Below are 72,089 nucleotides of genomic sequence, written 5' to 3' on the forward strand. Positions count from 1 at the left end.
TGATCCAGAAAGTGTCTACATTCAACATGTCGAAACACTGCTAGGAGAACCACCGTAAATATGCAGCCCTAACAAGCAGAAAAAGAATTCATGTAATTTTATTTTAAAAGGTGATATTTCGATAAATTATGAAATGTACAAACAAGTATACAAAACTCAAAAACTGTAGAAACACTCCTGGCAATGGTTCGAATCTCAAAGCGATTTTTGTTCTGTCTTACATTGTTGCGGCTGACAAAATAGGGTTATTACAATAGTAGCCTGATCTGGGATGCTATATTTGGCTCGAGTGAATTTTGCTAGATCGGATCTCACGAGATGCGCAAGCGTCAAGTGTGATTCGTCCTTGCAAAGTCTACGAGAGCCAAATACAAAATCCCAGATCTAGCTACTTTTGTAATGACCCTTTTCTTATATACCTCCAATTTTGTGTTTGTTGTTTTGTTATCAAAGGAAATATTAAATGTTAGTCGATGTTGAAATAGAAACAAGTGAACTTTCTGTGTTCGTTATTGATATAACTACGTCAGGTCGTGCATATTAAATGAAAGTAGTCCGACAAGAGACAATACAAAAGGTACCATACGGATTTTTTTGCTGCCTGTCCATATTTACTTGTGACAGACAAGCTACGTTTTTGACAGAATTTATATAGGTATATAAAACAATAGATTTATTTCTGTGTACAATATTCACGCAACATAAATAATAACAACGAACAATTAATGCATGTTAAATAAAGTCATGTCATATACACTATAACACAAAGGATGACACGAAAAAGAGATAAAAATAATTAAAAATTTTGATCCTTGTGTAGTATAATATGGTATGACATGGGAAGACATATCGCAGGAAAAAGACCTAGGTTATCACAATTCATGGGTATATAATTATGAAATACCAACATTATCACAATAGATGGATAAATAATTATGTATTGTCTAATATATAATTCTATATAACTAATATTTATATTAACGGAAAATATTTGTTAATGTCATTTCGTCTCTTAATATTGACATATTATGATACCTTCGTAGACAACGATAAGTTTTAAACATACGTTTGCCAAGTTTTAAAAATTATTAAATTCTTTTATTATAAAACATTACCTTGCAATGCATGTCTTTCACGTTTCGTTCTAGCAGTTAAATCCAAGGATAACGAAAAAATCACCACCTTATGTCTTTGTAATTTATCCGCAAAACAAAAATGAAGTGATGGGAGCAAAGAAGACAAATTAGTTTCTTTTTTTCAAGTGTAATGAATCGAATGTTATCGATCTTTTTGATTGATTTTCGGTTAGTTGAAACGATAGTGCACAAAGTGTTATGTAGTACTTCTTCAATCGTGTCTTTCTTTAATTGCAATAACTCAGAATATCAATTAAATATGTAATACATGTAGGTACAAAACATTTTACGTTTCTTTGCGCTAAATTCATTTTAGGAATAAATAAAAGATAATTTCTAAAGAAATTTAGATATACAAAAATTTAAAGTAAACTATGCTGATTATTATAGACGATCTTCGTTATATTTTTCCATTGCGCGTTAGAGGCAAAAAATGAGTAAAAATTGTATTATTTACCTATTTTTGATAGCAATCATAGTTCCGGTAAAATTCGCTCTTCTTACGTTCCACCGCTTTCATTATCTTAAGGTGTTTTTTTACATTTCTCTATTCACCGGTGAATTGTCTTGCTGAATGAGGAAATTTATGATGAAATAGATGCTTCCCTTGCTAGTTCCGTTTGTCTGAAATTATTAAATATTTATTACACATTTTTCACTGAAATTTCATAGTGAAAATATAAAATACATTTTTCACTCCGTCTGGTAAGAAAGGGTTTAATGGGTAAATTTAGTCAATACATGAAATAAAATGTTTTTCTTTTTTTTCTTTTTAGTGGGGGGGGGGGGGGGGGGGGGGGGGGGGGGGGGCGGGAGGGGGATTTATATGTAATATATAATCAAAATATCTTTCACTCATGAAAAAATTACCGTACATTTTCACTCGTAGGTATGCCACTCATGAAAATATTGCATCTGACGTACACTTGTGAAAGATAATTCAATCTTGCGCTGAAGTAAACAAATATCCTCGATATCCTAACGTAGTAAACATATTTGCGTCTGGTGGCCCTTTCACGCTTCCGTAGAATCAACATTTATTATACGAAATTCATTTTGAAAATATTTCTGAAATGTCTAGGTCTGCAGCTCTCAAATACGGAAATATCTAATATCCGAGGCATATAATGACTCTTTAAGACAACATCAAAACAAATATCCGCTCGCAGTAGGCAGTTGTGTTATTTATCGTATTTGGCAAACTACGGTGTTCCGTTTGGACAATCGTGACGTTTTATTTGATACTAAACCGCGATGCACGATGGTACGATGACGAAAACGCGATGGCGCGATGGCACGGTGATGAAACAACGATGATACGGGGAAAACGCGATGCCACGATGATGAAATCACGATGGTGCGATGGTACGATGGTGAAATGTCGATGTAATATCGCGTTTTCATCATCGTACCATCGCGATTTCACCATCGCACCCTCGTGCCATCGCGTTTTCACCATCGTACCATCGCATTTTCACCATCGTGCCATCGCGTTTTCACTATCGTACCATCGCGTTTTCACCATCGTGCCATCGCGTTATCACCATCGTACCATCGCGGTTTCACCGTCGTACCATCGTGTTTTCACCATCGTACCATCGCCTTACGGTTTGAAATGCGTAGTTCCGTGCACTTGTATTTTTGTCAACAATAGATTAATGCATCTCAATGTATCTTGCGAGAAGAAATTTACCATTTAGATTCTGCTGTTTTGCAAAATGTCAGTTTACAAAATGTTCAGTGCTCAGTTCATTAAACCTGTGTAAAATCTTCAAGGCCACGTCCTTTGTATTTTATGTATGCATGAAAGTAAATAAAAATTTGGGTGTACCAGTCACATGATATTATTCAAACTCAGCTTATTCTTGTTAGAATGAATACTATGCATAGTGCAATGTGAAAATGAGATTGTATCAAGCCTGTATATTACTGACACATATTATGTACCACTGCGCATGACCACCGGAAGGCGATGGTACGATGGTGAAAATGCGATGGTACGATGGTGAAAACGCGATGGTACGATGGTGAAAACGCGATGACACGATGGTGAAATCGCGATGGTACGATGGTGAAAACGCGATGGTACGATGGTGAAAACGCGATGGAACGATGGTGAAAACGCGATGGTACGATGATGAAAACACGATGGTACGATGGTGAAAACGCGATGGTACGATGACGAAAACGCGATATCACATCGACATTTCACCATCGTATCATCGCGATTTCATCATCGTGCCATCGCGTTTTCACCATCGTACCATCGTTGTTTCATCATCGTGCCATCGCACCATCGCGTTTTCGTCATCGTACCATCGTACATCGCGGTTAAGGATTCACTAAAAAGTCACGATTGTCCAAACGGAACACCGTATGTTTGAGATTAAACAAAAGCGGAAAAGCGGTGTACCCTTTTAAGATAACTTGAACTTCTATATTTTTGGATAGTTTGACATAGAAATAAGACTTTGATATAAATCAGTTGTTTTATGTGGACATCACGTTCAACGTTGTAATGTTGAAAAAAAACTACATGTCGCAAATATAATGCACTAATTCAGTTTACCAAAATTCTTGATTTAACCATACACTGATATGTTACATGTCTGAAATGATATTCAAGAAGTCCAGGGACGTATTAATCACGCATATCTTATGAACACTAGAATTCAAAATGAAATGATTTCAGAAATGATTACAGTAATAGACTTAGTGTTATAGTTTAAAGAACCTTTTTTATATGTCACTTCATTTACACTTCATTATACATTATCATAAAGTATAGAGACATTGGTCGAATAAAATTGGTATATAATGGGTAAAAAAGAAGAAACTTTGATATTTTCATGTAATAAAAAGATCAGCACATTTGTGTCTTTCCACATCGAATTTATCAAACTTGTTGTCAATGATCGAGATTGATAAAATGCTAGGCAGAGCCCCACACTTTGTTATTATTTTATAAAAATTGTTTAATAAATTCAGTTTATAATATATATATGCATATTTGTATAATTCTTTGCTGTATTTTCAAATAAACAACTGCCATTTTCTGTGTAAGGCTAGTTTAGAATATAACTGGTGCACAATGAATGTATAAGAAAATCTACTCTTAAGCAAATTTAGTGCCAATCCGTGATTCTAGTTACCTCCCCTGATGTTCTCTCCACAGAGTCCGACTGAATAACAACGATGACTAACATAAATTGTACTATTGCAAAAAAAAAAATAAAATAAAAATAAATAGAGCAATAGTTAAGGAGACAACAAAGTCAATGTCCCAGACCCTTTATAATTTGTAAAAAAAAAAAAGATCCTATGAAACCAGGTTTGTTTATACCTTGTTGCAGAAGTATTTAAAGTACTTATAAATACGAACTCTGAAAGAAAAATTTAACATTTTACGCACTTTATTACAGAGGTAGCCCCAGCTGATTTTTTTTCTCGTAATATCTTGATCAAAGCGTAAGACAGCGCTAAAATCCCGTATACTCGTTTACATACCTTTGGCAGATTGCGGAAATGACGAATTTCATATTTTAACTTTTACAAGACAGCGAATTAGTTTATTTCACTACGAATATTAGGCAACATTTTTCATTGATCACTGCTCATTAATACTAAAACAGGTCTCAAATTAGAATATATAACTGCCAAAATGGACTACCATGTAAATTTGATAGTAGCATGGAGCCACAATAGACAGCACATGCAGGAGAGAAAACGGACATTTCGATAAATAATTGAATTCCAGGTAAGTTTCAAGCAGTGGTTCATAACAGACGTAATACTTCTTTATCAAAATATAATCAAACACGGTCTATATAATAGTATTATAATCTGAAGTGTCCCGTTCTGTTAAACTGTTGGTAATATTATATTATTTTGCAAATACCTTCACAGCATGTACTACGAACAAGCTCAGACGCAGAAGACAGCGTCTTATAGAAGTATTCAATGTACATGCACAGATTCTGATCATTACACAAACAGGGTTATGTGTGGTCGTCAAACGATTAAGCACATTCAAAATGTTATCTGATTTCTTTAAGAAGGTTAATAGCATAAAACGCACGTGAGATAATGTATTCTATAAAGACTCCTATTTGTTACTTAAGCTGTTCCCCTTTTGTTATCTTACGAGATTTAAGGAACTTTTACCAGATCTGCTTTGGTTTTTCACGATCATTTAAAAGTTTTAATCATATTCACATGGGGTAATTTTGTACATTCATGAGGTAATACTTTTGTGGGACAGATACATGTACGTTTCTAGCTTGATCTGCAACAGTTGATAAGGTCACTCCCATTGTAAGAGACCTACTTTGTTCGTTTTGATATTATTCAAGATTGGGCTGCTCCAATATTTACGAGTGTTTTCCAGTCAGGTGGCATACGGATCTACCAATGTTCACATGTTGATGCTGTTATCACATGGGATGACAGCATAGTAGAAGCAGAGGTCGATGCCATCGGTTCTGATTTGTTGATAATACATGGCTATTTTGCAGATAACTTCACAGCATGTACCTCGAAACAAACTCCGACACAGAAGACAGTGTCTTCTAGAAAACTCAATATACTGACGCACATTATCTCAGCGCATCACATGCTCTCAATCGTCTCTCTAAGCGAAACGACGTGGATCACTAACCGACTACTAAGAAAAATCCTTAAAAACGATTAGGCTGTGTTCACTGATAGTTATGTCACAAAGTAATCGTTCTTCGTCCCAGTCCTAGCTGACCTTGGTTTACAGACAAACTTCATAACGCTAAATAGCGGCATGGCTTTTAATACAATTTTCTGACCAATACCTATAGCGCGTTACATGATTCCTCAACGTATAATAGTCTAGCGGCCTATCTGAGGACCTATCTTCGCATTACACTTCTTTTACGTATGGCAAAGACTTGGACTTTGATGTATGGCAACCGGGGCTTGGCGCACAGTGTATCCAGACTGGACTCTGTTCCTATCAACATAAGAGATGACAACACATTGACAACTTCTAAATATTTATTATGAAATCCATATCTATATACATCACCTTGCGAACTGACTGAGAGAAGTTGTCATATAGAAACAGTAAAACATTATTTTTCCTATTAATATTAAAAGATCTGTCTATTGCATTGTTATATTCATGTTATTTAGGATAGTGGATCCGTAACAGCAGTCGGCAATTTCCGTTAGATCATTATGGTTTTATATGCTATCCCACAAGACAAAACTGTTTTTTTTTTTTTTATAACAGCCGAAAATTGCAGAAGTTGCATATAGAGAATACTTAATCGTACAGAAAATAGCGATTATTAATATTGGACCAAAACCTGACTTCATATAGCTGATTTTAGATTTGTAATCGTTGGCATCTTTTAAAACACTTATGGATGTTTGTATATACATGAAAACAATGACATATAAATGAGATATAATAATATATGAATATTGCATTCCTGAGAGGGCTATAATGAAAAATGTTCACCTCGAGAATTATGAATATCGCCGAGGTTGACAGTCATTTTTCTGGGGATGACATTTTCATATCATCTTCTTAAAAATGCAATACATATTTTATTTTACCGAAAGCAAATAAAGGGTCTACGGAAAAAATCAACATAACTGGTTAAATGACTAAGTCTTTTTTAATTGAATAAAAATAAATAAAACCCATAACAAGCAGAAATGCTCAGTATTATTCACTTTCATTTAATTACCCATTTTTGAAAATAAACGTGAAAGTAAAAAATACCAAATTTTGTTTTTCCTTTTTCAATTTTTTTTATCTTTTTTAATTATCAATGAAACAACAACAGTAACAAAGACAACAGCAACAGACTGTAGGCTGACTTCACGTCAATGGCATTAATGGCATTATATGAATGTACAGGGCATTTTTAATAGAAAATAAAAACTTAACTAACAATTCAAGCAGGAGTATACGTTAACAAAAGTAAAGAACAAAAAAACAAACAAAAAAACAAAAAAAAAAAAAACACCGCACACACCGTTCGATTAAAAAGACTGATGTGCAAGTCATAAGTTCATAACACTTGATTTGCCGAGCCTGTAAACGTACGATATTCACTTAATATTACGTATCATGCGGAAAGCGTACCTTAGCGCGTGACTTTGTCCATCAATTCAAATCAAGGACAAAGATAAATTTTGAAGAATGTAATGATATAAAACGCATTAGTTTTTGTGTAAAAAGTACGTGTACATGTCATTGTCCTCCACACATATTAAAAAGGTTACAAGCAGCTAAAACCGCTGATTTGTATTGTAGAAAATCAAGTATGATAACTTATGTAAAAGTTTAACAATTCAAGGTATTAGACCCCTAATAGTAATGTTTACAAAATGGCATTTGCTTGGTATATTCTTAAAGTTGACCGTGTTTCGCACTGTGTTGCAATTTTTAACATTTACCGTGCAGATTTCTTTTCCTTTTTTTTTATATAAATTTTGTATAATTTTAAATTTTGTATAATTTATGGTATTTGCTAAAGCTCAGGTAGAGACAAATTTCAAAGTGATGGCCACTATCCTGGATGTTTGCAGATAATTCATTTTTATTAAATATCATAAAAGAAACATCAAACTATTGGTAAACTACGGTGCCCCTAAAGTGACATGTTACGCACTTTTTTTCCACTTAGGTAATGTGAGACTTTTTTTATTTCGTTTAAACGAAATCATTTCGTTTAAACAAAATAACTATTTCGTTTAAACGAAATCATTTCGTTTTAACGAAATAACTATTTCGTTTAAACGAAATAACTAATTCGTTTAAACGAAATAACTAACAAATGTTATTTCTTTCTAAACGAAATCATTTCGTTTAAACGAATTAGTTATTTCGTTAAAACGAAATGTTATTTCGTTATCATTTCGTTTAAACGAAATAACTAATTCGTTTAAACGAAATGATTTCGTTTAAACGAAATAACATTTCGTAAAAACGAAATCATTTCTTTTAAACTAAATCATTTCGTTTAAACGAAATAAAAAAGTCTCACATTACCTAAGTGGAAAAAAAGTGCGTAACATGTCACTTTAGGGGCACCGTAGTAAACAATTATGAAACACAAAATAAAACTGTCATCATCATTTTTTAGGGTGCCTCAAAACGGATTTAATGGGACAGAATTCTAACTCCTAACTTTGGAAAATTGAGGTCGAATCCTACGGGTCTGTTTTGAATTTTGCTCACTTCATTAAAAAAATAACCCTGGGGCAGAAGTAAACCTACTACATTTTTTTTCACAACATGTAATCTTAAGAGTGAAGGCAAAATAAAGAACTTTTACCGCATGTAACTCAGTATTTTTAAAGATGTCTAACTTTACCCCTTCTGTTTCAAAAGTAAATTCACTTTGAACAGCAAGAAATTGCTTATCAAATGATTATTTTCCACTTTTGTGCAATAAATCAATTACAAGTCTTGAGAGAAGTAAAAACTTACTAGAAAAAAGGAAAATAAGGAAAAGAAATTTGGTCCCAGGGCTTGAACCCTACGCCCCCTCTCACCCCCCTCCCCACCTGACAATTGCAATCAAAGTAGGTTTATGGTAGGAAATGAATACTCTTCAAAAAAAGAGGTACTCTATTATGGGTTTAATACCTTAATATAGCATATCTATAAATATGCTACGACAAGGAAATATTCTTAAGTTTGAATATAACACTTTATAGAATTATATTCTCTGAAAACTCTAAAAAGGTTCGTTCTTTTTGTATTACTTTTAGAAATCTATACATTCTTGAAAAGGTATTGTAGATCTCTAAACAGATACAACAATCACATGGCTGCAAAAAGATATAGGTAACGAAAGAGGAAACATTTCTTACCCATCATCAGTATTTGCTCACAGTTTGAAGAGACGATTTTACATACTTTTACATCTGTCTTCAAATCAGTTTTATGTCCTTATATTTATGTGCACTGACATAGTGGATACGTTAATGGATATAGAATTCACTTTAGTTATCAAACTCTTATTTTAGATATTAGATATATCTAATATAATCTGTCTTGTCTGTTTAGTTTGGTTGCCGGTTGCGTCCATTTTAAAGCCGCGAGAAATTTTACCGTCAGTTCATAAAATGTCGCGGGCAACTTTTAAATCCGCGAGATTTTATGTCGAAATTGTTATAATATCGCGGCCAAGAGAAATTCTCGAGTTTTTCTGTCACACTTCTGTCGTAAAATGTCGGGATGAAACAGCGACATTTTCTGTCTATATAGTAGAGTAAGCCACGCAAACATATTCTTAAATTAGGTAGCCGATTGCGGCCATTTTAATCCGCGATACATTTTTGACGCGTAACTTATAAAAAGTCGAGTTTAAACATTTAAACATCGAGTTTTTATGTCAAGAAACGTCTCGCAAAAAGTCACGGCTTCTTTATAAAAGAAGTCGCAGGTTTCTTACCCGCGACTTTTTATGAAAATGCGAATGCACAGCGTGACTCACCCGGAACTAAAACGGGTTTTAAAAGATATATAGGAAGTTAACAGAGCAGTGAGCAGTAGTAGCAGTATCAAAGGTAGAAAATGCGAAACTTGCAGTAGAAGTAACAGTTGCAAAAACGTGAAATTCGCAGTAGCAGCAGCAGTAGAAGTAGGAAAAACTTGAAATCGGCAGTAACAGCAGTCGCAGTAACAGATGTGACAGTAGTATCAATAGAAGAAGCAATAGTAAAGTAGCAGCAGTAGCAGTATTAGCAGTAACAGTAGCAGCAGTATCACCTTCTTCGGCGGCAGCAGCGGTAGCAGTAATGGTAATAGCAGTAGTAGCAATAGCACACATTTTATTACTACTGCTACTGCGGCTATTGCTACTGTCGATTTCACGTATTTGTTACTGCTATTACTTCTACTGCTACTGCTGCTTCTGATACTGCCGGTACTACTACTGCTACACTGCTGCTACTGCTACTGCTACTGCTGCAATTGCTACTGTCGATTTCACGTATTTGCTACTGCTGCTACTTCTACTGCTACTGCTGCTTCTGATACTGCTGGTGCTGCCATTGCTACACTACTGCTACTGCTACTGCTGCATCTGATACTGCTAGTACTACTACTGCTACACTGCTACTACTGCTACTGCTACTAAAGCTACTGCAGATAATGCTACTGCAGTTTTTGCTACTGCAGCTGCTGAAGCTACTGCTACTGCACCTACTGCTGATACTGGTACTGCAGCTACTGCTACCGCTACTGCTACTGCAGCTACTGCTACCGCTACTGCTACTGCAGCTACTGCTACCGCTACTGCTACTGCAGCTACTGGTACTGCAGCTGCTGCAGTTACTGCAGCTACTGCTACTGTAGCTACTGCCTATATTACGTTTTTGCTACCGCTGTTAATGCTACAGCCAACTTCAGATCTTTTCTAATTAAAAAAGGACAGGTGTATTCAAATCACTCCGTCTGCAGAAAATGTCGCGGCTATAAAACTAGCTTTTATTTGCCGCGACATTTTATGAGACCGTTGTTGAGGAGCAAAAGTCGCGGCTAAATATTGTAGAATTTCTACAACAATTGCAAAAAATTTCGCGGATTGTTTTATGTTTCTCAACTTTGTATAGATTAACAAGGGATAAAATGTAGAGTCAAACCATGAACGTTACCGGCCGCTGGAGTCAAAATGTTCTTCACTGTTTCCAACAACTATTATAAAATATCGCGGTGAATATGTTCATCGCGACATTTTGTACGATCTCAACAGAAAATCTCGCGGATTTGTAAATTGCCCGCGACATTTTATGCACAAACGATAACATTTCTCGCGGGTTTATAATGGCAGCAACCGGCCACCATAGTTTAGAGATTTTTAAAAAGATTTATATACAAAATGACACAACGATTTTAGCGGGAAAATTCATAACACGTTATACCTCACCCTAATTTGAATACATATAACAACAATCATGCACATCTAACTCAGTAGTTTTCGATAAAAAGCTACAAAATAATAGCATGACATTACAGCAAATGGAATTGTAAATCATCTTTTAACAACAATACAGAAGTCACAGTTATATAAAGCGAAAGAATATGAAATATTCGCTTTTGTCTGGACTAAATCATTGGTAGTAAATCTATTAATTAGTTTAAAAAATCTATTAATTAGTTAAAGGGAAATAAATCACACAAAATATTATGAAAAGATTATTGGGTGAATTCCCTTGCCCAGCTTAAAAACTTCAAATCATCCATATCAACTCAAATTACAACTAGGATTTGTAATATGGATAAACAGACGAAACTTCTTGTTTCTGATGATGTCCAGTTAGTTATTAGTTATTTTATACTATATACATAAATTTACAGTTTGTTAAAATACTCACTATTTATTTGATAAGTATACAATGCATATGGTATTCTTGTTTGTTTTTCCTGCCTTCAGTCATACATATTTCATCATAGTTTCTATTCTGTATTTCTACTCTACAACTTATTAAATACAAAAAAGTCAATTCTTAAGGAATCAGTCCCGTTTGAAAAAATGCTTTTTTTGCAAATGTCATCTGTGGAGAAAAACAAAATGGTACAAAAATACGTCCATGTCAGTTAATACACTAAAGGACATTTATTTAATCATAGTATGATAAAGCTTTTACATATGATGTGTACAAAAAGATTCTGATCTAGTACAAATATGTTTCTACAAGCTTTACATATGGACACGAAAATAATTATTACTGATTCTTGGTTTTGTAAGAGACCCTCTATGGAATTATGTAGGGTCAGTATGCTAAATTGGAGACGAGGCATTAGCTGAGTCCACGCATTTGTCATACTGGCCCCCTATTTTTCCGTGGATGGCACTCACAAACTGCCTTAGTGACAATTTATTTTTAGCCTTATGAATATCTGATATCCTTACCAGCAGAATCAGTAAAAAAAAAAAAACACCCTCCAGTTGTAAACCAGAACGTGAACGTGGAGCGTCCGCCGGTGATGGAAACGTTTCATTATTTAAAAGAACACTCTCATTTTCCTTTTAGTTGATATACCAAGTAGAACAGCATAAGAGGGTAAAACAATGAAAGTCCATTCTTATTACATTTAAACAACGAGTAATGGCCATCATTAACCGTAACTCTATCACGAGCAATACCTTCTTAATTTTCTTCTTAAATAATCATATTAATGAACGAAATCACACGAAAGAGAATGTCACAATAGTATTTCTAGCAAACATGATCAAGAAGAATATTGCAATGGATAACAGCTACTATAGTAAACACTTTTTACATAGATATACAATTTGTACGAGTATGTACAAGTGGTGTTCAGAAAATACCGGGAAAAGTGCTCTTATATCTTTATTTCTGGTCCTATATTGTTAAAATGTGAAAATATGTTTAATGAGAACATGTTGAATGTGAATGTTTAGATAACAAAATTTCGGAACATGCGCATTATTAATAGTCTCTAAGGCTGTGACAGTGTGGTATTACATATAAATAATCAATACAGTCAACAGTCATCATGTGTCAACCAGTGGTTCAAAATTTCTTGCCATTAAATGCATTTTCTACACTTTCATACGAACAAATAAGTACTGGTCATATGATATACCTGTTGTATTGATAAAATGGGACACTAATGAATTGAAATGTACCAGTCTGTATCAAGGAGCTCTTTAATGTTCAAAGTGGACTGAACGTTACTGTCCTCTGATGTCTGAACTAGGAGTAATCCGCAATATTCTCTTGAGCTCTTAAACACCTCCCGTTAAATGTTGTTTTCTTCAGGACATTGTTCATGTCCTTAAACCGTATGAAGCATAAAATTTTGTCCTTTTCCTCGAGTTTTGATTCAAAATACAAAATGCTTTATCACGTCTCCGAAAAAGAGAGAAACAAATTTGGGTTGAATGACGCCGCATTATATTGCCATAGAGACTAGTATTTACTTATTACTTGTCCTGAAAAAAATAAGGTTTAGACATATCAATAAATTAAATGTTTCATTGATCTTTGATGATACGTGAAGAAATGACAGCACTTTTCCGGGTATTTATTGATAGGGAAAATAAGAAGGAACATGTTTTTTTTTTCTATTTTGTTTCTGTTCTTTTAACTTTAGATCAAATTAGTGAGCCTTATTGGTACCTCCTATTAATATTCTTTTTGACATCAAGTTTTTCGAAACTTCCTTAAGCTTCTTATTGCCTTTTATGATGATGTCTTTGAGTTTGTATGAATTACGTTTTGCTGTTTCATAGGTGCATGCGAAATATTTTATAGTATATTTATAACTATCTTTCGCAAAGTTCGAATTAAATAGTTAGTGTTTTTGGTCTAAGTTCCTCAGTTTTCTATTTTCACAAAAAGTCAAGTTTAGGATATTTAATGAAAGGTTTCCATCATCGCCCCTCCCCGCGAGCTGGGACGCCCTCCACCGGGGGAGATCTAAACTAGATTCAAGCCAAAATAGTTATCTCTTGTATATTTAAGGTAAGTAATATTGGATACTTTCACAGATATTTCGTCTCCAGCTTTTAATTCAGCGAGTGTGGACACGTAACTGCTATATGAATTGAAATACCGATTGCTTGAAATTGTGTGGGGCTGAACGCTTGAAACTACTTCAGACTCCCCTGCGTCCAGGATGTTAAATTTAAAGATGCCGTGTTTAACTGGAATGCTTACATTATCAACTTTTGGTTTACCACTGGAAGGGTCACATGGTTCGAAAAGGTCTACATAAGAATAAATGAAGTAGGTTCCAGAAACTGGAATGACGAGACGTCCATTTCTGTATCTAACTCCATACCGTTCGAAACCACTAGTATCGTGGAGTTCTCTCCCGTGTCGCCAAACTCGTACAGGTATCATTTCGGCATTGCTATCACCTAAAAAGAGGAAAAAATCCATTCCCTTTTAGATACAGATAAAAATCCATGCTCAATACCAGTTTTAAGAGATCTTCGTGGACTGAATGTATAATTCTGTGTAAAATTAGTACATTTTAATTATCTGGACATGGTATATTTATACTAAGGATATGATTATGGTGGCATATTTGTGCCATTTCGTTGTTTCGTTCTGTCGCAGCGACATAACGACAAACGTCGTTATGACATCCCGGCGAATGTCGTCTCTTCCGCCTTTAGGAATGACATAGTATTAATTAAACTTGAAATAAAAGGGTAGTAATATTTAATAGTAATAATATATTTGTTAGTCCCTAATAAAGTGTTACTAGAAGAAATATCCCACTCTTACCCCCAACCCCTTACCGCAACCCCAACCCCAACCTACAATCAATCAGTTCGTCTATCAGTGTCATTTTTAAATAGCAAGATTGTTTTAATGACATACAGATCGATAGAGGGCAATATGCCTGTCTGTCCGTCCGTCTAATTTTTGCTGCCGTACATGGGAAAATACTATATATATGCTTGCCTCAGTGAAATCGATTCTTGTGACCACGACCCTCGCACAACCCCCAAACCCAAGTGTGACATTGACCTTTCAGATAGAGATCTTATAACTGCTCGCGATAATCCATCTCACTGAGGCATGCATTAAGTATTTTCCAAACGTACGGCAAAGTTATAATCTGGACAAAAAAGTCAGACAGTCGGACGGACGGACGAACGCACGCATGCATATTGCCCTATATCTGTATGTCATGAAAAAGCTTGCTACTCAAAGGTTACATATCGGTTTGCTGATGGTCTTACTGATGGACTGAAGGTTGGTGGGGGTGGGGGGTGTTGCAAGTGTAGAAATTTTCTTGAGTAATAATTTGTTGGGGACTGACAAATATATCATAACTTTACTTAACTATTACCACCTTTTATTTCCAATTTAATTAATACAATCATGTCAACGTGAAAGGCGAAAAGACGACGTTTGGCGGGGCGATGTTCTGCGGAGTGACGTTCGGTGGGACAACAACATTCGGCGGGGCAACGTTTGTCGGAGAGGGGGACATAACGACGTTCGGTTGGGCGGCAATCGGCCTTTGTCGTTGTGTCGCTGCGAAATGGTACAAATAAGCCACCATAGATGATACCATTATAAATAACTTACGTGTCACTCTTATCAGAAAAGTTGAAAATTATCAAATGTGTGTTTCATAACAACTGGGTAGATTAGGTCATGTTTATACTTTGACTGTTATCAGATTTTGTTCGCATGTAACAAAAAAAAAAAACAAAAAAATAATGCGCAGCATTTTGAAAAAGATTGAGATGTACGAGTATATTCTACGTGTTTGTTAGATATAGGAATGAAACGTTTGATAGCAGATCTTGCGGGATATATATAATATATAATGTATTTGCCAGCTGCTGCCATGGATACTTTGAAAACAGAGGGGTCAATAGAATTGATTTCATTTAATATATTATTTTCATGCAAGCTGTATATAAATTATACGGAAGCATCTTGATCTCTGTGTTTTTTTTTGTTTTTTTTTTTAACTTGCAAAGAAAATTTCTCTTCCCTTTAGTCCAAATTCAGCCCGTGTGATCTAGGTCGTACCGTAAAATGCAACATATTTTTCCTTGCTTATTATGCTTTCCTCCCTGCACCCCCCCCCCCCCCCCCCTCCCGAAAAAGATGCACAAAATGTACAAAAGATAAAAGCACATGATGAAAATAATATATGACTTGAATTTATATAGAACGGACACAATAAGAATGCACATAATGTAATAAGTTGTCTACGCTATGTAAACCTGTTTCTAATAATATGAAAAAGAATCATAATATTACTACAAAAACACAACATATAACGATATATATGCAATCCGATATATATGCAATCAAATAACATATATATGTTTGCTCAACATGTAAAGATTCCGGTACATAATATAATAATAAACAAGAGCTGTCTCCGTAGGATGACACATGCCCCCGATGGCACTTTGAATGAATAGTTATGGCCGATGTTAGAGTTTAGGACCTGTGACCTACGGAGCTGGGCCTTGCGCGCGACACATCGTCTTACTGTGTCACACATTCATGCATAGTTATTTTAAAATCCATGCATGAATGACAAAGATATGGACCGGACATGCCCATCAATGTACTATCATGAAAAATGATCTTTAACGTCTAAGTGTGACCTTGACCTTTGAGCTACGGACCTGGGTCTTGCGTGTGACACGTCGTCTTACTGTGGTACACATTCATGCCAAGTTATTTGAAAATCCATCCATCGATGACAAAGATATGGACCGGACACGCCCATCAATGCACTATCCTTTAACATCTAAGTGTGACCTTGACCTTTGAGCTACGGACCAGGGTCTTGCGCACTGCACGTCGTCTTACTGTGGTACACATTCATGCCAAGTTATTTGAAAATCCATCCATCGATGACAAAGATATGGACCGGACACGCCCATCAATGCACTATCCTTTAACGTCTAAGTGTGACCTTGACCTTTGAGCTACGGACCTGGGTCTTGCGCACTGCACGTCGTCTTACTGTGGTACACATTCATGCCAAGTTATTTGAAAATCCATCCATCGATGACAAAGATATGGACCGGACACGAAAATTGCGGACAGACCGGCAGACTGACAGACCGACAGACAGACAGACGGTTCAAAAACTATATTCCTCCCTTCGGGGGCATAAAAAAAAGATATATTTTTATGACTACAAAAGACATTGCCGGCGTTCCATACATGACAGTTTAACAAATTGTCTTGTTAAATTAAGTTCTATAATTAGGAAGCTACATGCATATCAGCTAGAATGAAATCAGCAATAGAACAGGAAGTGTTTCAATATTGTCTTACAAGATAACAAATTACGATGTATTTTTTTAATATTTTGCTATTTAATATGTATGTTTGTTCGTTTTATGATTTTTGAAAGAATGAATAAAATATGATTATGTCAGACTCATGGTTTGTTATTGCTTTTAAATTGATCGTTACCTGCGCATTTGAGAATAAAAGCTTTTATGAATTATTTATGAAGTAATTTACTACCTGCAATTGAAACTTGACTACACAGCCAGGCGACCTAGACGAAACCTTGGCCCAAGATAACATCAAGTCTGTTGTGTTTATTACGACGTAGAACGACTACCCGATATTTATCTTTGCACAAGGTTACATTGCAGTAATTAGGTTGAGTTTTACATAAAATAGGACAATTTTCACGCTAATATCGGCATGTTGAAAACGAAAGTAGGGTGTTTATTCTGCGGACCGCTTTCTGAAATGCATTTCACTGCATACTATTCAATACCCCTTTTTCTTTTCGTTTTCTTGGAGCAAATGTATGGATATCTTGTTGAAAATATATCTACGACGGAATGAAAATCTAGAAACTGTAACAAAATTGTTCTGAAGTAGCTGAGATTGATATGAAACAAAGAACAATTTCTTTTATCGGTATATAGCCACAATGGGCCATGTATGTTTAATTACCTGGTGATAAGTTACGTAATGTAAATATCAAATGTTCTCAATGAATATTTTACAGCTGTTTTATCTTTTATATATAATGTGTAATATATTGTAATACACATAACATTAATTCAATAAAGCAACGGATGTGAATTTATGGTATCAGACTTTTAAAACATTTTCTGATTCATTCATTATGCATGTATTTGACTATTTAACTACTTAAACAGACCATCACCATCCCAATTGTCCAGTTGTAATTGGGCATTGCATATTTTTATAACATGAAAATAAGATAAACTTTTCAGAAAAGTTTAATTCTAATACCACCCGATTAAACAAAAAAGGCTTAAAACCGTGTGTTATTATTCACAATTATTACGCCATAGCACGTTAGACGACATAGTAGCGCGCTGGAAAAAAATCAAATGTTTCTTGAACAACATCTTTTCTAAAGATAAAAGCAAAATTTCACAGTTATACTGCACTTATGAAAGTTCAGCATGTTCAGATAAAAATACATTTTATTGTTACAGTATTTGATTATACGATTTTCAAAACATCAGGGCATACTAAAAATCGGTCAATAAAAAGATGGGGTTGTGTACTTTATTTTTGCTAGACTTACTTGAAATATATGGGTCTCAATCATGTTGACGAGAGTCTAGGGTAAAAGCTACATTTTTGCGTACAGAAAAAGTTCAGCAAAGTAGATTTTAATTAGACTTCTATTGTAAACATACATATAATCTTTCAGTTAGTCATATACATACCAGATTTCAAGACGATATCAGAAAGTTCGCAAAGTGTCGCGTTCTACCTTAATTATTTTTATATCAGTTAAGTTGGTCTGCAGTTCGCAGTTCGCAGTTCGCGTTTCGAATTGCGAACTGCAAACTGGTCTGCAGTTCGCAGTTCGCAGTTCGCGATTCGAATTGCGAACTGCAAACTGGTCTGCAGTTCGCGATTCGAATTGCGAACTGTAAACTGGTCTGCACTTTACGATTCAAATGTCAACGTGCAGTCTGATCTACACTGTCCTGCGCATTGCAGACAAGAATGCATTTCACGGTTGGTCTGCAGTTCGCGTTTCGAATTGCGAACTGCAAACTGGTCTGCAGTTCGCGATTAGTGTTGTGAACTGCAAACTATTCTGCAGTTTACGATTCGAATTTCATCGTGCAGTCTGATCAACACTGTCCTGCGCATTGTAGACAAGAATGCATTTCACAGTTGATCTGCAGTACGCGTTTCGAATAGCAAACTGCAAACTGGTCTGCAGTTCGCGATTCGTGTTGCATTTCACAGTTGGTCTATAGTTCGCAGTTTGTGTTTCCATTTGTGAACTGCAAACTGGTCTGTAGTTCGCAGTTCGCGTTTCGAATTGCGAACTGCAAACTGGTCTGCAGTTCGCAGTTCGCGATCTGAATTGCGAACTGCAAACTGGTCTGCAGTTCGGGATTCGTATTTCGAACTGTAAACTGGGACACAATTTACGATTCAAATTTCAAAGTGCAGTCTGATCAGCACTGTCCAGCGCATTGCGGACAAAAATGCTTTTCATAATAAGTCTGTAGTTCGCATTTCGCGTTTCAAACTGCGAACTGCAAACTGGTCCACAGTTCGCGTTTCAAATTGCAAACTGCAATCTTGTCTGCTGATTACAATAAACATTTCAAAGTGCAGTCTGATCAGCACTTTCTTGCGCATTGCAGACAAGAATGCATTTCACAGTTGGTCTAAGTTCGCTGTTTGTGTTTCCAGTTGCGAACTGCAAACTGGTCTGCAGTTCGCAGTTCGCGATTCGAATTAACTGCAAACTGGTCTGCAGTTCGCGATTCGAATTCGAACTGCAAACTGGTCTGCAGTTCGGGATTCGTATTGCAAACTGAAAACTGGGCTACAATTTACGATTCAAATTTCAAAGTGCAGTCTGATCAGCACTGTCCAGCGCATTGCGGACAAGAATGCTTTTCGTAATTAGTCTGCAGTTCGCATTTCGCGTTTCCAATTGCGAACTGCAAACTGGTCCGCAGTTCGCGTTCCAAATTGCAAACTGCAATCTTGTCTGCTGATTACAATAAAAATTTCAAAGTGCAGTCTGATCAGCACTTTCTTGCGCATTGCAGACAAGAATGCATTTCACAGTTGGTCTATAGTTCGCAGTTTGTGTTTCAAATTGGCAGCTGCAAACTGGTCTGCAGTTCGCGTTTCGAATTGCGAACTGCAATCTGGTCTGCAGTTCGCAGTTCGCAGTTCGTGATTCGAATTGCGAACTGCAAACTGGTCTGCGGTTCAAGATTCAAAATAAAAATATATTTGAACGTTACTCTTATACTTTTAAGTAACAGGTCAGTATTTGCTAAATATAAAATTTTGAGCCGTGCCATGAGAAAATCAACATAGTGGGTTTGCGACCAGCATGGATCCAGACCAGCTTGCGCATCCGCTCAGTCTGGTCAGGATCCATGCTGTTCGCTAATGGTTTCTCTAATTGCAATAGGCTTTAAAAGTGAACAGCATGGATCCTGACCAGACTGCGCGGATGCGCAGGCTGGTCTGGATCCATGCTGGTCGCACACCCACTATGTTGGTTTTCTCATGGCACGGCTCATTAATGTTAATGGTCTGCACTTCCTCCCTCTTCATTAGAACTGCAAAGTGCCGGCAAGTCTGCGGCTCCTAGTTTTCGATTCGAACTACGAACTGAAAACTGTCTGCAGTTCTCAGTTCGCAGTTCGCAATTCGTAGTTCATAATTCGAATTGCGAACTGCAAACTGGTCTGCAGTTCTCAGTTCGCAGTTCGCAATTCGTAGTTCATAATTCGAATTGCGAACTGCGAACTGGTCATGTCGTCGTTCCAATTAAATTACTTATCAATGGCACAAATAGATAAAATCTCTAAAAGTATTAGACACCTGCACATATCAAATCAAAGCCCCACTTACATTAAACCAAACAAGATTTATAAAGTAATGTTTCTAAGCCAAGATCAAAGCCCAGGCTCTAGTACTGACCGTTTGCAGATTTCTTATGTCATATTTCATTATAATACCAAGACAATAAAACGGGTCTGTCGATGAGCCATTCCAGTGCTACCTTTGGACATATCCGAAGGCGGCGGCAAGAATGGTGTTAAATGTTGGTATTTTATTAGCAGATGTATGTAATATGCTGGTTTTGCCAGGGACGAGATTATACGGACTTTCTTCTTTATATGACACTATCTATGAATATTTTGTACAATAAGTCCAGTATATTTCGCTTTAAACACTGTCAAAATACGACTGCGTACTTTGCTTGTGTGTGGACTACTTTCGTTAATATTCGTTACTATTTATCAAATTGTTCTGTTTTAGAAAGTTAGAAATAGGTAAAGTTCATGGCAAAATTAGCCCGTCTCAGGTGCAGTTCATCGCAACATTAGCCTCTCTCTCTGACTGGACAATCAATACAGGCTTCGACGCAGATATGTCAAGCTTGCATTGACCTGTAGGTTACAATCTGAATATTTTATATGTCAGAAATAATCCAAAGTCAGGTGAGCTATAGTCAGACGTGAGATGAGCATTCTTGAGTGGGCTGACAGTGACTTGAATATGCCGGCTAGTTACTTCAATATCCGGGCAAATTCCGTCAAATGAAACAGTTCTTTGATTAATGTTACAATTAATCTTTCGTTGATTTTATTTACAAAGGGCAATATAATTTTTGTTTAAAATTGAAATGATATACACACATGTACTGTAACAGAAATCACACAATGTAAATCTAAATTATTTTACAGGAACAACACACTACTGCAAAAGCTGCACAAGATTTTTTTATTTCATTTTTTATATGTCAGTTCATGTGTTTTATGACCTTTAAAAGCATTCCATAAGAAAAAATGTTATAACATCATGACAGTAAACGGGTTGGGCTTTAAGCCATTCAAGATTTACATTAGGCCATACTTGGCTGTAGACGATCCTTATAATGGGTGTAAATGTCTTTACATTGAAACATGTCACAATATATATCAACTGATAAAATAAAGATAAAATAATACAAAGTTTTCACAAAAAAAAAATAAAAAAATTCACGCGCTCTGTAAAGAAATACAAACTACAATATTAAAGATATTTCAAAATATTCCTTGCCACACCGACTGGTGAATTAATTGAAGTAATCATAAGAATTCTAAATGATTTTAATTCAGTTTTCTATGAATTTTACTGTATTGCTCGTAAGAGTACATTAACTGCTCTAAGCGTAGAAGGAATTTGGCAGTAAAAGGTACTAAGAGAACACCAGTGAATTTCTTTCTCTCATTCTAGCTCTCCTTTATACTCATAAAACAAACCAAGAAGATTGGTCATACAGGACGGATTACACCAAACTGGAAGTGACTACTCAGTGTTACATGTGAAGTAGTCCAAAATGTAGTTCCATGCTATGGATTAAGTCTGGTATAATGAGTGACATGAGGAGGTGACAGTTAAATTTTTGGCTTATGTTTATTGTTTATTGTATTGAGAATAGATCTAGACCATTTTTATTGTAAATTTCCTGGAATAAGTTTTATTCTTTGCGAAAAATGTCTACCTACGCGTAATTGCTAAACGGCTGTTTTCATGGGGGCATTTTTAGAGGGTGATGTTTCTCAGAACAGATTATTTTTCTTATATACAACATAACATGTCAATATTTTTCTATTTTTGATAAGAAGACATGTTATACTAAATGACCATATATGGTTTTCATATCATTGAAATGCTCTAAAGTGCTGAAAATGAGGTCTGAATGTTTTGTTATTAATATGAAATAAATAAGGAATTGAATTGGTAGAATGTAACCTACATGACAAGAATTCACAAAGACTGTACGGGCAAGGATGAAGTGCCTCGGACATCTCCGTTAATATTCGTAATAACACGTTCATTGCCGAGGATATCCAATTCAATTAAACAGCAGACGATACCGCCAGGGAAAAGTATTATTTTCCCCGCTATGCGCGGCGCACGTCACTATTAAGTTTAAAGAACATGAAATGTTACATCCCGTGACAAACATGCTATAACTTCTACATGTTTTCATTGTTTATATTTAAGCTTATCTATATTCGTCACCGATAATTGATATGGGCGGCTCCTCCATAAAAATGTTACTTAATTCATTGGAAAAAATCCTGCAAGATAGAAAAGCTCCATTTCAAGATTTTTCATTTCTTCTTTACTTTTCCAGTTTGCAGATCGCATTTGAAAACGTGAACTGAGAACTGCAAACTGCAGACCAACTGTGAAATGCATTCTTGCCTACATTTTGCTGGACAGTGCTGATCAGACTGCACTTTGAAATTTGAATCGTAAACTGCAGCACAGTGTACAGTTCTCAATACGAATCTCAAACTGCAGACCAGTTTTCAGTTCGAATTTGAATCGCGAACTGCAGACCAGTTTGCAGTTCGCAATTCGAATCGCGAACTGCGAACTGCGAACTGCGAACTGCAGGCCAGTTTGCAGTTCGCAATTCGAAAGGCGGACCAGTTTGCAGTTCACAATTCGAAATGCAAACTGCGAACTGTAGACCAACTGTGAAATGCATTCTTGTCTGCAGTTCTAATGGAGAGGGAGGCGAACTGCGAACTGCGGACCAGTTTGCAGTTCACAATTCGAAACGCTAACTGCGAACTGTAGACCAACTGTGAAATGCATTCTTGTCTGCAGTTCTAATGGAGAGGGAGGAAGTGCAGACTTTTCACATTTATGTTTAGCAAACACTTGCCTATTACTTTAAAGTATAAGAGTAACCTTCAAATTAATTTTCGTTTTGAATCTTGAACTGCAGACCAGTTTGCAGTTCGCAATTCGAATCGTGAACTGCAGACCAGTTTGCAGTTCGCAATTCGAATTATGAACTACGAATTGCGAACTGCGAACTGAGAACTGCAGACCAGTTTGCAGTTCGTAGTTCGAATCGAAAACTAGGAGCCGCAGACTTGCCGGCACTTTGCAGTTCTACTGAAGAGGGAGGAAGTGCAGACCATTAACATTAATGAGCCGTGCCATGAGAAAATCAACATAGTGGGTTTGCGACCAGCATGGATCCAGACCAGCTCGCGCATCCGCGCAGTCTGGTCAGGATCCATGCTGTCCACTTTTAAAGCCTGCAATTAGAGAAACCATTAGCGAACAGCATGGATCCTGACCAGACTGAGCGGATGCGCAAGCTGGTCTGGATCCATGCTGGTCGCAAACCCACTATGTTGATTTTCTCATGGCACGGCTCAAAATTTTATATTTAGCGAATACTGACCTATTACTTAAAAGTATAAGAGTAACGTTCAAATATATTTTTATTTTGAATTTTGAACCGCAGACCAGTTTGCAGTTCGCAATTCGAATCACGAACTGCGAACTGCGAACTGCAGACCAGTTTGCAGTTCGCAATTCGAAACGCGAACTGCAGACCAGTTTGCAGTTCGCAATTGGAAACACAACCTGCGAACTATAGACCAACTGTGAAATGCATTCTTGTCTGCAATGCACAAGAAAGTGCTGATCAGACTGCACTTTGAAATTTTTATTGTAATCAGCAGACAAGATTGCAGTTTGCAATTCGGAACGCGAACTGCGGACCAGTTTGCAGTTCGCAGTGGGAAACGCGAAATGCAAACTGCAGACTAATTATGAAATGCATTCTTGTCCGCAATGCGCTAGACAGTGCTGATCAGACTGCGCTTTGAAATTTGAATTGTAAACTGCAGCCCAGTTTACAGTTCGCAATATGAATCTCAAACTGCAGACCAGTTTGCAGTTCGAATTCGAATCGCGAATTGCAGACCAGTTTGCACTTCGCAATTCGAAACGCGAACTGCAGACCAACTGTGAAATGCATTCTTGTCTGCAATGCGCAGGACAGTGTTGATCAGACTGCACGTTGACATTTGAATCGTAAATCGCAGACCAGTTTACAGTTTGCAATTCGAATCGCGAACTGCAGACCAGTTTGCAGTTCGCAATTCGAAACGCGAACTGCTTACTTCAGACCAAATTTGAAATGCATTCTTGTCTACAATTTGCCGGGCATTGCTGATCAGTGCAGACCAGTTTACAGTTCGCAATTCGAATCGCGAACTGCAGACCAGTTTGCAGTTCGCAATTCGAATCGCGAACTGCGAACTGCGAACTGCAGACCAGTTTGCAGTTCGCAATTCGAAACGCGAACTGCGAACTGCGAACTGCAGACCAACTTAACTAAAATATTATTTTTATTTGTTTCGTCAGAAGTTATTCATCACAAGAAATACAGCAGTAGCGTAAATAATAAATAGAACTTTTACAAACGACCAACAATTTCTTTGCGACATGCTTGGCCAAGTGTATTAATTAACAAAACTTACTTATTCTAGGTTTGGGCTGGTCTTTCCCAGTAAGTTTTGCGGCAGGTTTCATTTCCCAGTGGTATTTGTCATAAATTTCCATCAAGCGGACTCTGTTTTCATTAAGATATTTCTGTTGCCTCAAAGTATCTTCTCGCTTAACTTTGGCGTATTCTTTGGCTATTGCCTATAACAATATACGTTATGTACTATTATTACCACCATATGTCATTAAGTATGAAAACAGATAAGAATATCGAATTTGATTTGTTTTTATTTTCCAAAGGTTTGCAATCAGCTAGGATGATATTAAATCATTTCTAACCAGTAATTGCTAACAACATCCTCTGTCTCTACTCGTGAAGCAAAAAAAATTGCTGAAACATCTAACGTATGCATGCTATGCAAAAAATATTTACAAAAGTTTATCAACAAAGAGCGAGACAACAATGTAAACTTTCTACTTTATCCATCATCATAAAAAAATAGTTTAAAAATCAATATTTTATCATTTTCTCTATATCTAACGAGGAGGCGTAATTGCGCGGACAAGAGTGTCAGTCTGCTACATTTGTACTTCCGTCAGAATCATTTGTTCAATGTATTAAGGAGAGAGGTAATATGCACAATTTAACACTTTGTCAGTCAATACAAATGGGCAATATTCTGTTGCTCTATACATTTTAAGTGAGTGGGGAGTTTTTAATAGGAAGTTGTCACTTTGCACACTTTGCATGTGTGTAAATCATTTGGAGACTTTCAATACCAATACCACGTTGGACACCTGACAAGCTGTATTATCTTCAATCTCAACCTTCTTTAATCTCGCTTCGCCATTGCACGATCATATATTGATATCGCAGTTAGCCCGTAGAACGCTGGCATTTCGTCAATCATGCGGCACAAAAAAAACAACCAAAAAACACGATTACAGACTGGTAACCTACGAAGAAAACGATTCAAATTTTCAGTTATTTCGTGCTTCGACATCTTACCTTAATAAATCCCATAAGAGAAATACAAAACAGTTCTACGTTCCAAAGAAGAATGAGAAGGGATGAGATGGACCCTTTGTCTGGCACCTAAAATCTGTCGAGAACAGGTTAATTAAGGTCAAGTCAATGTGCTTTGTCGGTAATTTAATTTTTTTTTCTTGCTGTCGGCCTTAGCTCGTTCATTGCATTAACATAAGTAATAAGTATACGTAAAAAATACTCGACCACGGAGATTCTAACCTTGGGCCTTAACTAACAGCAAGCTGCAAAATGATAATATCTCTGTAACATTTCAACATAAAATGTTATACTTCTAGAATTCGGGGCTGCTCTCTGCATGCCCCTCCGATAATCTAATGAAATCACCAACCTCACCACGGTGGGTATTGTGGACAAAAGGGACTATGCAATAATATCTGTTCACTCCCTTAATCTTTCCAAATACTGGCGCTTTGGTTATGGACAGTCACACAAAAACAAACATATCTTTGGCTGTTGTACATATTTGAAACATCGTGCTGTCAGTACTGTTTACGGTTTAATTTCCCGCGCTTTGTTTAAATGCACAACTGTAAGAAAATGCGCTGCAGGGAAAGTATTTCATTTTTGCTTTATTTATTCTTTGATATGTAAAAATAAAGTATGCAAGAAATAATCTATCGCTGGCTGTAGGTGCAAATGGGAATATCCGGCTCTAGGTTAACTTTTTAGCGATATCAACAAAATTTACTCACCTTTTCTAAGTAATTATGCAGCATGTCCGTTGTCTCCCCACATGACATTGAGCCATGTTCTGTTGGTAAGCATATTTCATCATTATGAACTGTTGTTGGTAGATCCGGCAAGGTCAAAACTAATGCCAAAACAACGCCTAAAACAACTACAACACACAGTAAAACCGCAAAAATGAAAATCTTAAACGCGAAACGCATAATTTCTCAAGGCCGATAATGATATTGGTTGTCGTCTGTATGCATTTACATAAAGAGAATTGATTATAACTGAACACATAACGAGACACATATTACAAATTAGGTCAGAGATGTTTTGATACTACTACGTTTAAATGGGCCAACCGTGTTGTTGCACTTATAAAATAGACTGGCCCGGTTTATAGGTTGGTCAGGGCTACGGATATGTATTGCATTTTGCCATCGAAATATTTCTATAAAATGCTTCTTCCCCTTCCGTTTGGATCCGTCCATGTTTACAAACACGTTTGTTTATTTTATGGACTGTATAGGTATCGCACAGTAATATAATTAAGGCGCTTTGAAATGTAAACAAACAAAACAATAGCATAAATTTAAGTCAATACACAACGTTTACGCTGACAACAGTAATTCCTCGTTGGCCGAGCGGTAATGGTACCCGTCTTATACTTTTTCGTCGGGAGTTCGATTCCCAGACCCGTAAAATAGTATTTTGAAAAGTGTATTTAATTTCTTTTTTTTCCAATACGATTCAACGAAAACAACACAAGTTTGTTAATCTAGTACTAACTTACTCACTAACTTATATATTTCACTGTTAACACGTAATCATATTTAAATACTCTTCATCTTTAATATTATCTAATGTTTTTGAGGCTTTCAAGAATAAATTAGAAACCAGACAAAAACACAAACTTACACAAAGTGTATAAATTAAATGCAAAAATAAAAAGTGACGGATGCAAGGTTCGAACCATCAATACTGTCACTACAAAATGATAACATCTCTATCCACGCAACCTACCGCGCCATCAAGTCAACTGTTGATCTTACTTCCAATATATTCCGTTTTAAAAGAGATTGCTAAGTACTGATTGTTTATTTACATGTTGCTAAAAATAAAAACGCCATAATACTGTGCGGTTTTTGTATACTGGATTAAGGACGTATTTACCTGTTTACCTATGTAAGGGAACATCTCAAAATATTAAAGTGATATAACGAGGTGCAAGAGTAGCATTAATGCCAGGACATTATTGATTTATTTCATACCAGTCTGGTGGCTAATATCTTATTCTTGATATATATCATCGCTAAATTTTTAAACGTTGTAGAGTGCAGTTGTACACGTATATGAATTTTCCGAGCATTTGAGTAATCAGACTTTTGTGACTATGTTTTCAACAAAGATAAATGTAAAAATAAAATCGAACATAAATGTAAAATAATGAATAAACGTAGAATAAAAACTATAAACTATAGCATTTTAGGCGTACTAAAAGACTACAATATACGAAAGAGCATTAAGGCCAACTACGCGTTATTTAATAAAGTAATATTATGTTACTCTGAATTTCGAGTTATGTACCTTACTACCCCTAAATTTTGAACAGTTGGATATTACTTACTCAAAATTACGTCTTACTGCTTCGACATTTCGAATTAAATAAACCAAAATTTGGATTTTCTAATATTAAAACTCAAAATTTTGACTTTGTATCTCAATATTTCGTCTAAACAGTTCTATGATAAAACTAGATTGCGACGACAGGCATCGCAAGTTCCATCTCCAGATTTCGCACTGTCCACACAAAATGCCACTTATCATATGGTGACCGCCCGATACTTTGGTCATAGTTATTATTTGAAAGCCATATGATTGGTCGACCGACAGTTTGTGTTTTCTATTTTAGAAGTCACATTTCAGGCCGACCGACCGACATTCGCAGGTTATATAGCTCCAACACATGCTAAATATTTCGTATCATGCGCCGACTGTATATCAGTTCCGTATTCGTACATAAGGAATCACTGAATCACTGCATAACACTGTATTTTCTGCTACCATTCTTTTTGTATTGTGTTAACGTTTGCTCTGTCGCAGCGACATATCGATAAACGTCGTTATGGTGCCGTGCCAAACGTCGCCCCGCAGAACATTGTCATGGCGCCCGTAGGACCACATTCGTAACAGATCGCATTTGTAACAGATTTCGTACGTATGCGATCGCATTCGTAACAGGTAAAATGTGTTACGAATGTGTTTGTCCAACATGGGGGTTGACATGAGAAGCACACATGTATCATGTTGAGTTTTATACTGCAAATGTTCAATCAGTTGGTTGTCATCGCAACATCATTAAATGACTGCCATAAGCACCATCACAAGTTAGCGTCGTCGTCGACGACGTCGAAAACGTCATAAAATTATTTGAGCCGCATCATGAGAAAATGGGCCTTCGGGAATCTTCGAGGCTTTGCAACCAGTGTTGGTCCAGATCAGCCTGTGCATCCGCGCAATCTGATCATAGCCCTCACCGTTCGCTGTTATTTCAAAGAAGGCTTATTCTACCTGAATATGAAGTTTTCTGACCCTTATTCAGATGCACAAATGCAAGGTCGGCCTTAATATACAGTTTCCGGAAATTCACAAAAATGTCCGAATGCCAATTTTCCCGTGACTTGGCTCAATTTTTATTATCATTTCTGCATCCACTGCTACTACCACTATAATATGATTACAACTTCAGCTACTTCTACTGTTACCTCGACTAGCTGAAATGTAGACCCACATGTTTAGGTCACTGATTTGAACCCTAGGCGACATACATTTGTAGCTATCTTCCCCCCCCCCCCCCCCCCCCACAAGCTCGCTTGTAAGGAAATTGGCCTTCGTTTATTATAACCCCGCCGTGAAACAGCGGAGTTTGTGCGTGTTAGCAGTTATATATAGGTTCTTGTCCTTGGTAAAACTTGCCCATTGTCAGATTTTCAAATTATTTGGTACAAAAGATCAGCAAGGATAGAAGGTTTGTTGTGATCATGTTGCGATCCATGTTGCTATATCCAAGATCATGGTCACAGCTTTGAACTTAGATTTGTTTTGTTATTTTGCTGTAATATTGTAATATATACGTTTGTGTCCGGATCATAACTCGCTTTAGTCAGATTTCCAAATACCTTGGTACAAATAACTACCATTTATTGACAATCTGTAGTGATCATATTACACCTATTACTGCAAACGACTAAAATTTTGGCACCCTGTAGAATGGTTTTGATGAATATTATGTTTGTTTGTTGGATTCAGAGCGCCTGTTTTCAACAGTATTTAGATAATACAGTTTAGGTCAGTTAATCTTACCATTGATCCTACAACGGACCAGTCCAAGATAATGATGATGATTATGATGATGATGATGATGATGATGATTATGATGATAAAAATGTCAAAAATATCAAAATCAGTACAACCGATAGGCGAAAGTCGCAACAGATACGTGTAGTTATCACCCGGTCTCGAACGTGTATCCCTCGACACTCTAGTCGATGGTTAGTTGCTCCCATTAATATTAATTGAAATTATACCCTGGCTTATATACGAGTTTACACACATACAATCGTTTACGGGTCTGGTAAAACGCACCGATACAAGTCTTAACTGGGTGGATGAGAGACACAATATCTCTGGAAGTTCCGGCTCTGACTGGGAATTCAACAGGCTTCGCCGGTTTCGTAATCTGCAAAACTATCCACTGCACCACCCTTACCGATGGAGTTACTTGTGCCGCTCCTATAGAGATACAAAATAAGAGTGTTTCCATACGAATACAGACACCAGGCCAGGCAAGAAAACTCTATTAGTAAATATAATCCAATAAAGTTCACGTCGGGGTTTTGAATAGGACATATTTCATCTGATGTATCCATTGTCGTCAGTATAAGTTTTTTTTTTTTATTTTTGATGTTCAAAGCAATGCGAATTGACAAAGATAAACAAAACGAAAACGAAAAACCTATCTTGCAGCGAACCCGCGCACGTCGACGACATCAGGATCAGAACAATAACATTGAGCAGTCTTCGAATAGTCAAGCTAGTCACTATTTAAAAGTATACATAAATGTATATATACCCGGTGTTCTACGAAAACAAGCTTTTACAGGACTTTCTATGTTGAGACTGCCTTGATCTTGTTTTTAGTGCATTTTATTTGTTGTTGAAGCAATACAACCTATAAAAGTTGAACAGGGATTGCATGTGGTGTGCATCTTCCCCTTTAATCATACATATTCATATATTCATGCATTCAGTAAAAATGAAATCTTACAAACCAAAACCGATATGGGAAATTTATAAGTGACATGTACATGTAGCACCATGCTACTATGAACAGACCAGTCATGATAACGGTATTCTTTCCAAGCTTATGTTTGTGTTGACATAGATAAAATCAGCATTTTTTTGCCAATTCAGGGGCCGTAACTCCAAGTAAAATGGTACAATACGGTTGTTTTTAGAAGGAACCTAGATCTTATAGCTATATAAGTTGTGTACAAGTTTAGTAAAAATGAAACAAAAAATGTGGTCTCTATCACGTTCAGAAGGCTAAAATCAGTAATTATTGCGATCTCTGGGGCAATAACCCCAAGACGAATAAGGTTATATGGCTTGTTTTTGAAAGGAACCGAGATATCATAGATATATACACGTTCTGTGCAAGTTTTGTCAAAATCAAATAATAAATGTTGTCTCTACGTATTCACAGAAAAATGTGAACGGACGGACGGTCGGACGACGTACAAAGGATGATCACAATAGCTCACTTTGTCACTTCGTACAAGTGAGCTAAAGCATGTTACAAATGTGTTTCAGATGTAAAAATGCACTTTTTTGTTCATTTTTCCGATTGAAAATGACATGTGACAAATGTGATCAGATGTCACATCAAAAATCGGCATCGATCACATTTGTCTCAAAAATTGTTACAAATGTGCTTGATTTCTGTTACATATGCGATCTCATTTGTAACACCTGTTACATATGCGATCGCATTTGTAACACCTGTTACAAATGCGATCTGTTACGAATGTGGTCCTACAGCGCCTAGTCAAATGTCGCCTCTCCGAACGTCTCGTCTCGCCAAATGTGTCAAGCTGAATGTTGCCCAATAAAACGTCGCCCAGCCTAATGTCACCCCGCCAAACGTCGTTCTAGTGCCCCGTCGACGTTCACCCCACCGAATGTTTCACTGCCAAACGTCGCCCCGCCTGACTTCAGGGCCTGTGCTTTGCATAGCACTAGCCATATCATTGAGGAAGTAAAACAGATTTCTCTACGAGTGTCGAAGTTACTGCTCTGATAATACTTGCCATAGTCTTTGCCAAACCCACTCACTCAAGTGTAGCATTGACCTTTCGGAGAGGCATCTGGTGCTCACACGGCAATTCATCTCGCTGCGGTAAGCGTAAGGTGCTTTTCCAGTGTTAGACAAATTCATAATATGGATAAAGATAAGACAGAGTAGGAAAGTTTGGGGAGGGGAATGTTGACGAGATTGAGAAATATTCTCTGGTAACACTTCATAAAGGACAAACAAATATTCTATCAAAACTAAAATCTTACAATGTTTTATCTCTAATTTGATACTGTCATGTCATTCCGGAAGGCAGAACCGACGTTTGACTGGACGACATTTGGCGGACCTATGTTCGGCGGGGGGTCATACCGACGTTTGTCGGGGTGACATTTGTAGGGGTGACATTCGGTGGGGCGGCATTTTGCGGGATACCATACCAACATTCCGCAAGGCGACGTTTAGCGGGGCGGCGTTCCGTGGTATGACATAACGACTTTCGGCAGGGTGACACCATTTCAAGTCATTTCTTCAATTGATAAATACATAAATCCCTAAAGGTCGATAATAATACCAACAACTGAAGTCATTTAAACATACAGTTGTTCTAATATATATATATATATATATATATATATATATATATATATATATATATATGTATATAAAAACGCAAACAATATATGTTCCACTTTGAAAGCACCGAACTTAAAACATGTATTGAGGCACTTTACAAACATTGAACATACGTGTGTCACTTAATCATATACTGATTGCAGACACGAACCATTAAAAGAAGTAAATTAATGCTATATTTTCAATTAGATATAGTAACAAATATTTCTGGTTTATTCTCTATAACAATGTATAATGATCCTTGGAAAATAACAACCGCTTACTACAGCCCTGTATCCTTAAATGCATTTGAGACACCCCCCCCCCCACCCCCTCGACCCCGTGGGACGGGGTTTCTCAACGGTCCACTGCATTATTGTGCAGGATATGTAGTAGACTCGGCATCTTATTCAGTGGCTATCTACCTTACAATGTAACCAATGTAGTGTTGAATTTTAGTCGTTGAATACGAAATTAAACAATAATATGGCTTTTCCTATTTTGCTCATTTTATCTAAAAATTAACTCCGCCCAGATAGGTAAAATAAAACGCACAATACAGTACTCTTTGACTCCAGGAATCCATTGACACTTGCTGGCGAAACTTACCGCTAACAAAGCATGAGCGTTACTTTACATTAAGATGACTTTTACTTGACCACGACAATTATTATTTAAAAACACAATTGCAAAATAACGTTAAAAGAATGACATAAATATAATTATTCCTCAAAACTAGTATTGAACTTTCACTACAGCATCCTGTGTATTTATAACTGCTAGTTGGTCTTATCTAAATAAGGCAAAGCAAATTATGCTGATTTCCCTATTTTGGAAACAAGTCTTACACGTCAAAATCAAACTATAGCCTGTCTGTTTTTTTTTTTACTATAGTAGGTAAACCAGTTTCGCCCTCGTTCTTCAACTCTACATGTGCCGCGCTTTAACAGTGTAATAAGCCGTCAAACCTACCATTCTCGTTGTGTTTGATACGTATTTAACCTATTCTGATACAAGTCTCGTGCGCATTCAGTTGTTCTTATTAAATTTGATTTCATTGGATCGAGCATGGGCAACTTCATTATTAATGCCATTTCATATTGTCGAACACTTGTTATGTTCAGTTGCTAAGTGATACGATCATTAATATTACAAACTTTAAAAACACGGTAAATAAGTGCTTAATTATAATAGATTTCGTGTGGATCGAGAGGAGCTTGAGCGCTGCATTAGTTGTGTTTTACCCATTTTTATGTTGTTCTGTTTGGACAATTGAGACCTTTTATTGTATCCTAAACCGCGATGAACGTTGGTACAATGACGAGAACGCGATGGCGCGATGGCACGATGATGAAACAACGATGGTGCGATCGTGCCATCGCTTTATCATCATCGCGTTATCACCATCATACCATTGTGTTTTCACCATCGTATCTCGGGTTATCACTATTGTATCAACGTGTTTTCACCATCATGTCATCGCGTTATCACCATCGTATCATCGCGGTTTCAACATCGTACCATCGTGCTATCGGCACCGTATCATTCCATCCATTTGATGTAGTAATACTGCGGTATAATGCTTCGTTTGGCATACTGTCAGCATGGTTTTGCGACGACCTATTTAAAATCAGTATTACGCATATTGTGAGGAGTGAAAGCCTGACAGCTGTCAAATGATCCACATCGCCTTTTCCTTTCAGACCTCTTGTCATAGTGTTAATCAAACATGACCAGATATTTCGGTAGTTGTTGATTGATATCTTAGCAAAAGTGAGGAGAGGAGAACATTTTTTATCCTACCTTCATGCAAAATAAAGGCAAAAATCAAGGGGTCAGATAAATTTTGCTTTATTTGGTCAGTGACTAAATAAAGCTTGGCGGACTACTTTTTGGATTTTTTTTAAAACGACGCCATCTTGTTTTTGAGCATAACTGCTAAAAGACATAGATTCTCTATTTATGCAATTATTTTCATAAACGCGCTTTTATTAGGTATGTGAGACCATCACAAATGTATAGTGTATGCATACCGTACTTGCAATTACTACAAAAAGTTTTTATAACGGAAACGCTCGGAGAAACGGAAAGTGACTCATGTATAGCGTTTGTTCAGAATTTTAGCTTTCTACTCGTCAATCTAGGAATATATTGCATCTGTAATGGAGTATTATTGAATAAAATCATCGAGGAAACGGTTTGCCTATTCGTTTTGTCAAGCGGCGATATGGCGTGTATATAAGTCTCGTCAATCGTTTGCTTGGTGAGGATGGGCAACCCGACATTCAACTGAACTTCGGACAAAACTTCACTTGGCAGCAAATTAAAATTATTCTTTAATGTTCAGCAGAACAGAGAAGTCAGACACAAAGCAGAACAAGGTTAGCCTTTGTTTTTCGGCTCTAATTTTATAATATTTTTATTTTAAAGACCTGTTTTTGTAATGGTGGGGCGTATTAATTTCTGTGCAAGACAGACTCGGATCTAGTTGGTGGTAAATTTTGAATTTTAATTAAAGAATGATTTTAGATCAGAAGGTAGGATAAATAGAACATTAGGTTACTGTCTTATAAATTTAAATTTATTAAGTTCGTCTACGAAAAAATAAAAGTCTCGGCAGAGCCTCGACTTTTATATTTTCTCCGACTCACTTAATAAATTTAAATTTATAAGACAGTAACCTAATATTCTCTATGTATCCCATTCCCCAGTGAGGGAGAATGTACAAAAATATATTAATATAGCATCAAGAAGCCAGAAGTTTGGAAATGCGGTAAGATATCGGAAAGAAATTGGTGTTGTCCAAGTATACCTGCAACCAGACATAGTTTTGTAACCCAGGAATCAGACAATAATACTACTGGTAAATCTAATTGTCCCTTGGGAAGAAAAGACAGATGAGCCTTATGAAAGAAATGTAGGAAAATAGACTTCAGCGGAACCCGTCCGCGTAGCTGAACAATGAGGGCGCAGATCTACTGATCATTTGGTCGTGAGTTCCATCCCCGGCAGGCGAGGCGTATGTTCTTAATGACGATTTGGTAAAAGACATTGTGTCTGAAATCATTTCGTCCTCCACCTCTTGATTCATGGGGAGACGTCGGCAGTTACTTGCGAAGAACAATTCTGTACTGGATCAGATACAGAATCCTGAAACACTGGTTAGGTTAACTGTCTGTCGTTTCATAACTGAAATACTGTTGAAAATGACGCTAACCCTTAAACAGTCAAAGAAACATTAGACTGCAGCGGAAGTCCATTTAGGTTTGGCTATCCTAAAATGAACTTTCGATGGCAGCCATCACAGACAAGGAGTGTCTAATTATCACCAATGTTCGAGATAAGAGTTGGAATAACTCTCAGCGGTTAGACACCTAGATGGCAGTGTTGTATCTTGACAACATGTTGAAGCAAAGGGAAATGTAGAAAATGATGATTTTTTTTATATTTTACATATTCAGTTATAACTCAGAATTTTTAAACCGTAACTCTTATTCTTTGGTGACATTTTTCCTTTGTGGCAAGTGAAGTTTTACTGAAAAAATAAAGATATCAATAGAAAAAAAATCAGTTACAAATTATGAGTCAATATTTGTTCACCCTTGTATGATTATTGGCTAACTAATTCGGGCAATTATTTATTGGCCTTCGAGTACTTACTATCTAATCTGAATATGTCTGAGCATACCTTTGTAATGTTTTACAAAGTTCCTTGGTGCTGCAGACCCAACACGTAATAATACCTCTAACATAGCTACAAGAGTATACAGGATGAAATTTAACACGCCTCATCCATTGATTACAAACACTTTGATGTTCATTTATGAATTTTCATTATTCGATCTAAAGCAGTCGTTCCAATCGTGATCTTTGTTACTTGTGCGGATGGAGTAAGGTATGTATTTATTTATTATGCATAGAATAAATGATAAATGTACACGAAGGAGAAAACCTCTAGGGTGGATCTTTTTTTGCAATCACTGAGACGCTTTCAATTTAATCACTTTAATTTGTTCCACAGTACAACTACAAAACAACCCAAAAGACTATAAGTCTAACAGGTATTGTGAAGTCTAATAGCCGGTGGATATTCTAATGATTTCTTAACTGCAGTCGCGGTGCCTGTCTTTTCAGGCATAGTTGAAATGACATTGCAACTAGTCACTTAATTGGCTGTCCGTAAAAGCAAAACCTTAAACGATGTGCGACAATCGAACAACAAAAAGTTGAACTCATTACTTTAAAAAATATGATTGCATTGTACATCTGAAACAAGAATATAGTTCTTAAGAGGAAGATATGGATAATTTTGTCAGATGTATTCAACTTTATTACTTTTTACGCTAGAGTATCCTTTTCATCATATTTAGAAAGTAAATAAACCTGTACATTTTTGGAAATGTCTTTTAAATCTGTTGAAAGAGATTAAACTAAACTGATTAGAACCTTGTGTGAAGGGGAGCGGTGGTCTAGTGGTTAGGGTGCCGGCCACTCAACCCAGAAGTCGTTAGCTCGAGTCCCGCTGTAGTCACTTCCACAGCTTCTCATATGTCAATAATACTTGTGTTTCCAGGTAGCTGAAGCAAGAGTGTTTAGTCATCCTTAGTACTACAAAAATATAAAGGTCACTAAAGGGAATATAATTTCTAACCCGTTAACAAATTTTAACCAAGGCTTACAGGATGGGGTGACTCCCTGTATCAAAATGTTTTACTGCATTTTACAAAGTACCCTTTGCCTGGAAGAACCGGGTCACAGAATTTTTATATGTCTTCAAATTAACTTTATGCCGACAGAGGGTGATACCCACTATTATACACAAAGGGTCACAAAATTAAACAGATCATTTTATTAATCTGTGACATTGTTCCCTTAAGGGAATAGTGTATTAAATGCAGTAAAACCTTTGGATATAGGAGGTCACCCTGTAGGCATTATTCAAAAATTGAAGAGGAGTATAGAATTCTATTACCTTTAGTGGTCTATATCTTTATGTAATTATAAAGCTCTGTGGATATTTTTGTGAATTAAATTTCGTTAAGCATTATACGTCACCTTAAATGAACTTTTATATATGTTATAGCAGTAGAAATGAATCTATGTCTTATTTCATTATAGCATTAGTAATAGGGTTTTGAAATATCATAACTACAGCATACACTAGTTGTATATTTATGGCGTATATACATATTGAATTTTATCATTTAACATAATATGTCTATACTTTTCACAACTGCTACTCAAGTACATAATAATGTAAAGTTTTCTGAAAAAAAAAGATGCAAAACAACCGTAAGAATCAGCTTGAAGTTTTTATACCATGATATGTGTATAACCAGAAATCACCGTCGGCATGTTAAGCCATGCCTTGATACCTGTACTTTGTTGTCAAAAAATGAGTTAGAACCCGATATCAGGCGAAATGATAAATTCAAAAGCCAGCAAAATGATCCTATATAAACTGCTCACCTTCAACATCGCAGAGTCCAACAGTACAGAGTATCTCCTGAAGGTCGTACCACGCATTGAAACCAGTTCTAAATGAGAGGATCCAGCAGCAGTGGTACCAGCACCAGTTGGTATTGAACACCCGCAAGAGGTGCTTGATCCAGGTACTGGTATTAGGTTACTAAATTTTGTTGCAATGGCACATGACTAACCACAAGGACGGATTATACCAAACCGGAAGTGACTACTCAGTGTTACATGTGAAGTAGTCCAAAATGTAGTTCCATGCTATGGATGAAATCTGGTATAATGAGTGACATGAGGAGGTGACAGTTAAATTTTTGGCTTATGTTTATTGCTTATTGTATTGAGAATAGTTCTAGACCATTTTCATTGTAAATTTCCTGGAATAAGTTTTATTCTTTGCGAAAAATGTCTACCTACGCGTAATTGCTAAACGGCTGTTTTCATGGGGGCATTTTTAGAGGGTGATGTTTCTCAGAAAAGATTATTTTTCTTATATACAACATAACATGTCAATATTTTTCTATTTTTGATAAGAAGACATGTTATACTAAATGACCATATATGGTTTTCATATCATTGAAATGCTCTAAAGTGCTGAAAATGAGGTCTGAATGTTTTGTTATTAATATGAAATAAATAAGGAATTGAATTGGTAGAATGTAACCTATAAGTTGTGCAGGGGTAAAAATTGAAACTTGTTTAGATGTGGCTGTAAACAGGCTAGTTTGGCCAGATTATGATAGAAAATGACAATTTCAGTGCAATTTAGCAGAGAAAAAGAAGAAAACTTAAAAATATTTCAATATCACTGTTTTGGGTGTATTTTTTTCAAAAAATGCATATTTATTGACTAAATATTGGTAAATTTTATGTGTCAGGGGTGAGTTTGGGTATATTTTACAGTAACAGTGTGTGATTTGAGTGCAGTTTATGGTAAAACTTGATAAAATATGGCAAAAATAAAGCCAACAAGGAAAAGTGGTCAAAAATGATGTCGCGACAGCTTTTTTCCAGGAAAATTGGCGCGCTAGCATACGTTACTGAAAAAGCCATAAAACCTTGAAAATTGATTGTATCAAACTAAAACTGGTATTTTTTCCATGCATTTAGGTTACTGGTACAATTTAAGTGAAAATAACACATTTTGAGTATGAAAAATTTTCGTTTAAGGACGGATTATACCAAACCGGAAGTGACTACTCAGTGTTACATGTGAAGTAGTCCAAAATGTAGTTCCATGCTATGGATGAAATCTGGTATAATGAGTGACATGAGAAGGTGACAGTTAAATTTTTGGCTTATGTTTATTGCTTATTGTATTGAGAATAGATCTAGACCATTTTCATTGTAAATTTCCTGGAATAAGTTTTATTCTTTGCGAAAAATGTCTACCTACGCGTAATTGCTAAACGGCTGTTTTCATGGGGGCATTTTTAGAGGGTGATGTTTCTCAGAAAAGATTATTTTTCTTATATACAACATAACATGTCAATATTTTTCTATTTTTGATAAGAAGACATGTTATACTAAATGACCATATATGGTTTTCATATTGAAATGCTCTAAAGTGCTGAAAATGAGGTCTGAATGTTTTGTTATTAATATGAAATAAATAAGGAATTGAATTGGTAGAATGTAACCACAAATGGTACCCACGGCTCGGGCTATGCTGGGACTGCATGTGTCTACAGCAATAAAAAATAAGATTATAGAGGGTCAATATGTCGATCTCGCTAGCTTGCTGCTGCACCCAGCGCGGCCTGAGGCGGAGGTCAACCGTAACCTTTCAGTAAGCCAGAATGGTGAGTTAATACTTAACCAGCAAACAAATGTCAAGCAAATCTACACAACTGAGGAGAGGTCCGATACCTTCCTCATATTTACCTGTCTGTATTTGGTCGCCCACCCAGTTCAAACACAGGAACTACTTAAATATTTTAATATCATTCGAACGGCAGCAAAAATGCATCTTGGCTCTGTGTGGAAGAGCTATGACGTGCAGTTTAGGCTACGTATGGCTGCAAGAACAGGTGAAATGCCATTTGGTAACATAGATCAGGAGTTATGGCTCCTGTTAATGGGGCCGTCCAACATGACTAGTAACATCAGCAGTCAGAAAAAATGTTTTGACCACAATAATAGGTCTTGTTTTAAAAACTTCTGTACTTTTAGACATGTTTGCTTATATTGTAGCGGTAACCACCCTGCAAAGTTGTGTAGATGACCAAGGCAATGGCAATATATTCCCGGGTCAGGTGCGAGCCACTGCATTCCCTCAGGGCGCACCACGGCAATTCAATCAAGTCCGTACATTCCGTCCAAGATCAGGTTTCAGACCCAATTTCTTCGGTCCCCGCAGTAGATTCTAAATCTTTAGAATTGGGGGTTTCTCCTGTTAATGTTACAAAGTTAGTTCAATACTTAGACTTATATGATCAATACAGTGATGCCAATGTTTTAAAGAATGGACTTTTGTATGGGTTTAAAATAGGTTACACTGGCCCTAGGGCTGCCATGGTATGCAAGAATTTAAAATCAGCATATGCTCAACCGGTAGCTCTTCAAGAGAAAATAGATAGGGAAGTAGCATTAGGACGTATAGCAGGCCCTTTCCGGGACCCACCACTGCCAACTTCCCCAGTCGGTTTGGTCCCAAAATCGGATGGGGGATGGAGATTGTCACTCACCTCTCTTTCCCCAGAGGCACTAGTGTAAACGATTGAATTGATGAGTCTCTGTGTAGTGTTCACTATACATCATTTGATAAAGTAACTAATATGATCATGAAGTTAGGGAAATCAGCGTTGATTGCAAAGCGCGATTTGAAGTCAGCATATAGAGTTCTGCCATTGGCTGTTAGTGATTATCCGCTGTTTGGTTTGAAAGTAGGGGATTGTTTCTATGTCGATAAATTTTTGCCTATGGGTCTGAGTCAGAGTGGAACCTTTTTGAAAAGTTTTCAACATTTTTGAATTGGCTAGTGTGTGCTACAACTCGAATAGATACCATTGATCACATGTTAGATGATTTTATTTTTGCTGGCAGTAAAGGGTCTAATGACTGTCATACCTTAGTATCAGCATTTACCGGGTTATGTAATGCCCTAGGTGTGCCGATGATAAATCAGTTGGTCCAACAACAATTATGGTATTTTTGGGGTTGGAAATTGACACTAATGAAATGCTAGTGAGAATTCCCATACATAAGGTTGATGAATTAGTTGGCTTGCTCAAGGGGATAATGAATAGGAAGAAAGTCAGTTTGAAAGAGCTACAACGTCTGGTTGGTAAGCTGAATTTTTTTGGTCAGGCTATTAGATCTAGCAGGGCGTTTACTAGGCGGTTTTATGATGCTATGTCTGGCCTTAGGAAACAATTTTACCTGTTAAGGGTCACAGAAGAAATTAGGGAGGATGTTAAGGTCTAGTTGTCTTTTATTGCAAGAGTTTAGTGGAGTTTCATATATACCGGAAAATTTTTGGTATACAAGCGATCAATTACAGCTGTTTTCGGATAGTGCTGGTTCGGCTGATATGGGGGCAGCATGTTATTTTGAGGGCAGGTGGTCATTTTTTCCAAGGCCCGGATCTTGGAAGTTTGGGGGCGTCCTTAAGGATTTAACTTTTCTGGAGATGGTGCCCGTGGTTTTAGCCATGTTTTTTATGGGGCAGAGATTTGATGAACAAAAATATTACATTGAGAATAGATAACGAAGCTTTGGTGTTAGTCCTGAATAAACAGACTTCTAAATCAAAAAGGGTCATGCAGTTAGTCCGACCATTTGTCATGCTTGCCATGCGATATAATATCTGGTTTAAGGCTGTACACATTTCATCAAAAAATAATGCAATTGCTGATGCTATTTCTCGCCAACAGTGGTCACGTTTTCGACAGCTAGTTCCAGAGGCAGAGAATTCCCCGGAAATGGTTCCCCAGCAATTCCTATCACTGGTCTCCGAGATGAAGCTTACAGATTGTTAAGGGGAGAGGTGTCCGCTAACACAACCATGCATATAGGGTGGGGTTGTCACAATTCAATAATTTCAGGGCTATTTATCTTATGCCAGCTATTTGGCCTCCTTCACTGAACCAAGTACTGCTGTTTGTGTCATACTTAAACTCGGAAACTAAGTTTTAATACTGTCCGATCATATATTTGCGCCATCAGTTATCAATGCAAAATGTTGGATAAGAGTGACAGCACCAAGCATTTTCTAGTGAACAAAGTCATGGAGGGCTTCGGGAGAGATAATAAGGAGAAGTTGGTTAGACTGACAATTACATTGGGGTTGTTAACGGACATTCTGACTGTGCTCTCAGCAGTTTGCCGGGACCAATATGAGGCTAATCTTTTTGCAGCTGTATTTTCGTTTGCTTTCTTTGGTTTTTTCAGGGTAGGGGAAATAACTGTGTCCAAAATGGGCGAGTTAAGTAAGGTGGTGAGTTTTCACGATATCAGTTGGTCTGCCGATCACGAGTTTTTTGATTATTTTAGTTAGATTTTCAAAGGCTGACCAATACGGAAATAGCACTACACTGCGAATGCCCAGACTTAATGCCGCATTATGCCCCCTTAAGTTAATGGAACATTATTTGTCGGTTAGGCCTAGGGTACCGGGTCCTTTGTTTTGTCATTATGATGGTAGGCCTTTAACACGGTTCCAGTTTTCCGCTGTTCTCCAAAAAGCATTGCGGGCAGTAAACCCAAACCTATCCGGTTATAAAACCCATTCGTTTCGTATAGGGGCAGCAACAGCTGCGGCTAAGTTAGGTTTTTCAGTGGATCAAATTAAAGAAGCCGGTAGGTGATCTTCCAATGCCTACAGGTCATATATATCCACGTTTCTGACTGTGGTTGGAATTTGTTAAACTTGCATTAAGGTAATTCATTTGCGATAAAGCTGAAAGTTTGGGTTTAAAATGTTATTTTGTATCATGTGGTTGCCCAACCGTAACAACATTTAAGTTGTTTCAGGTCCCCCATTGGTATGGTTATTTGGCAGTTCGATAGTGAAGAAGGCGTTCCTTGCTGCATTCCTTCATCCAGAGGGTTTAGGCCTCAGCCTGCCAGCTCAGCTTTGGTGGCAAGGCTACGGAGGTCTGTCACTTAGGACAGCCGAAGCAAAACTTACTACTCTACTCCAGGTGCAGGAGGTCCCCCGTTATATGATAATTCATTCTGGTGGTAACGACCTTGGTCATATTCCTCTAAAGGAGTTAAGATTAAGAATTAGGAAATTGTTCAATTTCATAAATCAAAACTTCCCAGGAACTCGGGTGGTTTGGTCAGAGATCCTTCCAAGGGACTGGGGAAGAGATATGTACAGCCTTGAGAAGCTTCGCAAGAGAGTGAACAGTTTAGCAGGGAAGCTGGCTTTAGTCAGTGGGTTTTTTTGATTTCCGTCACATGAATTTGCAACCATTTTCTTACGACTTGTATATGTCTGATGGAGTTCATTTGTCAAATCTAGGAAATGTGTATTTTTTAAGGAACATAAAAAGGGGGTTGGAAGATTTTCTTAAAGATGTACAGCCAATATTTTGATTAAAAATAAGCTTTTGGTGTGACACTATTTTGAATTACAATAGGCTATTGGTGTGAACCCAGTCATTAATGATATTATAACTTGCGTGCAAAACAGTTGATAGTACTGTTAATGGTTGTGAAAAAGGGGTTAGTACAGTTAATGTTTAACTTGGTTGTGAAGCACTTGGAAGTACAGTTAATGTCATTCAATTATAGCAAAAATTTGATAGTTTTAATGTGTCTTTGTGGCCCTGGCTTCCGCAAAAATTTGTGTCTTTGTGGCCCTGGCTTCCGCAAAAATTTGTGTCTTTGTGGCCCTGGCTTCCTCAAAAATTTGTGTCTTTGTGGCCCTGGCTTCCGCAAAAATTTGAGTCTGCATTTTTGGCGGTGGATGCGTTCCGCCTCCATTTGGCAGCCAGCCAGGAACAGAAAGACATTGTGTGCAAGTAATTGAAGTGGAAGTTTTATTGAACAGTAATTTAGTTTGAAATACAATTTACAAAAGTACTTTATATGCAATACTAAAAGTTCACAAGCCACCGCACATACTCGGGGCGATAATATTAGATCGTTAATGGCGACTCTTGTGGGAGTCGAAGGCGCCAATGACACGGCAACTTGCCCGGTGCCTGTAAATGTTTTTAAAAAATTGAATGCACCATTTAATATCAATTAGGGGTTCACGCCAATATTATGCCATACTTAGGTTATGTTTTTTGTCAGGATTACAAGGGAATAAAAGATTATCAGCGTATCCTTCTTACGTTGTTATATAAAGTAGAGAACAAAGCTGATAGGGGAATCAAAGTCTCCTAGATTCCAGAGGGGGCGAATGTGAAATGAAGGCTGCGGAGGTTGTTTCGCGTTCGCCTCTTTTTGGTATGGTCTCCCAAACAATGGGTGCCATTCACTAAAGAATGGGGCTGGTTGTTTGGGGACTATACCCAATTTATTAGTGTTGCGTAGCCTTTGTAAAGGTTTAATCACGATTGCTAAAAGTTACGTTCACCCTCTTGGAACCAACCATCTAACTGAAAGGTTGTACAATTTTGGTAGAAATGTTTCTCATAAAACCCACCCTCCCTACCCATTTTTAGGGTTGCTGTAGTAATTTTGTTGTTTTGTTTTTTCTAAAACCTCAACTATACAGGTTGCTCAAACTTAATATATGTAAATAAATTTTACGAGTTGTATTTGGAGTACATACTGAACGAGACTTTACTGTTTAGGGTTAATGTTTGGTTTTGTTTGCTGCGGGTTTTTTGTGTGTTTCAGGAACTGGAGTTGTTAGCAGTTTTCAATTTTCGAGCAAGGCCAATCGTCAGGCATGTCTGCATCGACTTCGTTAACTGGGTCAAAGTCCATTCCTGGAATCGAAATTGTACGGAGCACTCAAAGCACATGGGAAGATGCCAACAGTACATTATCTTGTCAGTTTTAATATAATAGTGTAAGCCATTTTATTTATGGCTACGGATTGGAAACAGGCGAAGGATGTTTAAGAAAATAAAAATGTTCACGGCAGTAGGTTGCTGGACTGCAGACAGCCTTAAGGCTCCGAACAGTGTTGTTTTAATTGAAGTGCAAATATTGGATTTAGTTAGGTTTCGGTGTGAACCCGATTAGTCTTCCATTGGGCAGCCAGCCAGGAACAGAAAGACATTGTGTGCAAGTAATTGAAGTGGAAGTTTTATTGAACAATAAATCAATTTGAAATACAATTTACAAAAGTACTTTATATGCATTACTAAAAGTTCACAAGCCACCGCACATACTCGGGGCGATACTATTAGATCGTTAATGGCGACTCTTGTGGGAGTCGAAGGCGCCAATGACACGGCAACTTGCCCGGTGCCTGTAAATGTTTTTAAAAAAATGAATGTAACATTTAATATCAATTAGGGGTTCACGCCAATATTATGCCATACTTAGGTTATGTTGTTTGTCAGGATTACAAGGGAATAAAAGATTATCAGCGTATCCCTCTTACGTTGTTATATAAAGTAGAGAACAAAGCTGATAGGGGAATCAAAGTCTCCTAGATTCCAGAGGGGGCGAATGTGAAATGAAGGCTGCGGAGGTTGTTTCGCGTTCGCCCCTTTTTGGTATGTTCTCCCAAACAATCAGTTTGTATATGTAATAGAGGCTGTATTTTTCAAATGATCTTCATGAAATTGGGTCTGAATGATTACCTTGTAGGTAATGTTTGAAAATGGTCAAAAACTAGGTCACTAGATCAAATGAAAGAAAAACATTGAGTATGCAATAGGGGCTTTGTTTTAAACCGGATCTTCATGAAAGTTTATCTGAATGTTTGCCTGGATGAAACATAGGTCAGCTTAAAATATGGGACAACTAGATTACCCGGCCAAATCAAATTAAAACTTTGTGTACGCAATTGGAGCTGCATTTTACACTGGATATTCATAACTTGTAGTCAGAATGGTTGTCCTGATGAAATCTAGGTCAAGTTTATATAAGGGTCATCTATGATCAAAAACTAGGTCACTAAGTCAGATCAATAGGGACTGCATTCTACACTGGATCTTCATAAAAGTGGATCAGAATGTTTGTGTGGATGAATCTAGGTCAAGTTTAAATATGGGTCATCTGGGGTCAAAAACTAGGTCACCCGGTCAAATTAAAGAAAAACCTTGCATATACAATGGAGGTTTTTCCAATTAATCTTCATGAAATTTGTTTTTGTTTGTTTGTTTGTTTTGAGTTTAACGCCATTTTTCAACAGTATTTCAGTCATGTAACAGCGGACAGTTAACCTAACCAGTTTTCCTGGATTTTGTACCAGTACAAACCTGTTCACCGAAAGTAACTGCCAGCTTCCCCACATGAGTCAGAGGTGGAGGACTAATGACTTCAGACACAATGTCGTTTATCAAATAGTCACGGAGAACATACGCCCCGCCCGAGGACCAAACGCACGACGCCGCGATCCGTAGACCAACGCTCTTACGCACTGAGCTATGCGGGCGGGTTTCATGAAATTTATTCTGAATGATTGCTTTGATGAAAGCTAGGACAAGTTTGAATAAGGATCATATGGGTAAAAAACTAGGTCAGTAGGTCAAATAAAAACCTTTGTGTACGCAATATGGGTTGCATTTTACACTCATCTGAATTTTCATAAAATTTAAACAGAATGGTCTAGGTCAAGTTTTAATACGGGTACTCTGGGGTAAAACACCAGGTCGCTTGGTCAAATCAAAGAAAAAACCTTGTGTATGCAATAGGAACTGCATTTTACACTAGATGATCAGAATGTTCGTTCGGATGAAATCTTAGTCAAGTTCAAATATGAATCATCTTGGTTAAAAACTAGGGCATCCGGTCAAATCAAAGAAAAATCTTGTGTATGCAATAGGGACTGCATTCTACACTGGATCTTCATGAAAGTGGATCAGAATGTTTGTCTCGATGAATCTAGGTCAAGTTTGAATATGGGTCATTTATGGTCAAAAACTAGGTCACCCGTTCAAATCAAAGTAAAATCTTGCATATACAATAGAGGCTGTATTTTTCAATTGATCTTAATGAAATTTAGTCAGAATGATTGCCTTGGTGAAAGCTTGGAAAAGTTTGAATAAGGATCATATGGATAAAAATCTAGGTCAGTAGGTCAAATAAATACCTTTGTGTTCGCAATAGGGGCTGCATTTTATGGATATTCATAAAATTTAATCAGAATGGTCCAAGTCAAGTTCGAATATGGGTAATCTGGGGTAACAAGAGGACCATAATGGTCCTGAATCGCTCACCTGTCCCCAAATGACACATTTTTGAACTGAGTATGACATCGTTTTCTATATTATTTGACATAGTGACCTAATTTTTGAGCTCATGTGACCCAGTTTTAAACTTGACCTAGATATTATCAAAATAAAAATCATGACTAATTTTCATGAAGATCCATTGAAAAATATGACCTCTAGAGATGTCACAAGGTTTTTCTATTATTTGACCTAATGACCTAGCTTTTGAAGACACATGATTCAGTTTTTGACTTGACCTAGATGTTATCAAGGTGAACATTCTCACAAATTTTCATAAAGATCACATGAAAAGTATGGCATCTAGAGAGGTCACAAGGTTTTTCTATTATTTGACCTTATGACCTAGTTTTTGAAGCCAAGTGATCCAGTTTCAAACTTTATCTAGAGGTTATCAAGGTCAACATTCTCACCAATTTTCATGAAGATTCATTGAAAAATATGGCCTCTAGAGAGGTCACAAGGTTTTCTATTTTTAGACCTTATGACCTTTTTTTGGATCGCACGTGACCCAGTTTCAAACCTGACCTAGATATCATCAAGCTGAACACTCTCATCAATTTTCATGAAGATCCATTAAAAAATTTGGCCTCTAGAGAGGTCACAAAGTTTTTTCTATTTTCAAACTTTCAAACTTGACCTAGATATTATCAAGGTAAAAATTCTGACCAATTTTCATAATGATGCATTGAAAAGTATGACCTCTAGGGAGGTCACAAGGATTTCTTATTTTTAAACCTATTGACCTACTTTTGAACCGCACCTGACCCAGTTTCGAACTTGACCTAGATATCATTAAGATGAACATTCTGACCAAATTTCATGAAGATCTATTGAAAAATATGGCCTGTAGAGAGGTCACAAGGTTTTTTCTATTTTTAGACATACTGACCTAGTTTTGGACCGCACTTGACCCAGTTTCGAACTTGACCTAGATATTATCAAGGTAAACATTCTCACTAATTTTCATGAAGATCCACTGAAAAAATGGCCTCTAGAGAGGTCATAAGGTTTTTCTATTTTTAAACCTTATGACCTAGTTTTTAATCGCACGTGACCCACTTTCGAACTTGACCAAGATATTATCAAGGTAAACATTCTGACCAATATTCATGAAGATCCATTGAAAAATGTTGCCTCTAGGGAGGTCACAAGGTTTTTTCTATTTTTAGACATACTGACCTAGTTTTGGACCGCACGTGACACAGTTTCGAACCTGACCTAGATATCATCAAGATGAACATTCTGAACAATTTTCATGAAGATCCATGAAAAATATGGCCTCTAGAGAGGTCACAAGTTTTTTCTATTTTTAGACCTGATGACCTAGTTTTTGACCGCACGTGACCCACTTTCAAACTTGACTAGATATCATCAAGTTGAACATTCATACCAATTTTCATGAAGATCCATTGAAAAATATGGCCTCTATTGAGGTCACAAAGTTTTTTCTATTTTTAGACCTACTGGCCTAGTTTTGAATTGCACATAACCCACTTTCAAATCTGAACTAGATATTATTAAGGTGAACATTCTGACTAATTTTCATGAATATCCATTGAAAAATATGGCCTCTAGGGAGATCACAATGTTTTTCTTTTTTTAAACCTACTGACCTAGTTTTGGACCGCACATGACCCAATTTCGATCTTGACCTAGATATAATCAAGAGGAACATTCTGACTAACTTTCATAAAGATCCAATGAGAAATGTGACCTCTAGAGTGGTCACAAGAAAAAGTTTACGGACGCACGCACGGACGACAGACGCCGCGTGATCACAAAAGCTCACCTTGTCACTTTGTGACTGGTGAGCTGAAAAACCAGGTCGCTTGGTCATGCTGGTCAAATGAAAGAAAAAAACATTGTGTATGCAATATGGGCTGCATTTTACACAGGATATTCATAAGATTTAGTCAGAATGGTTGTCTTGATAAAATCTAAATCAAGTTTAAATATGGGTAACCTAGGGTCAGAAACTAGTCCGCAAGATCACATTAAAACCCTTTGTGTATGCAATAGGGACTGAATTTTACACTGGATCTTCATGAAATTTTATCAGAGTGCTCGTCTGGATGAAATATAGATCATGTTTAAATATAGGTCATCTTGGTCAAAAACTAAGTCACCCGGGCAAATCAAAGAAAAACCTTATGTATGCAATTATGGCTTCATTTTACGCTGGGTATTTATGGAATTTGATCAGAATGTTTGTCTTGTTGAAATCTAGGTGGAGAACAGATAGGGGCCATCTGGAGTAGAAAACTAGGTAACCCAGTAAAATCAAAGAAAAGCAACGTGAATGCAATAGGGCTACATTTTAGGCAGGATGTTCATGAAATTGTTTGATGAAATTTAGGTTAAGTTCAAATATGGGTCATGTAAGGTAAAAAAACTAGGTCATCTGGTCAAATCAAAGATTAACCTTGTGTATTCAATAGTGGGCTGCATTTTTCAGTGAATATTTATGACATTTGATCAGAGTGTTTGTATTGATGTAAGCTAGGTCAAGTTCAAATATTTGTCAAAAACTAGGTCACCTGGTCAAGTCAAAGAAATACGTTGCCTATTCAAAAGGGGTCGCATTTTAAGCAGATTATTCATTAAATGTGATCAAGCTGTTCACAGGTGAGCAACCTAGGACCATTTGGTTTTCTTATTTTAAACAAGATGGTCATGATGACCCTGGATCCTACATGTTTCAAATATCAAACTGATGCTAAAATATTAGGAAAGTGGGTCAGTAGGTCACATTTATGGCTACTTAAAGTAACTTTTAAGATCAGTGCGCAAAACTGTACAAGTCTTCCAGATTTCAAGGCTGTGTCTTAAATCAGTTTTTCCCTATATAAGTCTATGTTAAACTTGGGACCCTAGGGCAGGGCCACATTTCACCCCAGGGTAATAATTTGAACAATCTTGATAGAGGACCACAAGACAATGTTGCATACTAAATATCAAAGGCCTGGTTCTTGTGGTTACAGACAAGAAGTGTTTTAAAGTTTTTTTCTTATACAAATATATATAAACCATGTGACCCCATGGGCGGGGCCATATTTGACCCTAGTGGGATAATTTGAACAAACTTGGTAGAAGACTACAATGTAATGCTACATATAAAATATCAAAGCCCTAGGCCCTGTGGTTTAAGACAAAAAAAATTTTTTCCATATATAAATCTATATAAACAATGTGACCCCTAGGACGGTGCCATATTTAACCCTTGGGGATAATTTGAACAATCTTGATATAGGGACTCTAGTTGATGCTACATTACCAAATATCAAAGCCCTAGAATCTGTGGTTTTGGACAAGAAGATTTTCAAAGTTGTCCCGATATATGTCTATGTAATTCATGTGACCCCAGGGCGGGGCTATATAGGGGGGTGATTTGAACAATCTTGGTAGAGGACCACTATAATGTTACATATCAAATACAAAAGCCCAAGGACTAGTGGTTTTGGACAAGAAGATTTTTAAAGGTTTTTCATTTTTGGTTGCAATGGCAACCAAAGTTCTGCATGGATATCAATTCTTTGTATAATTTTGAAAGTAGGCTAATCATTGATAATTCCTGTGAATTTTGGTGTAAATCTGCTCAGTGGTTTTCAAGAAGAAGATATTTCAGAAATTGTTGACACACGACGGACATCAAGCGGTCACAAAAGCTCACCTTGAGCCTTTGACTCAGGTGAGCTAAAATGATTGCATGTATAAAAACAGGATAGAGCAGAGCATTTCCATAAGAATATCGAACATACCATAAGAATAACGACATATACAATAACAACAGCAAATTCTAGAATATGAATGATACGACATTGAATAAAGATAACAAACATACAATAATAATAACATACATATATAATTTAGCAACGTTTGACATGCCATACATATCTACGAATCAGTTTATTGAGAAAGTACAGTATTTCAAAAAGAACACTCGTAACCTGCTAGATGCAAGTATTACGGACATTGACTGTTGTCAGCCAACTTTTCAAGAGGAAACTTCACTTAAGGTATTGGACCCCTAATAGAAATGTTTAAAAAATGCCATTTGCTTAGTATATATTTAATGTTGACCATGTTTTGCACTGTGTTGCAAATTTTAAACAAATTTTACCGTGCCTTTTTGTACATTTTGTATAAATGATGATTTTTCCTAAAGGTCAAGTAGAGACAAATTTCAATTTGATGGCCACTATCAGCTTTAATTTTGATAAAAGAAACATCAATCTATTTTTTAAAAATTATGAAACACAAAATAAAACTGTAAATATCTTTTTTTTTTTCTACGGTGCATCAAGTAAACAGATTTAAAGAGACAGATTTCTAACTCCAACATTGAAAATTAAAGTGGAATCCAGTGGGTCTGTTTTGAATTTTGCTCACTACATTCAAAAATAACATTGGGGCAAAAGTAAAACCTACCTGCATTTCTTCCACAACATGTAATCTAAAGAATAAAGGCAAAACAGAGAGCTTTTACCGCATGTAACTCAGTATTTTTAAAGATGTCTAACTCTACCGCTCCTGATTCAGAGGTAAATTCACTTTGAACAGCAAAAAATCGCTTATTAAATAAAAAAATCACTTTTGTACAATACATCCATAATAAGTCTTGAAAGAAGTAAAAACTTACTTGAAAAAATGAAAATATGGAAAAAATATTTAGTCCCAGCGGGGCTTGAACCTACGACCCCTGAAAATTGCAGTCAAAGTATGTTTATTGAATACTCTTCAAGAAGGAAGTACTCTATTATGGGTTCAATACCTTAAGCATACATTTTTTTCATTCTTATGTCATATAGTTTGACAAATCTGATTAAGAATGACATATTTTTACGAAATGCATTTTATAACACAAACATAAATAATCGGGCGTCAATAACTAGTCCATTAGGTGACATATCCGCCATTTGTCATCACGTCAATACCTTTATTTTATTTTAAAAGAAAATCATCGGGTTTGCTAATTAGCAGAAAACAAAACAATTCACACAGAATGGCGTACATGAACGTGTATACAAAACAGCATAAACATCGCACATGCATTAAAGTCGGATTAAACAACAAATGTTTTTATATTAATAACAAAAATGTGGTGGCCTATGATAAACAAAGGCATTAACAAATTAATGAAAAAGACAGGTGTTAAACGTATAAAAAAGGACAAATAAATCAGTACGAAATATCATCTAACATAATTTGGCTCCTGTGGTATATGTTTAAAAAGGTAGCAGGTACTTGCTTTGGATAGATAAACATACTCATGAATATTAAGCATAAAATGGACTGTCTGCCAGTGATGGAAATTTTAGGGAATTAAAACCTTTTTTTGTTGTACTGACTTTTGATTTAAGTTATAGATTTCCACTCGCTGTTACGCTGCACGTTAAAATATATTTTGATCCTAGAAATAAACAAATAACTTCTAAAGGGTGTAAGGAAAGTTAGTTTCAGTTGGACAAATAAACCTATAAACAGTAAGACATGTATAGTTTTTCGGTCATATTATATGCGAATATGCTGTAATAATGCTGCTACAAAAATTTATTTATTTCAGATTTTCATTGCAGATAAAAATTTGTTCTACACGCTTAACATACAATCAGCTTTTCAAATTAAACTTCCTACTCTAGCAATATACGTAATATCTGTAAATATTTCTGTACAATACAAAAACCATTTACTTTACAACTAATGTAAAACGAAAAATCCGAGTTATATTCATATCACATAATATGTGCTGGTAAGTTTGCAAAAGGTCTACACCTAGAAAAATTAAAACAAAAAAATGTCATTTTGTACAAAGAATGGTATAAATTCATCTGAACGTGTCCAAAAACCTAAAACATGACCACAGGTAGTCGTTGCCTTTTATACCTTAGAAAAATCAAAGTGCTGTTTGTTTAACCGAAACAAACTATGCGTGTAAGCATTCCCTCATATAAGGAAAACGCATTGCATGTTAGGGAACCACCACTTTTGTTTTTGGAGGGAATGTCAAGAACAAATGAAAGGTTTCCATCATTGCCCCTCCCCTCAAGCGAGGACGCTTTTCATATAGGGAAGATCTAAACTAGATTCAAGCCAAAATAGTTATCTCTTGTATATCTAAGGTAAGTAATATTGGATACTTTCACAGATATTTCGTCTCCAGCTTTTAAGTCAGCAAATGTCGATACGTAACTACTGTACGCGTTGAAGAATCGATTGCTGGAAATAGTGTGGGGCTGAACACTTGAAACTAATTCGGACTCCTCCGCGTCCAAGATATTAAACTTAAAGATACCAAGTTTAATTGGTATGCTTGCATTCTTAACATTTGGTTTGCCGGTGGAAGGGACGCAGGGTTCGAAAAAACCTACATAAGAATAGACGAAATATGTGCCAGAAACTGGAATGACCAGACGCCCATTTCTGTATCTAACTCCATACCGTTCAAAAGCGCTTGTATCGTAGAGTTCTCTCCCACGTCGCCAAACTCGTACAGGTATCATTTCAGCATTGTTATCACCTAATAATGAACAAAATTATTCTTTTTTAACATATACAAATAAATTTAGTGCAAGTGTTCTTTTTGGGACGGAAGACCATGTCACACACACACACATGCGCAGTTATATTCTGGATAGTTAGTTTTGTCAAATTTATAGTAAGTATGCAAATTATTTGACAAAATATAAAAATAAATTTTACAGGTCTCTAAACTTTTAGGTTTTTTAGAACGCTTAAATGTGTTTTATAATAAAAAAACTATTCTATCGTTGCTCATATCTTTTAGAATTATGATAATTCTTACGACAGCAACAGTATTTCCCTAACATGGCTTTATTTTGTCACTTTTGAGGCTTTTTGGATTTTGTTGGAACATTATGAACATTGCAAATCTCAATGTATTGTGTTATTCTGAAATTTATTCTCAAACAAGAGCTGTCACAAATGGTAACAAATGCCCCCGCAGCACCTTGACCTTAGACCTGGTGACCCCAAAGTCAGTAGGGGTCGTGTACTCAATAAGTACTATCAGCATGTAGAGTTTGAAGGTCCTGGGTGCAGTGGTTCGCGAGTAAAGTGCCTTCATGCAAAAAGATAACATTGCCCCCTGTAACCTTGACCTTTGATCTGGTGACCCCAAAGTTAGTAGGTGTCGTGTACTCAATAAGTACTATCAGCATGTGAAGTTTGAAGGTCCTGGGTGCAGTGGTTCGCGAGTAAAGTGCAAAAAGTTAACACTGGCCCCTGTGACCTTGACCTTTGACCTGGTGACTCCAAAGTCAGTAGGGATCGTGTACTTAATACTGTGAAATCATTAATATTCGTGGAGGACTAATTTTCGTGGATTTCGTGGTTCAGTTAATCCACGAAATTTAATCCCAACGAACAAGTCAAATTCCCATTAATTTAGAGTTCAAAAGTTGAAATCCACGAATTCATATCCCCACGAATTTACCGTTTTGACCAAAACCACGAAATTTCATGCCCACGAAATTAAATGATTTCACAGTAAGTACTATCAGCACGTGAAGTTTGAAGGTTCTGGGTGCAGTGGTTTGCGAGTAAATAACCTTCATGCAAAAAGTTAACATTGGCCTCAGTGACCTTGACCTTTGACCAGGTGACCCCAAAGTCAGTCGAGGTTGTGTACTCAATAAGTACTATCAGCATGTGAAGTTTGAAGGTCCTGGGTATAATGGTTCGCGAGTAAAGTGCCTTCATGCAAAATGTTAACATTGACCTCTATGACTTTGAACTTTGACCTGGTGACCCCAAAGTCAGTAGGTGTCGTGTACTCAATAACTACTATCAGCATGTGAAGTTTGAAGGTCCTGGGTGCAGTGGTTCACGAGTAAAGTGCCTTCATGCAAAAAGTTAACGTTGTGACGAACGAACGAACGAACTAACGAACGGACGGACAGTTGAAAACTAATATGCCTCCCTTCGGGGGCATAAAAAGCAAAACCAGTGAATACGTGAAGTTATGCGTAATCAAACTGGTTGAGACAGTGCTATAAATAAAAAAGTGATGCATGACAGCACATCAATGACAACAGATCAATAGTGCCGTTAAAATAATCATACGTTTGCTAGTATTAGTTAAACATTCCGCCATATATTTATTTATATCGTTCTTACATAGACAGAAGAACTTTTAAGTAATCTTTCGTTCTAATGTCTTTCGTACTTATAAAATATATTCCTATTTTGAAATGTAATTGCAATGTAGTTTTCGAAATAAGTATGTTAACACTTAGGTGTTGGTAAGCGGTATCATGACGCCGTCATTCTCTGACATATTTTATTAATTTACTAAAAAAATATTATATAAATAAACATCTTTCAAAAATTTATGGAAAATAATGTTCTTAAAAGTCTTACTAAGTCTTGGTTTTGGTTGTTCCTTTCCTGTTACTTTGGCGGCTGGCTTCATTTCCCAGAAGTATTTGTCGTAGATAGCAATTAAACGGACCCTGTTTTCATCTAAATATTTTTGCTGTCGCTCAGTATCTTCCTGTTTAACTTTGTCGTATTCTTTGGCTATAGCCTGTAACAACACAAATTGTGTACAATAGTTACTATGCTATTACTATTAACGAAAATACTACAGTATGAACGCTGGATTTAAGGACTTCAAAAGTCATATGTTATGCAATATTTTTCAGGTTCCAAGATGTACCCAAGGTTGAATTATTTCCTTGTTTTGGTTTAATGTTATAGGTCATACAGCCATTCTCCAACCTTTTATGGTGGAGGAATATCCAAGGTTCTCCTTCGTGCATTATTTCAGGCATGGGCGGGTACCTGGGTAGAACCACCGGTCGTCCGTCCGTAAGCCAGTTGGTCAGCTCCCTCACATGAAATAATTCTACACCCCGAGCTAAGCGTCGAACCTACATCGGTAAGGAGTTAATGATTCTTCAAACTTAAGTCAACGAAATAATTTATCTATTCTTTTCAAAATTAATAGTTTGACGAAATTTTTCTTCCATGCATTGTTTCTATACTCCGAGGAGACTTTCATGTCCTCCCTGTGTTAAGTAATTAGAATTTTGTAACAACAGATATGTTTACAATTTGTAATGGTTTAATACAATGATGTAACCAAAGTTTTGTTTGTTTGTTTTTTTAAATAATAATGATAGGGTCACTGCTAGTAGAGAAAATGTTGTGTCTATGTGACATTTCCAAGATAGTTAATTTGTTTGAAACTTATCGTCTGTAGTATGCAATTGAAAAAACATATACTTAAAGGGCTTTAACAAGAAATATGAGGAAAGGAAACACAAACTGCTAACGATTAAGCTGAGTTTTTATTGTAATATGTTATATATTTGTAAATGACGAAGGGCTTTCTTTGTGGTGCCCGAAGGCTAGCTCAACCCTTCTGCCGAATATTTATATTTTACTGGTAGATGTGGGTTCGTTCTGGCTTGGGTGCTACACATCTGGGATCACTTAATAATAAGTTAATATTTGTTTCCCAGAACACTCACTGAAACAAAGTAATAATTATCTTAGATAATATTTATCATTCTTATGTAAAATGTATGCGTATGCTTTTACAATAAGAAGGTAAGTGCAATCAAACATTTACATTTATACAATACATTGAAATTCGAAATATACATGTACACTTGATGTCCTAGCAATATATCAAGAAATACTAATTTTAGAAGAATTTACATCAAAGTCATAAACACTTATACACTTATTAGTAAGCTCTGTAACTAACGAAGTAAAATTACTAACCTGAAACAAAGTAATAATTATCTTAGATAATATTTATTATTCTTATGTAAAATATATGCGTATGCTTTTACAATAAGAAGGTAAGTGCAATGAAGCATTTACACTTGCTCTCAGTTATTGCAATACAAAGACATAGATTAAAGGTTAGTACAATTCAGGTCGGGGTAGACAAGGCTAACGGTAATTTATTATGTCAAGTATAGGGTTATAGGAGGGAAAAGATATACGGATTTTTAATTAAGCATATTTGGGTGAAATTTTTACACTGAACCTTAAAAGGGGTGTACTCGATTTAATTACATCAAAAACAATTTTGGCATGCTTTATATTTTATTTAAGAAGATGTAAAACAATTAAATTCAGAACAACACCGTCATGCCCTATGACATAAATACCGGGAATGCAATCTTGTGACTGAAGAAGCTACTGATCTGTGATTTACCTAAATAACAATATAATAAACAAGGCATTAGTTATTTAGCTTATTATATGGTTAATCTTCCAGATGCGTAAACAAATTAGACTAATGTTAAATAAACTTACCTTTTCCAGGTAGTTATGCAGCATTTCCGTTGTTTTCTCGCAAGAAAGTGAACCATGCTCTGATGGTAAGCATATTTTATCATTACCTACTGTTGTTGGCATATCTGGCATAGAACAAATTAAAACCAAAATAGACACTAAATCAACAACAACCATCAATAAAACCGTGAAAATTATAATTTTCAAAATGCGCTCCATTCTCATTTATTCATTATATCCGTAATTTGAAATAGCGAACTTTTTTTCTAATTTCAACCAAATTTCTGTTAAAGTAATTGGTCCACGCTTCCCTGAGACGTTACAAACTTTTAGATAAAGTATCTAAAAATACCATTACACCTAGTTAAAACGACTGGGGGTGTTCTCAAAATATATCTTATTAAATTTGTGAGGATTTCGGCCGATTAATAATACGTGGTTTTACTTATTGAATAAAGTGATACTTTAACCAATATGTGTTTTGTTTTTTTGCCGAAAAGAATAGTATGAAGTAAAGATACATGTATACTAGCATACTATAGTCCACCACTTGTAAGATTCGGTGGCAAAAAATATTGTGAGTGCAGCGGCTAGTTTGGCTCATGGGATAAATAGCTATTTTTTTAATAAGAACTGCAAATACTATAATTGTAAATAAATTTAAAACCTCTAAAAAAGCAAATTCTTAACTGATGACTGAGCCAAGAAAATTACCTATACGATGTTGTAGCTTGGGATATGTTACGGGGATTTCTCATCCGAGGCAGAGGTTATGACCTCATACGTTCTAAATGCAGTGATTCTATACCTTTCCAATCATATCGTATATTAGTTTATCAAAATTGATGTTAATGCCTCTATAATGTTTCAAAATCAATTGATATAGTTATATCGATAGCAACATTGAGCATTCTGCGACTAATTGTTTCGTATTACTTGCCCTCCGTCGCAATCTACCGTCCTAAAGCCTGAAAATCGAAGCAAATTGCAACGGATATACTAAAACACAGACGACAGTTTCAAATACGACTTTGCCTCAACGGAATATGCAACAACGTACTTATTCAAAATAACAATGTCAGTTATGACAAGTTAAAGAATAGCAAAAGCTCCTTCTAGGACACATCTATATCAATATATAATCATCATCTTGTAAAATTTTGGTTTATTTTAGATATTGGTCATCAGTGTGTGGAACCCCAGGATTGGACACAAGGACAAGACTATTCTACCTTATTTACATTCCGTATCCCCAGGTTTAAGAACCCACCGGGGGCATTACATTTTGCATCAAGGGTGCATTTATTTCTTCGCAAATAAAAAAAAGCTAGAATTTTGAAAAGGAACTATGTTGTTTTCTTTTTCCGAAAAATGTCAAGTCCGCTTTTTCCAAAGTAATTACGCCAACACACATGTACTACTCTCGCATGGTATTTGTAACAATAACATGTTAAATGTTACTATTGAGAAAAGGGGAATCGGGTAGTGAAACCATTATCCGTGACAAAATAGTTGTACTAATTTTGAATCGTACTGACTATAAAGAAAACCCCGATTTACCATGAAATAAACCTGAATTACCAAAAAAGACATAATCGACTTTTCCGATAATGTGATCGTTATCGTTCTCTATTTATACACATACGCACACCAAAATTGTTTCAATCGGTTTTGCACATACATTGATGTAGTTGATTTACAAAATGCACCCAGTCTGGTTTCTGAATTATACAATTTCAAAAGTCAATGGTTTTATCAGTTCCATTTCCTAGTATACCGAATAACAAAATTTACATAAATTTGTTAATCAAGAAAGTAGATGCTACGAAATATATTGACCACCCCTTTGCACACGAAGTTTATGCGTGATCGAGAATTTTATGTGAATAAAAATAGAAACAAGTAATAGACCTTTATCACGGACACTGACATGGAAACGTACTCTATACTTCGGTAAAATTTTGGTGGTTTTCTCAAACATGTTTAAGGAAGTATAATAACTTGTAAGTATATGTGTATTGAGAATATATGAGCCACGCCATGAGAAAACCAACATAGTGCGTTTGCGACCAGCATGGATCAAGACCAGTCTGCGCATCCTCGCAGTTTGGTCAGGATCAATGCTGTTCGCTAGTGATTTCTCTAATTGCAATAGAATTTGAAAGTAAACAGTATGGATCTTTACCAGACTGCGTGGATGCGCAGGCTGGTCTGGATCCATGCTGTCCGCAAAGCCACTATATTGGTTTTCTCATGGCGCGGCTGATATATAATTATAAATTATAAAATTTAATACGAACTCTTTTTACTGAAAATAAAGACAAAGGTTTTCTGTCAATAACGAAAGTTTAGAATAACATATTGCTACCAAACATGGGTTATGATATGCTTATAAAACTCAAGCTTATAAATGCATTTTAAGCTGCAGCATTTCAAGGTCGTTGTAAATAGAATAATAAATATTCTTTCTCCAAATAACTACATTTGTGTACTTATTTTAGTGACATAGTTTGATCAAACTTAGTGCTTAAGTAGAGACCTATATGTAGACTACTTGAGTTGAAGTCAAAACTTCAAAAGTTGCTTTGATATCCAAGTCACACATACGGCGCGGATAACTACGTCCAGCCACGGATAGAAACGTAGTAATCCGTATCGATCCGTACCTGAGCCGTACGAATTGGTACGGATCTATACGGATTACTACTTTAAGGTACGGCTCAGCTACGGATCGATACGGATTACTACGTTCGTATCCTTAGCTAGACGTAGCTATCCGCGCCGTATGTGTGACTGGGGTATCAAAGCAACTTTTACCTTAGTGGATGAAAATATATTCCTAAGGCAGATATCGAGATACATTAGCCATACACCAAGTCTGGTGACAATGTGTCATTATCTCGCCTAAAAATGTTTCTTTGTTTAGGTACAACAACTGGGGTATAACTTCGTTGCTTGTTGCTCGATCTCAAAAAGAATTTATTTTATCAAATGGTAGACAACAAGTAAACAGTATGTGACATTTTATTAAACTCAACTGGTATTTAATTTTCTTAATATATACATGTATATGCGTTCGTCTATACTGATTTTCATACCAAACAAAACATACTATAAAATGCATTGATCATTCGAACTTTATGTATAATTAATTATATGCATCGTCGCTACTGTCGCTGCTTACTTGCAGTGCTGCGAGGATCTTTCGGACCTTTTTGGTCACGAATCATGAAATACAGCGTCCCATGAATGGATCTCAACGACAGTACTAATCAGGTTATAGTCTATACCATTGTATACATACACAGGTTTTTGTATTCAGTGACGGCATATTTTGTTATGTGGAATCTTGATTCATGGGACACTTAAACGATGCTCAGCAATTCAGCATAATGACACAAATTGGTGGGCCACAGTTACCGTTTTCAGAGGACTGTGTTCTCCTCGGGGACAAAATCTATCCGAACAAACACCCGCTTGTGACGCCGTTCACTTCGGCAAAATGGCCGAGAGCGATGGAAGCGTGCAAAATTCAACAGTCTGGTAAACAAGTGTCGCGTTACAGTTGAACATCCGAAATGAAATGTTACAAAGCTGTTGGATCAGTATGGCGGCAGCAAAGGATAACACTGCCAAGAGATGTAAAGATATGCTGCGCATTGGTAATAAGGCAAAAACATTTAGATTTAATATTTCAGAAATATAAACGAAACCCTGTGGTTTATTAAATCTATTGTGTTTTTCAATTTTCATGTTTTGAGAAAACCCCCAGATATAATACAATGAGGTTTGCTGTGACCGATATTATTTTAAGGATTGAATATACCCTTCACATGCATTTCTCCTTGTTAACTATTATTTACGTGCATAATCAAAATTTTGATGTATTATTATGTTACTGCCGTGTCTTTTCTTGAAACAACAAGGTAAGTGCAGTTTTATTAGACGTTCTTGGAGATTATGCGGTTATAATACCATGGCTGTTTAGGTGAATGTTGATAGTTTAAATAAAATTGTCCATATTGAATAGATTTAAGTTTGTTATACTGGATTAGTGGAATACATATTATGGAACCAGGCAGCTAGGACATTTATAAATTAAGTAACCTTATTTACTTGTCTATATTCCTGTCGAACGATATTTTGGTATTTTCTTAATGTCGGTATGCTGCACATTTTACAACACGGGACTTTATTTTGTACTGTTAGCTAATGTGATCATATCTGTTTTGGCACGTTTTTAAATGTTGAGTACAAGGAAAAACAAATATTTGTTTTATACCGTGTTCACACTAGCAGATCGGTTTTATTTTTATCAGGCACTAATTGGCTATAATTGGTATTTGATATTTAAAACCCATCAAAATATAATCTAGTTTATGTCCACACTAGGCAAAGAAATGTGGTTTAAATATATACATGCAATGTTGGAAGTAAACAAATATTTTGCAATAAGCAAAAACGGTTACAAAGAAGGAGGCTGACAGAAACAAGAAGGAGTCATCAATGTTTAAACTTCTGTGTTTCATCTAAGAATTTCTGTTCATTCCATCTATAGTCCATTTTGAGCATCAGCATGACTCCATATCGCAGTTTAATGTTTTTGTTTCATCAACACTCCAATTACTTTTGTCAGCCATAGCATCAATTGTTTGATACAAAAGAGAAACACATGGTATTCTTCCGCCAAAAGGCAAGATCTGGGGATTTGGGATTGTAAAACCAGTTATAACTCACATTTGCATTCACACTTGTAAAATAATGTAGTATTACTTTTTAATATAGTATTAAAACCACCTCCGGAGGTAGTTTTAATGCTACATTACAGAACCCACTTGACCTTTACATAATTCACGTTTTACACTACAAATAGTGTGGACGCAAACGAGTTTAAAAAATAAACCTAAATTAATCACGGTGAGGATGCGTACACCGGATATTGCCATTAAGTGATAAGGTATTTTACGAAAACGTTATTATTTTTCGTCAACAAGGTAAGTAAAACCCCGATTTACTATTGTATTATACAACTACAGAAGAAAAGAGCATTAGATTTAATAACTAGATACTGTGTATATGCTCTCACAAGCGTAAAATGAGTCAATCTTAAGTAGAAATGCTAAAATTTGTGATAAAATGACAAGTTTATCATTTGATAAATGCATGCCGTAAACACATTTGTCCCGATACCATAACCTGTATGCATTGTAGGGAAAATCTGAATCGTACGATTTATTTAGTTACATACAAAGAAAAAATGTGCAAAATTTTAGCTTTGTAAATGTTCAAATCACGAAGAAATCGGTGATAAATGAGCGTCGGTGGTGTACTGTGTATTGACTTTTCATAGTAATATTTGTACTGTGTATTGCAGTTTGGTGTACTGAGTATTGATATTGAAAAACGTGCATATTCTCAGCATTTATGGTCATTAGATAGAAAAGGCATGTAATTCCATTGGCCCAAATGATGGAATGTCTTTTTCTGTTTGCAGATGACATTAGACTTTACAGCGAAAATAACAAGCACCAGTTTGAACACTGATATTACAACTTACAATTACAGCGGCATGTCAATGGTCATTCCGAGGAACTGTCTAAAGACTAGCCATTGCCGAGTAAAGACCCAGCCACAAGTGCAGCCATGAAGTTTTATAATAATATAACACAGGATATGATGACGATAAGTGTGGAAAAGGTCTCAGCTTATAAGAAGACAAACATGAAAATATGTTACCATTTTGCCTTCATACTACAAAGAGACATAAACCTTGGTCAATAGACGACCTTTATCGATTATGGTGTCGATAGTTCAAAGGTCAAGGTCGTAGGGGCTTTGAACTTTTAAAGTGGTTTCTCCTCAATAACCTTAGACTCATTTGACGAAGAACCTTCGAACTAGTTTCACTTGAAATTTTCTTAAAATAATATAGTCAAAGCTATTTTTATTGCTTTAAATGCATTGTTCTGAGAGGTAATTAGCTCACCACTTGCTTCATACGAAACAAAATGGGTGTCATATGCACTGAGCAATTTGTTTTAAAGGTAGGAGGAAACAGTGCCATGTGTTCTTCTTGAAATATATTTTGCACACTTAATTTGCAAGATAAATGTCATTTCTATGCAAACAGTTCGTTATCACTTTTATGTGATCAACTTCCCTATTGACCAAAATAGTATATTTATTAACTCTAACAAACGATCGGGAACTGACTTGAAGATCATTCCGATTTTTTTTTTAAATATTTTCAAACTGTTGAATGTAAAAATGTTTATGATCTTTGGTTTAAACATATTTATTCCCAACAATATACATAACTATATTTTTATACTAACATTACAAGTACAGTTGGAAGGATTGAAACGAAAGACAAATCTTATAGAGTTCTTCTGCTATCTTATTATGATCTTTGCTATCTTATGAATTTGTGTTTGTTTAATAAATATTTCAATGTACATGACTATTTGTTCTTTATCAAAGTAAAACATGGCTTTTAGAATATTACTTGTCAAATAATGTTTGGTAAAATAAATCTGTCACAACAGAACCTATTTCAGTATCAATGCCCAGTCTTATGTGGAAGTAATATACACTCGTCACATTTATGAAGTTACTAGCTGCTTCTTTTAATGTCAATAAGTATTCGTCTGTCTTGCTTTTCTCTTTTCTCCTAATTTAGCGTCAGAAATGCGGTCTCTGTTATGCAGGCAGTTGTATAATTGTAAAATCATTGGAAGAGTTATAAGCCTGCTCTTCAAAATAACTTGAGGTCTTCACTATACCTCATATTAACCAAGCTGTCGATGAAAACATTTTGCGACGTCAAGAAATACAGGAAACTATAAAATCAGTTAAAGAAAACTTTCTTGGCAAACGAACTGATTAAAGGCTATTTATCCATCCATCTATTTTGTCACATTCTTTCATAGACTGTATAACAATACTCTCCGAAAACCTTGTCTGTCCATGGAATTGCACTCTGTGTAACATTGAAAGTTCCATGTACAACGTCGTGTATGGGTCTCTAGATTATATTTTTGTACTGGTAGCATTGTGTAAATGTTGAATTCTGCTAGATGGCGTGGTAGGTAGCATACATTTCCACTGCCGTCAGTGAACAGGCTCCTCACCATTTGCCCAAAGGTTTCTTTCTGTTGCAAATTGGTCCCTTTTGAAAGCAGGTTCCTTTTTGAAACATGTATGTTAATATTTTCTGAATCAACAGTATTTTTTTCTGCTTTTTTCTCGCAAATGTCTGGTGCTATCTTGAAATTTACTTTTTTGTGGTTTTGGTCGTTCGCGTACTGTGTAATATTCACGTCATTTGGGTGGTGTTCAACAAAATGACATACAATGGCCTTAAATTCGTTCGTCGAGCCAGCCATAAACACACATAAACAAGTTGAATCTGCAACGAAAAAAATCACAATATAGTATTTATTAGTAGGGCCGGGCTTTCTGCAAGATATTGAGAATAAGTTTTAGTGGCATCCCAATGCAAAATTTTAAAAGATACCTTTAACTGTTTTTTTAGATAATTCGTGTAATATCAACTTAAACAATGCTCAATGGAAGAATAGAATATATATATACATTTACAACTGGTAAGCATAACAAAAAATATTGCCCACTGTTGCACTATTTTGACTGTGGGTTACGTTTAGAGCTTATTACATGACTTACAACAGAGTAAATGCTATAAATATCAATGTAAAACATCACGTATCTTCAGGGCTAATGAAATTACTGTTTTGTACTTTGAAAAGGAAATGATAATGTACATTTTGTACGATTTATTCTATAAAACTCAGCGATAATTTAAACAATACACAGTACAGTAAAATGTGATACAGGTCAATACACAGTACATATATTTACAATACACAGTACACCATCGACGCTCATTTATTATCGATTTACAAAGCTGAAATTTTCCACATGTTTTCTTTTTATGTAACTAAATAAATCGTACGATTCAGAATTTTTATTACAAGACAATAAGTGACGCTATCGAGAGAAATGTGTCCCCGACCTGCATTTATCAGATGATAAAGTTGCCATTTTATCACAAATTTTAGCGTTCCTTCATAAGATTGACTCATTTTACGCTTGTGAGAGCATGTACATAGTATCTAGTTATTAAATATAATGCTCTTTTCTTCTATAATAGTATAATACAATAGTAAATAGGTGTTTTACTTACCTTGTTGACGAAAAATAAACACGTTTTCGGAAAATACCTTATCACTAAATGGCAATATCCGGTGTACGCATCCTCACCGTGTTAATATAGGATTAAAAACGTACTCTGAACGCGGTATTACATAAGGAACATAAAACTAACAAATCAAACGAATAAGCAGATGCATTCTCATTTTTTACAGTACTAAACAAAGTCGTTAATTAACTTCTTTTATAGTCAGTTGTTATTTAAATTCCTCACTCTAAGAAATACTTTACTCATTTCTTTGTTTTGGTCATATTGTGGCAAAATGGTAATATGAACAGAGAAACAAATTACATGTACTGATTTCAAGTACACTATCATTTTTTTATTGGGGGGGGGGGGGGGGGGGAGGGTTGGGATCACGAGCGGGCACCTGGGTAGAACCACCGACCTTCCGTGTAAGCCGGCTGGATGGCTTCCTAACGTGAAGAATTCAACGCCCCGAGTGAGGCTTGAACCCAAATCGATGAGGGGCAAGTGATTTGAATTCAGCGACCTTATTCACTCGGCCACGGAGGTCCCGTATATTATTATTACATTCAATACTCAAATTCATGTATATTTTGTGTTCTTATCGTTTAATTGGAAAATGTTTTATAAATATCACCATATATTCGATAAACTTCATGTTTTATATTACAGCATTAGTTTTTAAATGATAAATATAGTCGGGTTTAAGATGATACATGTACATGGTATTTTTGGTAATATATTTCTGGTGAGCATATCACTTAAGAATTAAAGGGATAATAGTATACGAAAAACATATACAGGCTTTATTTTGATACTAAATAAGATGACTGACATATTTTCATAGTGTCATCTGAACGCAGTATTTCACGAAAGAAATCTAATGCGCTCGTATCACAGGATTCATCTTTTGTATGTATTGACAGATAGCCGGACGAATATAAAGACTTTATGAAGTGCAAAATGTTCATATTTACCAGTTTCACATTGCAATCACTTAAAACTTTATAGTTATGACAGGATCCACCCGTTGTGTGACAGACGAACGAACAGGCAGACAAACGTAGACAATGAACATATCTCCGTACTTGCTTCTATTTATGTTCGAGGTTTCACGAAAACAATATCATGGTTTTTTTTTTGAAGTTATCGCAAGATCCACTTTGAATCATATATTTTAAATATGTGTTACCATAATAACCATATTTTTAACATAGCAAAAAAAAACAAAAAAGTCTGCATATTCTCCGCCTTCTATCTGTGTACCATTTATTTTGTACTTTTGTTATCGCAGGGTCCACTTCTTGTCATTTTTTTTAAACATTTTGTTGCCATTGCAATGTAAGGACTATTAGTTTTTTCTTGTCCCAGTTTGTTTTCAAAAACAAAATGTGTACATGTAATTATGGCATCGATTTCATTTATTGAACAAAACATATACTAGTAGTCTCTGGGATATAACGCATTAATCTAATAGAGTCTATTTATCTATTGTCCAGACATGGTGCATTTTTGCTTATATACTAGCTAGCACATACTTAATCAAATTGTCATGGATTAATCGGTGATATTAGTGTCACATACTAGTATATCATATTGTTCAACTTAAGCTTTCGGGAAGGGAAATAACTCTTAGTTTATCGTATTTCTTTTCGATCCTTGTTATTCTCCTTCAATGAGTGGAGGATGTGGTTTAACGCCGTTTTTTAACAGTATTTCAGTTATGTAACTGCGGGCAGTTAACCTAACCAGTGTTCCTGGAGTACCGGTATAAACCTGTTTCCGCAAGTAACTGCCAATTTCCCTACATGAATCTGAAGTGGAGGACGAATGATTTCAGACACAATGTCCTTTATCAAATCGTCACGGAGAACATACGGCCCTTCCGAGGATCGAACTCACGACCCCGTGATTTGTAGATCGGCTCTCCCCCTAATTAGCTAAGCGCGCGGGTCTATGAATGAAAGAAAACAATTAAGAAGCTTGATGTCAACATTGAACAAAATGTATTTGAATTCGAAAAAGATATTAAAATCATACGAGGAAATATTGGGTTATGAAGTGGATAAACTATGAATAACAAAAGAGAAGGTAGCGAAAACGTGTGACAAAACATGAAACATGAAAGATTACTGGCACTTTACATGGTGTTGACTTGTTGTTTTGTATTTTAAACTAGAACAACAATCTAAACTAAATGTGTTGTCATCAGTAAAATATACAAAAGGAAGTGACATTAGGTAAAAGAAAGAGGGACTGCATTCAGATTATTAGTCAAAATAATTCGACGTTCAGATTGTTTTATATTTGTGACGGACAATCTAAACAAAATAATGGAAGTTAAATCAAAGTACACAGTCATCACGGTGCATATTGATATTGGCGGACTCTGCGAAATCTGCTATATCGGCGGTTTCTTTGATTCGGCACCGGCGAACATTTGCCAAAAAACAGGTCGATAGAGGAGACAGAAAATCGAACTTGCATCCATGATCATAGGTATGCTGCTCAAAAATAAGCAGAGCACAGAACATTAGAATGTCTTTACTATGTTTGTAGTTCTTACTTTTTAAATGTCAGCTATTTTGTTCGCAAACTCGATGAAATTAGTTGATGGTGTACTAACATGAAACACTAGCACGACCTTTTCCACAGTCTTTAACGACTTTTTGCTTTGATATCATACATATCAAGCGCACTATTTGTATTCATTTTTCAATATTCTTCCAAAAAATAGTGCCACATAGACCGAAATGTAAATGGTATTATTCAAAACCCCTTACTTTCGGTTTTGTCGGGGCACTGGCGGTCTCTCTGCACACCAGTTTTTGATGCACAGGCAGACTCTCTGCATTACGCACAGACAGGCTGTATGCTAATGACTGTCTGGACACATATAGCTTAATTAATTTGGTGCGTAAATCTGACTTTTTACAATTGTCAACCTTCACGCCTTATTTATTTCAAAACGTCAGAAACCAAGATTAAAATGAGTTTAATTTTCGACCCATAATTATTATATTACTATATTGAAATACTTAAAAGATTTGCGTTGAAGTTACAATTTTTCTATTTAGATGCATGATTTTTTTTATTTAACCAGGAATTCTGAAGACGTCTGAAAAGTTGCAGGGCAGATTTTTCGTTTCAAAACATCTACTAAACCAAGAAAAGCTATTTTGAAAAGTTTTGTCTCCTCTTAAATTTCTTTCACCTGCGTCGGTTTCAATTGTTCTACGCATGCAAAACTAAAGCTGCCTTTTGTTTAGTTATTTTTTATCTTTTATGTGTGTGTGTTTGTGTGTGTGTGTTTTTTAGCTCACCTGTCACAAAGTGACAAGGTGAGCTTTTGTGATCGCGCGGTGTCCGTCGTCCGTCCGTGCGTCCGTGCGTGCGTGCGTCCGTAATTTTTTTGCTTGTGACCACTCTAGAAGTCACATTTTTCATGGGATCTTTATGAAAGTTGGTCAGAATGTTCATCTTGATGATATCTAGGTCAAGTTCGAAACTGGGTCAAGTGCCGTCAAAAACTAGGTCAGTAGGTCTAAAAATAGAAAAACCTTGTGACCTCTCTAGAGGCCATATATTTCAAAAGATCTTCATGAAAATTGGTCAGAATGTTCACCTTGATGATATCTAGGTCAAGTTTGAAACTGGGTCACGTGCCTCAAAAACTAGGTCAGTAGGTCTAAAAATAGAAAAACCTTGTGACCTCTCTAGAGGCCATATATTTCACAAGATCTTCATGAAAATTGGTCAGAACGTTTACCTTGATGATATCTAGGTCAAGTTCGAAAGTGGGTTACCTGCGGTCAAAAACTAGGTCAGTAGGTCAAATAATAGAAAAACTTTGTGACCTCTCTAAAGGCCATATTTTTCATGGGATCTGTATGAAAGTTGGTCTGAATGTTCACCTTGATGATATCTAGGTCAAGTTTGAAACTGGGTCATGTGCGGTCAAAAACTAGGTCAGTAGGTCTAAAAATAGAAAAACCTTATGACCTCTCTAGAGGCCATATATTTCATGAGATCTTCATGAAAATTAGTCAGAATGTTCACCTTGATGAATTCTAGGTCAAGTTTGAAAGTGGGTTACATGCCATAAAAAACTAGGTCAGTAGGTCAAATAATAGAAAAACCTTGTGACCTCTCTAGAGGCCATATATTTCATGGGATCTGTATGAAAGTTGGTCTGAATGTTCATCTTGATGATATCTAGGTCAAGTTTGAAAGTGGGTCACGTGCCTCAAAAACAAGGTCAGTAGGTCAAATAATAGAAAAACCTTGTGACCTCTCTAGAGGCCATATTTTTCATGGGATCTGTATGAAAATTAGTCTGAATGTTCATCTTGATAATATCTAGGTCAAGTTTGAAACAGGGTCATGTGCCTCAAAAACTAGGTCAGTAGGTCTAAAAATAGAAAAACCTTGTGACCTCTCTAGAGGCCATACTTTTCATGGAATCTGAATGAATGTTGGTCTGAATGTTCATCTTGATGATTTCTAGGTCAAGTTTGAAACTGGGTCAACTGCAGTCAAAAACTAGGTCAGTAGGTCTAAAATTATTAAAATCTTTTGACCTCTCTAGAGGCCATATTTTTCAATGGATCTTCATGAAAATTGATCTGAATGTTCATCTTGATGATATCTAGGTCATTTCGAAACTGGGTCACATGCGGTCAGAAACTAGGCCAGTAGGTATAAAAATAGAAAAACCTTGTGACCTCTCTAGAGGCCATATTTTTCATGAGATCTTCATGAAAATTGGTCAGAATGTTCACCTTGATGATATCTAGGTAAAGTTCAAAACATGGTCACGTACCTCTGAAAACTAGGTCAATAGGTCAAATAATATAAAAACCTTGTGACCTCTCTAGAGACCATATTTTTCCATGGATCTTCATGAAAATTGGTCAGAATTTTTATCTTGAAAATATCTAGGTCAAGTTCAAAACTGGGTCAGATGAGCTCAAAAACTAGGTCACTATGTCAAATAATAGAAAAAACGACGTCATACTCAAAACTGGGTCATGTGGGAAGAGGTGAGCGATTCAGGACCATCATGGTCCTCTTGTTTTTTTAAATTACACAGACTGAGAATGTTTTCAAAAACGTTAAGTTGTTTATTGTTAATAGGGTCGATATCAATATTTTCTCACTTCCACGAACTTCGCGATTTTATATTGATAGTCTAAACGGTTCGCCATATCTACATTCGTACAAGTTAGAAAAAAAAACACAAGAAAGATAAAAAAAAAACTAAACAATAAAAAGCAGCTTTAATTTCACTCTCGTAGAACAATTGAAACTGACACTGTTGAAAGAAATTTAAGAGGAGAAACAACTTTTTTCAAAGTAGTTGTTCTTGGTGTAACAGATATTTGGTAGATTTTGTGAAACGAAGCGTGACCATCCGAAATTTAAATCTACACTGTGACTTTTCATGATCAGACGTCATGAAAAGCTACACAAAAGGTAACACAATTTTTGGCATTGAAACATTTTCTCAATGTTATAAGAGGAAGTGTAGAAAGTGGTGTATTATTGGATATGATGTCCTTGTTAAACTTTTAACCATTCATTAAAGGATTTAACAGTTCGTTATCTAACAAAAAATTTAACGTCACTTTCAACAACTGAAAAAAACAAAAACAAAAAAACATTTCGTTAGCTAACGTAATAATAGTACATATGTTGTAATCGATACTATTGCTAAAGTAAATTATATACAGATATAGAGTGTACCCTATACAGGCTAAAGGCTGACAGATGCATTATGTTAACCTGTGCTATCTTTGTATAATACTATTGGTATTAAAGCAACCCAAGGATTTTCTTCACATTTATTAAACAAAACGTAGGTGTGCAGATGAGAAAACGTATGTTATTGAATATATATCGTGTCTACCTACTGTGAGTTGTACTACCTTAGTTTTAAGTTTTCTGAAAGATTATCTCAACAGTGGAAGGTATCCTGGAAATATTATTGTGATAATTTACGTTACTATCTCGGTACCTTCTGTGTAAGTGCCTACAGCTGTCATATATTATCTCGAGTAGCTATCTCGAGACTTTAAGAAATTATGTTAATGTTTCAAGCTTTCCTAAGACGTTTATCCTAATAGCCTAAAATGTATTAGAAATAATAATAATAATAAACATATCGACAAAAATTATTTATTGCGATAATGCTTTTAGACAAATGCACAACTTTGCTGGAAATTTCGAAATATTATAGTGA

General features: G+C 36.1%; 4 protein-coding genes across 5 annotated transcripts in view; 1 reads left to right on the top strand and 3 right to left on the bottom strand.

The window, feature by feature from the left end:
* Nucleotides 1–1,743, bottom strand: part of LOC123554719 (uncharacterized) — a 6,364-nt gene extending 4,621 nt beyond the window's left edge. Inside the window, exons 1-3 of the mRNA XM_053547969.1 lie at nucleotides 1,594–1,743; nucleotides 1,116–1,361; nucleotides 1–68 (exon numbers count right to left, since the gene is read on the bottom strand). The exon at nucleotides 1–68 is cut by the window's left edge and continues 47 nt beyond it. Coding sequence (XP_053403944.1) covers nucleotides 1–68; nucleotides 1,116–1,127 — 80 coding nt within the window. The 5' untranslated portion in view covers nucleotides 1,128–1,361; nucleotides 1,594–1,743. The remainder of the gene's footprint in view (nucleotides 69–1,115; nucleotides 1,362–1,593) is intronic.
* A 9,344-nt stretch (nucleotides 1,744–11,087) lies between these two features.
* Nucleotides 11,088–27,612, bottom strand: LOC123554718 (tumor necrosis factor ligand superfamily member 15-like). The gene is made up of 3 exons (XM_053547968.1): nucleotides 26,643–27,612; nucleotides 24,935–25,100; nucleotides 11,088–14,020 (listed from the first exon to the last, which is right to left on the bottom strand). Exons 1-3 carry the CDS (start codon nucleotides 26,838–26,840, stop codon nucleotides 13,578–13,580), a joined length of 807 nt encoding a protein of 268 aa, XP_053403943.1. The 5' UTR covers nucleotides 26,841–27,612; the 3' UTR covers nucleotides 11,088–13,577.
* A 25,211-nt stretch (nucleotides 27,613–52,823) lies between these two features.
* Nucleotides 52,824–57,696, bottom strand: LOC128558218 (tumor necrosis factor ligand superfamily member 15-like). The gene is made up of 3 exons (XM_053547088.1): nucleotides 57,673–57,696; nucleotides 55,759–55,924; nucleotides 52,824–53,896 (listed from the first exon to the last, which is right to left on the bottom strand). Exons 1-3 carry the CDS (start codon nucleotides 57,694–57,696, stop codon nucleotides 53,454–53,456), a joined length of 633 nt encoding a protein of 210 aa, XP_053403063.1. The 3' UTR covers nucleotides 52,824–53,453.
* A 3,765-nt stretch (nucleotides 57,697–61,461) lies between these two features.
* LOC123554721 (uncharacterized) overlaps nucleotides 61,462–72,089 on the top strand; it is a 14,588-nt gene continuing 3,960 nt past the window's right edge. Inside the window, exon 1 of one of the 2 annotated variants that reach the window (XM_045345025.2) lies at nucleotides 61,462–61,577. In XM_045345025.2, coding sequence (XP_045200960.1) covers nucleotides 61,544–61,577 — 34 coding nt within the window. In that variant the 5' untranslated portion in view covers nucleotides 61,462–61,543. Of the gene's footprint in view, nucleotides 61,578–71,245 lie in introns of those variants that run through there. The other variant, XM_045345024.2, reaches the window with a different exon arrangement.

The sequence above is a fragment of the Mercenaria mercenaria genome, chromosome 7, assembly GCF_021730395.1.
Source record: "Mercenaria mercenaria strain notata chromosome 7, MADL_Memer_1, whole genome shotgun sequence".
In the NCBI taxonomy this organism is placed as follows: Eukaryota; Metazoa; Mollusca; class Bivalvia; order Venerida; family Veneridae; genus Mercenaria; species Mercenaria mercenaria.

Excerpts from the sequence above, each read along its gene's own strand:
- LOC123554718 (XM_053547968.1), bottom strand. The coding sequence starts at position 26,840 with ATGCGTTTCGCGTTTAAGATTTTCATTTTTGCGGTTTTACTGTGTGTT. Across the intron at positions 25,101-26,642 it reads TGCATAATTACTTAGAAAAG|GCAATAGCCAAAGAATACGC; the intron begins GTGAGTAAATTT and ends ATATTGTTATAG. Across the intron at positions 14,021-24,934 it reads CCAGCCCAAACCTAGAATAA|GTGATAGCAATGCCGAAATG; the intron begins GTAAGTTTTGTT and ends TCCTCTTTTTAG.
- LOC128558218 (XM_053547088.1), bottom strand. The coding sequence starts at position 57,696 with ATGCTGCATAACTACCTGGAAAAG. Across the intron at positions 55,925-57,672 it reads TGCATAACTACCTGGAAAAG|GCTATAGCCAAAGAATACGA; the intron begins GTAAGTTTATTT and ends GTGTTGTTACAG. Across the intron at positions 53,897-55,758 it reads ACAACCAAAACCAAGACTTA|GTGATAACAATGCTGAAATG; the intron begins GTAAGACTTTTA and ends GTTCATTATTAG.